The 52,266-nt window shown below is 45.6% G+C and overlaps 1 pseudogene; it reads right to left on the reverse strand.

Annotated features, from left to right (window-relative positions):
- Window positions 1–29,646: 29,646 nt before the first annotated feature.
- Window positions 29,647–31,382, reverse strand: LOC109762584 (F-box/LRR-repeat protein At1g06630-like; annotated as a pseudogene).
- Window positions 31,383–52,266: the final 20,884 nt, after the last annotated feature.

Genomic DNA, 52,266 nt, shown 5'->3' on the forward strand with positions numbered 1-52,266 from the left:
ATGTGATTCTTAAATGAGCTACGGTTTTTGACAGAGAACATGATGAATGACCTCTGCACCTTGCTGCAGTAGTTGAGCAGACCACATGATCTGCACAGGTCTTCCAGCTCTCCGTGGGTGAAGAACCTGTAGCCGATGTTCACTGGTCCAACAATCTGCAGCCTCAGGTTTGAACGGACAATCTACAGTGTGCGGGTGCGGCGGTTGCTACTGTAGGCGGTACTCTTCATGATAACGTTTGCTACAGTCGGCTTTCAGGACTTCGGCACTGCTCACTAGTCACTACAGTCTTTAGACAGTGCCCTCCAGTGACCACGCTTTGCTTCGCGCAGAAGCTACAATATCTCGAAAATAGAAGAAAGTTCGTTGAATAAAAATCCACCTATACCCCACAAAAGATTTACTTAGGGCATCCTCAGCGGTGATTATCAAACGGACGCCCTCAAATGTCCGATGACTTACTTAGCAAATCATACATTTTTATATTTCATCTAGGAAAATATATAGCAATGATTGTTTGTACATCTGCGCATCCACCCAACCTAATCTAAAAAACTCTACTCATTGTTGGAGGTGAGGTCGGTGACCCCCGCTAACACCATGGGGTCGACCTCCTCCTCCTCCACCTTCAAGCTCGACTCTGGAGAGCTCGGAGGTTGGGCCGGCGCAATGCGGACACGGCATCGAGCATCCGCGGCACGAACCTCTGCCACGATTTTGGCACGACGCTCCGGAGTCAGCATCTTGTATCATGTGATCCTTGAACGGACCATGGTGACTGTAGATAGCGGCGAGATTGGCTATGAGCGGTAGAGGAGGCGCCGGCCACCATTTAAAGTCAGATTAGGCTCAATGCGAGAATGCAGGTAGGCAGGGGAGTCGGTGAGCTTCCATGAATGTGGAGCGAAGTGTGAAATAGCAGGTGCTGGCTTGAGTGATGGATGGGACTATGTTGATCCCCCCCCCCCCCCCCCCCCCCCCCCCGCCCCCGCCAGACTAGGAAATTCCAGTTGCCCAGACCGATCTGTCCCAATTTGGGCGGCCGCACTGGAGGCATAAAAGTGTCTGCACTATCCGGTTCGGCGTTTGGGCTAGAGACGCCCTTACGTCGTGGTGTCGTAGATTGAAATAATAAGTGAGTGGATTATCACATGTTGTTCTATTAGATGCTGAACACATAGATTGGAACCATAATATTCTTTGGTATGATATATTAATATAAAGCATTGACTTCCATGTAAAAATTTAGTGATGCCCCAAGTTGTCTACTTGACGGTTTGTAGAGGTGGACGTTGAAGAACATTGTGGTAATCAAGCTCTAATAATATATCATATAAATAGGTACTAGAGGGAAAATATAAACAACAAAGGTTCTAGACATGGCACTGGTGCTCACATTTTTCTAAATTTATATCATGTCTTCCGGTAATGTTCGTTCAATGATAGCTATGAGGCGCTTATATTGACTTCACAGATCTCAAGATATTGTGTTGGCTCAGTATCTCAGAGGCGCTCACAGGGATAGAGTGAGTGCACGCCTTCATATGGGTGAATGTATGTGTATGTATCCGAGTATCTGTGATTATAGTATGTCAAAGAAAAGTTAAAGTTCTTACAACAACTTACAGGTGCGCCATATAATTTTGGACAAAGCAAATGTACGTCTGCACCCCAGCTACCATATCTACAATTAGCTAGCTAGGGTGATAATCACGATCGGACGGTAGGGATACACTGGCCATGAGTAGCAAACGTTCATTTGCTTCTTTTTTGCGTCAGAGGATAGCAACACTTTTCTGGTCCACTCCATGAATGAGTAGCAAAGTTTACTCAGGTACGACACGACCGGAGCAGATTGTCACATATACTCACATGCGGCCGGGACAAGGGGGAATGAGCAGATCCAAGTGGTACCTTGGGCATCTTTACGCGACAGAAGGAGGCATGCTTCGTACAAGGACACTGTAGACCTACGTGTCGTAACTACATCAAATCTCATCGGTCGTGTTTAGCCATCTGATGGCATCGCTCCAAGCAGGGTTGGAAAATAATGATATACAATTTTCATATGAAATGAAGCAGTAGCTTTTCGTCGGCAAAAACAAAAAACAAATTTGAGGTAACATTTGATATTCAATTTGTTTTTTTGCACAGGACAAAATGTTTAATGTTTTTGCCTAAAACTTTGCAGGTGGTATTTGGATGTGACTAAAAATACATAAAAATTTGTTGAGATTATTTTGACATTTCAAAAATTATTTTTGTGCGCAGGAGCACGTGCTCCAGGGAGCCGAAATGGACCCAGCGAGCACAACGCACCCTGCCCATCGCTCACGGCTGGACCTTGCAGCACCACCGTGTCCGTCGCTGCTCTGGCATCACCAGCTCGGCTTCAACAAAATCAACCGTGACTTTGCTGTGATGAGGAATTGGCTCCAGTGAAGGTCAGCTGTTTGGCAATATAACTATCGAAATGACAATAAGCTGGCGAAAATGCTGAAATGTCCCTAAAGTACAAAGATCACTATAACTTGCTCACTGTGTGTCAATAGATTGTTTAGATTGTATTTTGACAGGCAGAGAATGATTTGTTCTATAGTGATGTATAAAATATTCATAGTAATATTTCTCTCATTTTCTTCCTCATGAATAAATGAAGTATTCGAGAGTAAAAGAATTATGTTGTCACATCGCCATTCGTGCAAGTAATCCATCAAAAGAAAACTAAAGGATTTGTTCATTGGTATGATGAATAATCCACACATCTAATTAAAAATATGTACAAACGAGAGCTAAGGAGTTACTCCTGTTTTTATTTTTATTTTGCACATAAAATTGTCTAAAGTCAAACTTTATAAAGTTTGACTAACTTCATAGAATAATGACAACTTTCACAATACAAAAATTAGTATTATTATATAAATCGTCATATTATTTTTCATATTGTATAACTTCAGTACAGTAGATCTTGATATTTTTAAATATAAATTTGGTCAAGCTTAGTGAAGTTTGACTTTGGACAAATTTTATACGCAGAATAGAAAAAGGAACTGAGGGAGTACATACTAATCTATTTAGCCTCATCTAGGCATGGATGCAAGCGCCAGATCTACGGGCGTGGCGCAGGGCACGGACACGAATGCCATAATGGACGTGGCGAACTCCATTTGGATGTTGTCCTTCTCCGCCTTCTCAGGCTTCTTGCGGGCGTATTGCTGGGCGCGCCGCTCTCTACGGGAGACAGTCTCCACCTTGTTCACGACGGTAGAGACCCGACGTACTCCGCGAAGCCATGCTCCATGGCTAGGGCAGACGGCCTAGCGGGTGTCGTGGGCTAGGACGGAGGATGAGGTCGACGGCACAGACGCGGAGCAAGGGCGGATGAGGGCGATGGCTCGGAAGCGGCAAAAGGAGGATAAACGTGGGAGGTCGGTCGACTTGATTGATTAGACCAATTTAGAGAGATTTGGGATGGATCTAGTCAATTTGATCCGATGTGGCAGAGGCGTCCAGGCGGCCCCAAATCCGCCCACATATAAGTTGGTTTGAGGGGTGCCTGACAGCCCAGACATATAGGTTGAGTTTGAGGAGCCCGGTTGAGTGGCGTTTTTTGGTCGGGGCGGTGACCGGGCTGTTCGTCCAGACATATGGGAGAGGAATAGGGGTAGCAAAAGTCATCAAGTATGATATTGGAGATAAGAATTTTCCAGTGCTTGTTGTTGAGGCTAAAGATTGCTCTGTAATAAAGGACTAAATACAGTGACTAGATAATGCTTAAATGTTTGCATTGTTTTTTTATCTTTACAATGTTAACATATTTTAATTATTGTTGGTTTCTTCAACTACCTTCCACAGACTGCGACTCAATATGTGTTCATCTTGTAAGAGTGCTAGCATCCGAATGACTTTGTTAGAATTTATGGACAATGGAAAATATATTAGCTCAGAGTTGCAGCTCACATCTTAGGACCTTTTGCTTCATATGTAGACAATGTGGAATGCAGTGGTAGATGTGCCATCAATCATAATTGATGATGTCGGGGAACACACTTGTTAAGGTGAAGCTTTAGGTTTGCTCATAAATTTGGATTCCTTTGAATTTGTGTTGTTATCCATTCTAACCCTTTCTACGCTGATGGATAGACTATACACGCATGCATGCAGCACTTTATTTGTCATCCCTTTTATGCTCTTCCGATTTATTCATCAAATGGCCGGACCCATAGAGCCTACGATCTTACACGACTTGAAGATTGAAATGGTTATTAAGTTGTACAGTTCCATATGAGATATATATGAGTGAGTTACTAATTTATAGTTCAGTTCATAAGTAAGAGTATATCCTATATCTGCGTTAGTAACCATCTCTCCATTAGCAAAAAAATACAAGTGTAGTAAAAATCTTAAGGATTCACTCGTAAAATGAAATCACTTATTGGTTACCCATGCTAGAAAAAGAATTATACTCTGACAATTAGTTCCCAATTTAACTTCTTCCCATATTTGAGCTTGTAAAATTGTGTTTGAGTCATAGTTAAACTCGCATTTGTATATATTCGTTTATCCATGGTTTGTATTGTGTAGTCAAGTCATGTCGCGCGCATGGTCTACGGGTTGAATAGTCTAAGTGAATTAAATGATCCACATGAGGATTTAAGACTATTGTACATTAGACAGTACAGACGTAGACGCTCATCTATTGACTCCATGCCTCAAGGTGCGGTCATATATATACACTTTGAAGTTTGGAACAGGGAGGGCCGGAAGCCATGTGCATGCATCTATCTGTCTATGCAGGCCGAAGACAAACTGACCGAGAATAATACTCAGAGGTTACTTGTGTGAATTAGAAAGCAGGCTTGACTCAAGAAAAAACTTGCGAATACCTGTAGGATGATCAACGTTTTTTACTGTAGATGGAATGGACACGTGTTCGTCTCTTGTCCACACAACGTACACTACTCTTTCCCATTCTTCACCAATCACCACACAGCACACCCAATTGTTTTTTTTTTAGCTAGCACACACAATTGGTGACGTGACACTAAACAGAGTGTGGTACTGGTCAAATTAAAGCTATATAGATGATTGATGGCTATTGATGATGGTTGGATGGCAAGCATGCAGCTAAGTCAGTAGATTGATCTTGCTGTGATCCTGGAAGAAAAGGGTTGACTGTTTACAAATACTACACCCTCCGATCCACAGAAAACGTGTCGTGGCTTTAGTTTAAGTTCGTTGCACATATAGTTTGTCATGGTCTTCTACCTGCTTTCTCTGTGATACATTATACAGTATTAATCAACTCCTGTTTCTAAGTGTGTTGTCATTTGATCCTTATAATTAATCCCGGACATATATATCTACCATAGAACAGCTCTAGAGTAATTTTTACAAATCCAACAAAGAAAAAGCAAGTCTGCCCAAGTTATATTCACTCAGATCATAGACCATCTCCAAATTTTGTTGACGATTTTTCGTAATGGTGTCATCGGTGGTTGTATATTTTCACTCCAGGATCTGCCTCTTTCTGTGAGGCGTCGTATTTGGACGCACGTACGCGTCAAATGGTTGAGGCTTCGCACAGGTTCAAGAGTAATGGGCCGATTCGCTCTGCTGATGGCTCATTTCAGTGATCTTTTTAGTTTTTCCTGTTCTAGTACTTTTTTCTAAAACGTCTCAAAAAAAATAAAAAAATTGGTTGTTGGATTTTTTTCTCTATGCTTCTTTTCCTTTCATTTTTTTTTATCAAAAATGTATGATCTGTGTTTTAAATAGGTAACGGGTATATTAAGAGTGTTGAACATTTACTAAAAAGAAGTTCACCATATATAAAAATGTTAACTGTATGTGGAAAATTTTAAACATACCTTAAAGAAATCACTTATATAAAAAATGTTTAGTGTATATTAAAAAAAGTTAATCCGACAGAAAAAAGTCCTGCTCGTATTAAAAATTGTTCATCATATATTAACGGCAGCAGAAGTGGTGGCAGGCCGGCAGCCCGTGATGGATGCACGGATGGGTCGGTTCCCCAGGGACTTGGTTGCTATTTGTTGTTTTTGTGGGGGGTGATCTCTACAACTGTTTGGTGATAATATTTTTCTGAGGTTCTTTTCCCAAAAGTGATTTTGTTATAGATTAATTGTTTTCAGTATATATACAAATAATCTGAGTATATTATATTAGAAAATTAGTATAGAAAACTGAAAGTAAAATATATAAAAACTAGAAGAAAAAACCCAAAAAGGAAAAATAAAAAATGTAAAAAAAATAAAACTGAAAAAACAGAAACAAAACATAAAAACATAAAAACATAAAAAATGTAAGAAAAAAGAGAGGCCGGCACGAGTGAAAGCTTCAAATTGGGACGACCCTTGGCGCAGGCTACGACCGTAGGCTCTCCTACATCAACAAGGATTTGCTGAAATAACTAGTTAAGAGTTAACTCTTGCAAAGGTCACTCCCCACCTTCTCAGGTCCTAACAAGTGCACATTGTATGTGCGCCACTTGTTGCAACCTCGGAGCTTTTTCTTTTTTGTAGATTCGTTTATTCAAAAAGTTTTATCTCTTGAACTGTGCATCCGTATATCGAACTATTTTCACCGTGGATTTCTCCCGTCGAGATCTTCGAAACATGGTCCCATTCTAATAGGTTTTCGTGAACCTTTTTTCATGAAAAAATCGGAATAAAAAAACAAATACGAAAAATCTGAAAAAACACAAACAAAAAAATGAACGAGATTTGCAGAGGTACATGAACATTGACCCAATCATGTGCAAGATTTGCGGGGCACCTGTCAAGGCGAACCGGAGGCGATCGCACGGCGAATCCGCTCTGGTTGATCCTCTGCCGGTAGTTTGTGAGCCAAAGAGTGCAGGAGATCATGGTTATGTGGATCTAAGCCATGCCAGAAAGGAAAATCCGCTAGGTTCGAGGTAGTAACTGTAGATAAAACAAATTGGGTCTATGAATTTTCCTAGATACCCTTATCAAGTGATGATGTTTTACCAAGTGCAAAGCATGGACTTAATACGTTGAGAGGACCGTTGTTGTTCCAACACGAGTAAAAAAAAAAGTGTTCTCATGCTAGATAATTATTAAATCAGAAACTATCAAACAATGAAAGGACAAATTAGCATGCAATTCTAATGATTCACGAAGAAGTCCACCAACAAGACACTATATATACTCTAGAATTATCTACTTTTTTGCGCAGACTTGAGATAGATAACCATCCACTTTGAAAACCTCTATCAAGATATTTCTTGTAGTACATAGTTTAGACTCATGTGTAAAATAGTGTCCTACCTAAAATGCATGCATACATATACATACAATGTATCTAGTTGTCACAAATTAATATACGAAGTAATGTGTTATGTCCTATTTTATTTGTCTATGATGTAGGAGACCTCAATATGTTTATGCAAAGGTTTATCACAGGGCATGTTCTCAACATAGCCCACAATTAACCCCGGCATCCTTATGATTTATATTTGTAAGGGTGCTTAAAATGATAGATATTATATTGTATTTAAAAAATAATAGATATGGAAACTGATGAAAATGAAGTTTCATACTATTAGAGTACAGCCGGTCAGGAGATACATCGTACACTAATCATGCCAGACTATTAAGAGAATGATACAATGAAAATGAGAGATTAAATCTCTAAACTACAATAATAAACACATAAATTACCCCAAGGATGGGAGCACCTGATATTTCCCCTCTCCACGGAGAAGCGTCTCTGCATAGACAATGTCTTGGCGAAAGAAGAAAGACAAAAGCAACTATAGCGAGGGGAATTAGATAAATTCAAAGTAGAGAAAAATACATGGGTGCATGGATTAACGGGTGACCCAAAACTCGTTGCGGCCCGATAACAAAATAAAATGTACACCTCAAGCATGAATCGTTGCGCAAGATCAAACGGCTGAAAAATTTGATTGCAAGCAAATTGTGTTTAGCTCATTAGAAAAATAGTAAAACCGTTAGTTAAAGGGCATTGAAATGAGAAGTGGAGGAAAATCATACGAATATGAGTTTTTCCTACAATGACACTATTCATGCATTATGTCCAAATGAATGGACCAATGAAATGGAGTAAGTTTTCATTTGATCTTTATTTCATTGGAACACCGGAATATTATTACTTTTCAAATTTCTATGCATGAAGAATGAGACTAAGATCCTTTGTGGTATAATCATGTTTATCAATATTCATGTGTTTTTCCTATTCTAGTGAAGCAAACTTACGTGCTTTCAAATTCATGTGTTTTTTGACCATATGTTTTGTGCTTGTGTTACTATCATATTCCCGTGTGTGTTTCATGTTCCTAAAATTTTACAATCCCACGAAAAAAAGAGGCCCAAACATGATGTAATATATGTCGACTGGCATAGTTTGTATATGAACCACGTTCTTTAGATCTTACCAAACCTGACTTGGCTATAGAGTTTAGACCAGGTTCGTAGAAAATCCTAACATGAAGTTTGACTTGGGGCCATTAAGGAAGGGTGAGGTGCCCGAAACCCTATGATGTCGGGGGCGTCTCTATAAAGGGGGTGGGGGCACGTGCCCCCCGACGGATTTTGTTCTTGTACAATAACCCCACCTCCGCCACCTCCTTACGCACTGTCTAACACATCTACGCGCATCCGACTTTAATCACGTTCGTGTTGAATCCTTAGAGGCATGAAAGCTACAACAGATTTCTTTAAAGGAGGATTACCCCGGTCTCTGCATCAGAGTGATGCATGCAGCCCCATGAAGGCTGCAACACATGGACAAAACATTTGTGGGATCTCACAAGGAGGAGACTGTAGACGTGTGTCACCAACTCTTTTTTCGCTAACGGAACTGCGCGTCCAGTGGTAAAATCCGACCCTTGATCTCTTACTAGTTACTACAACACTTCCTTGGTTGTTCGCGGTAAATATTCTATTCTGCACTACTATAGCATAAATCATTCTCCAATTATTATAGGAGAAAAATCCAACCGCTGCCATGTAATAATTGCATACATATCTATAAATTTTCCATGATGTAGCACACAAAATTTTCTAAAATTTCCATGTGACAAAAAAATATCTGAATTTGCAATGTTGTAGAAAACAAAAAAAATTAACAGCTGCCACATGACTAGTATAAAGCATGGCAAATCCCCATCTCAGGGAATGGGAGGAAGATGGACATACCTCGTCAGGGCTAGATTCGTATCTCATCGGTGTTGGTGTATCATGTAACCCTGATTCCCTCTGACTATCAAGACAGAAGAGGGAGTAGCTGTGGTGACTACAGAGGCGGCGTGGGGACGCGGGCGATAGAGAAAACACCGGTGATGATGAGCAACCATGTCGAAGGTTGGGAGGCGATGTGGGTGAGAAGAGGATGTCATGGGTCCCATCGTGCCTTGCCCCCCCTGAAGTGTGGCTTACTAGCACTGGAGCCTCGCTGGTGCACCGAACCATGCCTCACAACATGCTAGATGTGGCAGCTTGGAAGAGCCAAGCCGGTGATGGAGGTAGCGCATGTAGGGCAACCGATTGGGCTAGAGGTGGCTGTGCAGGGATCTGAGCTCGCAGTGGAGGCGGTCGAGTAGCGTACCTCAAAGCTTCTAACAATGGCGTGACAGGGAGTGGAATACAATTGCTGGCCAGCGATGTCGAGTGAATCTCTATTAGGGCAACCTCTCCCACCGATGCTTCATCGCTGAGCCCATGGATTCACCTCCCCTCTGCCTGTAGCTCCAATGTATGATGGTGGGCAAGTGAATCCCGGTGCCTTCACTCCGGCTAGTAGTTTAGGTTAGGGCTTTTCTCCTCTTAGGTGTGGCACTGATGACCCACAAGTATAGGGGATCTATCGTAGTCCTTTCGATAAGTAAGAGTGTCGAACCCAACGAGGAGCAGAAGGAAATGACAAGCAGTTTTCAGTAAGGTATTCTCTGCAAGCACTGAAATTATCGGTAACAGATAGTTTTGTGATAAGGTAATTTGTAACGGGCAACAAGTAATGAAAGTAAATAAGGTGCAGCAAGATGGCCCAATCATTTTTGTAGCAAAGGACAAGCCTGGACAAACTCTTATACAAAGGAAAACGCTCCCGAGGACACATGGGAATTATCGTCAAGCTAGTTTTCATCACGCTCATATGATTCGCGTTCGTTACTTTGATAATTTGGTATGTGGGTGAACCGGTGCTTGGGTGCTGCCCTTTCTTGGACAAGCATCCCACTTATGATTAACCCCTATTGCAAGCATCCGCAACTACAAAAGAAGTATTAAGGTAAACCTAACCATAGCATGAAACATATGGATCCAAATCAGCCCCTTACGAAGCAACACATAAACTAGGGTTTAAGATTCTGTCACTCTAGCAACCCATCGTCTACTTATTACTTCCCAATGCCTTCCTCTAGGACCAAACAATGGTGAAGTGTCATGTAGTCGACGTTCACATTGTTGGGAATCATAGCATAATTTAAAATTTTCCTACGCTCACCAAGATGCATCTATGGAGTGTACTAGCAACGAGGGGAAAGGAGTGCATCTACATACCCTTGTAGATCGCGAGCGGAAGCGTTCCAATGAACGTGGATGACGGAGTCGTACTCGCCGTGATCCAAATCACCGATGACCGAGTGCCGAACGGACGGCACCTCCGCGTTCAACACACGTACGGTGCAGCGATGTCTCCTCCTTCTTGATCCAGCAAGGGGGAAGGAGAGGTTGATGGAGATCCAACAGCACGACGGCGTGGTGGTGGATGTAGCGGGTCTCCGGCAGGGCTTCGCCGAGCTTCTGCGAGAGAGAGAGAGGTGTTGCAGGGGAGGAGGGAGGCGCCCAAGGCTGTAGGTTGCTGCCCTCCCTTCCCCCCCTTTATATAGGCCCCCTTGGGAGGGGGGCCGGCCAAAACCCATCTAGGGTTGGGGGGGCGGCGGCCAAAGGGGGCAAAGGGGTTGCCTTGCCCCCCAAGACAAGGGGGAAGTCCCCCCACCCTAGGGTTCCCAACCCTAGGCGCATGGGGGGAGGCCCATGGGGGGGCGCCCAGCCCACTAGGGGCTGGTTCCCTTCCACTTTCAGCCCATGGGGCCCTCCGAGATAGGTGGCCCCACCCGGTGGACCCCCGGGACCCTTCCGGTGGTCCCGGTACAATACCGGTAACCCCCGAAACTTTCCCGGTGCCCGAAACTGGACTTCCTATATATAATTATTCACCTCCGGACCATTCCGGAACCTCTCGTGACGTCCGGGATCTCATCCGGGACTCCGAACAACTTTCGGGTTTCCGCATACATATATCTCTACAACCCTAGCGTCACCGGACCTTAAGTGTGTAGACCCTACGGGTTCGGGAGACATGCAGACATGACTGAGACGCCTCTTCGGTCAATAACCAACAGCGGGATCTGGATACCCATGTCGGCTCCTACATGTTCCACGATGATCTCATCGGATGAACCATGGTGTCGAGGATTCAATCAATCCGTATGCAATTCCCTTTGTCAATCGGTATGTTACTTGCCCGAGATTCGATCGTCGGTATCCCAATACCTTGTTCAATCTCGTTACCGGCAAGTCTCTTTACTCGAACCGCAATGCATGATCCCGTGACTAACGCCTTAGTCACATTGAGCTCATTATGATGATGCATTACCGAGTGGGCCCAGAGATACCTCTCCGTCACACGGAGTGACAAATCCCAGTCTCGATCCGTGCCAACCCAACAGACACTTTCGGAGATACCCGTAATGCACCTTTATAGTCACCCAGTTACGTTGTGACGTTTGGCACACCCAAAGCACTCCTACGGTATCCGGGAGTTGCACGATCTCATGGTCTAAGGAAAATATACTTGACATTGGAAAAGCTCTAGCAAACAAAACTACACGATCTTTTATGCTATGCTTAGGATTGGGTCTTGTCCATCACATCATTCTCCTAATGATGTGATCCCGTTATCAATGACATCCAATGTCCATAGTCAGGAAACCGTGACTATCTGTTGATCAACGAGCTAGTCAACTAGAGGCTTACTAGGGACACGTTGTGGTCTATGTATTCACACATGTATTACGATTTCCGGACAATACAATTATAGCATGAATAATAGACGATTATCATGAACGAAGAAATATAATAATAACCTTTTATTATTGCCTCTAGGGCATATTTCCAACAGTCTCCCACTTGCACTAGAGTCAATAATCTAGTTACATTGTGATGAATCGAACACCCATTGCGTCCTGGTGTTGATCATGTTTTGCCCTAGGGAGAGGTTTAGTCAACGGATCTGCTACATTCAGGTCCGTGTGTACTTTACAAATATCTATGTCTCCATTTTGAACACTTTCACGAATGGAGTTGAAGCGACGCTTGATATGCCTGGTCTTCCTGTGAAACCTGGACTCCTTCGCAAGGGCAATAGCTCCAGTGTTGTCACAGAAGAGAGTCATTGGGCCCGACGCATTGGGAATCACCCCTAGGTCGGTAATGAACTCCTTCATCCAGACTGCTTCCTGTGCTGCCTCCGAGGCTGCCATGTACTCCGCTCCACATGTAGATCCCGCCACGACGCTTTGCTTGCAACTACACCAGCTTACTGCTCCTCCATTCAAAATATACACGTATCCGGTCTGTGACTTTGAGTCATCCAGTTCTGTGTCGAAGCTAGCGTCGAGGTAACCCTTTACGACGAGCTCTTCGTCACCTCCATAAACGAGAAACATATCCTTAGTCCTCTTCAGGTACTTCAGGATATTCTTGACCGCTGTCCAGTGTTCCTTGCCGGGATTACTTTGGTACCTTCCTACCAAACTTACGGCAAGGTTTACATCGGGTCTGGTACACAGCATGGCATACATAATAGACCCTATGGCCGAGGCATAGGGGATGACACTCATCTCTTCTATATCTTCTGCCGTGGTCGGGCATTGAGCCGTGCTCAATTGCACACCTTGCAATACAGGCAAGAACCCCTTCTTGGACTGATCCATACTGAACTTCTTCAATATCTTGTCAAGGTATGTACTCTGTGAAAGACCAATGAGGCGTCTTGATCTATCTCTATAGATCTTGATGCCTAATATATAAGCAGCTTCTCCAAGGTCCTTCATTGAAAAACACTTATTCAAATAGGCCTTTATACTTTCCAAGAATTCTATATCATTTCCCATCAATAGTATGTCATCCACATATAATATGAGAAATGCTACGGAGCTCCCACTCACTTTCTTGTAAACACAGGCTTCTCCATAAGTCTGTGTAAACCCAAACGCTTTGATAATCTCATCAAAGCGAATGTTCCAACTCCGAGATGCTTGCACCAGCCCATAGATTGAGCGCTGGAGCTTGCATACTTTGTTAGCATTCTTAGGATCGACAAAACCTTCCGGCTGCATCATATACAACTCTTCCTTAAGGAAGCCGTTAAGGAATGCCGTTTTGACGTCCATCTGCCATATCTCATAATCATAGTATGCGGCAATTGCTAACATGATTCGGACGGACTTCAGCTTCGCTACGGGTGAGAAAGTCTCATCGTAGTCAACCCCTTGAACTTGTCGATAACCCTTAGCGACAAGTCGAGCTTTGTAGATGGTCACATTACCATCTGCGTCCGTCTTCTTCTTAAAGATCCATTTGTTTTCTATGGCTCGCCGCTCATCGGGCAAGTCAGTCAAAGTCCATACTTTGTTTTCATACATGGATTCTATCTCGGATTTCATGGCTTCTAGCCATTTGTCGGAATCCGGGACCGCCATCGCTTCTTCATAGTTCGAAGGTTCACCGTTGTCTAACAACATGATTTCCAGGACAGGGTTGCCGTACCACTCTGGTGCGGAACGTGTCCTTGTGGACCTACGAAGTTCAGTAACTTGATCCAAAGCTTCATGATCATCATCATTAACTTCCTCCCCAGTCGGTGTAGGCACCACAGGAACATCTTCCCGCGCTGCGCTACTTTCCGGTTCGGAAGGGGTGACTATCACCTCATCAAGTTCCACTTTCCTCCCACTCAATTCTTTCGAGAGAAACTCCTTCTCCAGAAAGGACCCGTTCTTGGCAACGAACATCTTGCCTTCGGATCTGAGGTAGAAGGTATACCCAATAGTTTCTTGACATATACCGATTTACCGCTCTCATTTTGGGGTTATGCTTTAGAGACTGCCGCATTCACTTTAAATAGGGCTCCGTCGAAATCCGTTGAGACGACACCGTATGAATTATGGTTTGGGAAGAAACCTAAGCTGTCGTTTCTAAAAGTTTGGGGATGCGATGCTTATGTCAAGAAACTTCAACCTGAAAAGCTCAAACCCAAATCGGAAAAATGCGTCTTCATAGGATACCCTAAGGATCGCACCATATCCAATAGAGTGCGATTACGACGTTCAGACACACCATTTCTCTGAGGTGTTCCAGGCGGCGTGAGTTGTGAAACTATTCCACATTTTCTTAAGTGTGCACCAAACTCGTGACTTAAATATTCTCCACCACGATCTGATCGTAGGAATTTTATTCTCCTGTCACGTTGATTCTCAACCTCACTCTGAAATTCCTTGAACCTTTCAAAGGTTTCAGACTTGTGTTTCATCAGGTAGACATACCCATATCTACTTAAATCATCAGTGAGAGTGAGAACATAATGATATCCTCCGCGAGCCTCAACACTCATTGGACCACACACATCGGTATGTATGATTTCCAATAAGTTGGTTGCTCGCTCCATTGTTCCGGAGAACGGAGTCTTGGTCATCTTACCCATGAGGCATGGTTCGCACGTGTCAAATGATTCGTAATCGAGAGACTCCAAAAGTCCATCTGCATGGAGCTTCTTCATGCGCTTGACACCAATGTGACCAAGGCGGCAGTGCCACAAGTATGTGGGACTATCGTTATCAACTTTACATCTTTTGGTATTCACACTATGAACATGTGTAACATCACGTTCGAGATTCATCAAAAATAAACCATTGACCAGCGGGGCATGACCATAAAACATATCTCTCAAATAAATAGAACAACCATTATTCTCGGATTTAAATGAGTAGCCATCTCGAATTAAACGAGATCCAGATACAATGTTCATGCTCAAAGCTGGCACTAAATAACAATTATTGAGGTTTAAAACTAATCCCGTGGGTAGATGCAGAGGTAGCGTGCCGACGGTGATCACATCGACCTTGGAACCATTCCCGACGCGCATCGTCACCTCGTCCTTTGCCAGTCTCCGTTTATTCCGTAGTTCCTGCTTTGAGTTACAAATATGAGAAACCGCACCGGTATCAAATACCCAGGAGCTACTACGAGTACTGGTAAGGTACACATCAATTACTTGTATATCACATATACCTTGGGTGTTGCCGGCCTTCTTCTTCTCCGCTAAATATTTGGGGCAGTTCCGCTTCCAGTGACTACTTCCCTTGCAATAAAAGCACTCAGTCCCGGGCTTGGGTCCATTCTTTGACTTCTTCCCAGTAACTGGTTTACCGGGCGCGGCAACTCCCTTGCCGTCCTTCTTGAAGTTCTTCTTACCCTTGCCCTTCTTGAACTTGGTGGTTTTACTCACCATCAACACTTGATGTTCTTTTCTGATCTCCCCTTCCGCTGATTTCAGCATTGAATATACCTTGGGAATGGTCTTTTCCATCCCCTGCATATTGTAGTTCATCACAAAGCTCTTGTAGCTTGGTGGAAGCGACTGGAGGATTCTGTCAATGACCGCGTCATCCGGGAGATTAACTCCCAGCTGAGACAAGCGGTTGTGCAACCCAGACATTCTGAGTGTGTGCTCACTAACAGAACTGTTCTCCTCCATCTTACAGCTGAAGAACTTGTCGGAGACATCATATCTCTCGACCCGGGCATGAGCTTGAAAAACCAGTTTCAGATCCTCGAACATCTCATATGCTCCATGTTTCTCAAAACGCTTTTGGAGACCCGGCTCTAAGCTGTAAAGCATGCCGCACTGAACGAGGGAGTAATCATTAGCACGTGATTGCCAAGCGTTCATAACGTCTTGGTTCTGTGGGATTGGTGCATCACCTAGCGGTGCTTCTAAGACATAATCTTTCTTGGCTACTATGAGGATGAGCCTCACGTTCCGGACCCAGTCCGTATAGTTGCTGCCATCATCTTTCAGCTTGGTTTTCTCTAGGAACGCATTGAAATTGAGGACAACGTTCGCCATTTGATCTACAAGACATAGTGTAAAGATTTTAGACTAAGTTCATGATAATTGAGTTCATCTAATCAAATTATTTAATGAACTCCCACTCAGATAGACATCCCTCTCGTCATCTAAGTGAAACATGATCCGAGTTTAACTAGGCCGTGTCCGATCATCACGTGAGACGGACTAGTCAAGATCGGTGAACATCTCCATGTTGATCGTATCTTCTATACGACTCATGCTCGACCTTTCGGTCCTCCGTGTTCCGAGGCCATGTCTGTACATGCTAGGCTCGTCAAGTCAACCTAAGTGTATTGCGTGTGTTCCGAGGCCATGTCTGTACATGCTAGGCTCGTCAACACCCGTTGTATTCGAACGTTAGAATCTATCACACCCGATCATCACGTGGTGCTTCGAAACAACGAACCTTCGCAACGGTGCACAGTTAGGGTGAACACTTTCTTGAAATTATTATAAGGGATCATCCTACTTGCTACCGTCGTTCTAAGCAAATAAGATGCAAAAACATGATAAACATCACATGCAATCAATTAGTGACATGATATGGCCAATATCATTATGCTCCTTTGATCTCCATCTTCGGGGCACCATGATCATCTTCGTCACCGGCATGACACCATGATCTCCATGATCATGATCTCCATCATTGTGTCTTCATGAAGTCGTCACGCCAACGATTACTTCTACTTCTATGGCTAACGCGTTTAGCAATAAAGTAAAGTAATTTACATGGCGTTATTCAATGACACGCAGGTCATACAAAATAATAATGACAACTCCTATGGCTCCTGCCGGTTGTCATACTCATCGACATGCAAGTCGTGATTCCTATTACAAGAATATGATCAATCTCATACATCACATATATCATTCATCAAATCTTCTGGCCATATCACATCACATAGCACTTGCTGCAAAAACAAGTTAGACGTCCTCTAATTGTTGTTGCAAGTTTTTACGTGGTTTGTAGGTTTCTATCAAGAACGTTTCTTACCTACGTATGACCACAACGTGATTTGCCAATTTCTATTTAACCTTCATAAGGACCCTTTTCATCGAATCCGTTCCGACTAAAGTAGGAGAGACAGACACCCGCTAGCCACCTTATGCATCTAGTGCATGTCAGTCGGTGGAACCTGTCTCACGTAAGAGTACGTGTAAGGTCGGTCCGGGCCGCTTCATCCTACAATGCCACCGAAACAAGAAAAGACTAGTAGTGGCAAGAAGAATTGGCAAACTCAACGCCCACAACTACTTTGTGTTCTACTCGTGCATCGTAACTACGCATAGACCTGGCTCATGATGCCACTGTTGGGAATCGTAGCATAATTTAAAATTTTCCTACGCTCACCAAGATGCATCTATGGAGTGTACTAGCAACGAGGGGAAAGGAGTGCATCTACATACCCTTGTAGATCGCGAGCGGAAGCGTTCCAATGAACGTGGATGACGGAGTCGTACTCGCCGTGATCCAAATCACCGATTACCGAGTGCCGAACGGACGGCACCTCCGCGTTCAACACACGTACGGTGCAGCGACGTCTCCTCCTTCTTGATCCAGCAAGGGGGAAGGAGAGGTTGATGGAGATCCAACAGCACGACGGCGTGGTGGTGGATGTAGCGGGTCTCCGGCAGGGCTTCGCCGAGCTTCTGCGAGAGAGAGAGAGAGGTGTTGCAGGGGAGGAGGGAGGCGCCCAAGGCTGTAGGTTGCTGCCCTCCCTTCCCCCCCTTTATATAGGCCCCCTTGGGAGGGGGGCCGGCCAAAACCCATCTAGGGTTGGGGGGGCGGCGGCCAAAGGGGGCAAAGGGGTTGCCTTGCCCCCCAAGACAAGGGGGAAGTCCCCCCACCCTAGGGTTCCCAACCCTAGGCGCATGGGGGGAGGCCCATGGGGGGGCGCCCAGCCCACTAGGGGCTGGTTCCCTTCCACTTTCAGCCCATGGGGCCCTCCGAGATAGGTGGCCCCACCCGGTGGACCCCCGGGACCCTTCCGGTGGTCCCGGTACAATACCGGTAACCCCCGAAACTTTCCCGGTGGCCGAAACTGGACTTCCTATATATAATTATTCACCTCCGGACCATTCCGGAACCTCTCGTGACGTCCGGGATCTCATCCGGGACTCCGAACAACTTTCGGGTTTCCGCATACATATATCTCTACAACCCTAGCGTCACCGGACCTTAAGTGTGTAGACCCTACGGGTTCGGGAGACATGCAGACATGACTGAGACGCCTCTCCGGTCAATAACCCACAGCGGGATCTGGATACCCATGTTGGCTCCCACATGTTCCACGATGATCTCATCGGATGAACCATGGTGTCGAGGATTCAATCAATCCGTATGCAATTCCCTTTGTCAATCGGTATGTTACTTGCCCGAGATTCGATCGTCGGTATCCCAATACCTTGTTCAATCTCGTTACCGGCAAGTCTCTTTACTCGAACCACAATGCATGATCCCGTGACTAACGCCTTAGTCACATTGAGCTCACTATGATGATGCATTACCGAGTGGGCCCAGAGATACCTCTCCGTCACACGGAGTGACAAATCCCAGTCTCGATCCGTGCCAACCCAACAGACACTTTCGGAGATACCCGTAATGCACCTTTATAGTCACCCAGTTACGTTGTGACGTTTGGCACACCCAAAGCACTCCTACGGTATCCGGGAGTTGCACGATCTCATGGTCTAAGGAAAAGATACTTGACATTGGAAAAGCTCTAGCAAACGAAACTACACGATCTTTTATGCTATGCTTAGGATTGGGTCTTGTCCATCACATCATTCTCCTAATGATGTGATCCCGTTATCAATGACATCCAATGTCCATAGTCAGGAAACCATGACTATCTGTTGATCAACGAGCTAGTCAACTAGAGGCTTACTAGGGACACGTTGTGGTCTATGTATTCACACATGTATTACGATTTTCGGACAATACAATTATAGCATGAATAATAGACGATTATCATGAACAAAGAAATATAATAATAACCTTTTATTATTGCCTCTAGGGCATATTTCCAACACACATAACACCACTAGAGGAGAGACAACATACATCTCATCAAAATATCGAACGAATACCAAATTCACATGACTACTTATAGCAAGACTTCTCCCATGTCCTCAGGAACAAACGTAACTACTCACAAATAATATTCATGTTCATAATCAGAGGGGTATTAATATGCATATATGATCTTCCACTGAGTAAACCAACTAGCATCAACTACAAGGAGTAATCAACACTACTAGCAACCCACAGGTACCAATCTGAGGCTTTGGGAGAAAGATTGGATACAAGAGATGAACTAGGGTTTTAGAGGAGATGGTGCTGATGAAGATGTTGATGGAGATTGACCCCCTCCCGATGAGAGGATCGTTGGTGATGACGATGGCGATGATTTCCCCCTCCCGTAGGGATATTTCCCCGGCAGAACAGCTCCGCCGGAGCCCTAGATTGGTTCCGCCAAGGTTCTGCCTTGTGGCGGCGCTGTTACTTCCCGAAAGCTTGCTTATGATTTTTTCCAGGGTAAAAGACTTCATATAGTAGAAGATGGGCACCAGAGGCCTGCCAGGGGCCCACGAGGCAGGGGCGCGCCCCCCACCCTCGTGGCCAGGGTGTGGGCCCCTTCGGGTTAATTCTTTCACCAGTATTTTTTTTATATTCCAAAACGTGCCTCCGTGAAGTTTCGGGACTTTTGGAGTTGTGCAGAATAGGTCTCTAATATTTTCTCCTTTTCCAGCCCAGAATTCCAGCTGCCGGCATTCTCCCTCTTCATGTAAACCTTGTAAAATAAGAGAGAATAGGCATAAGTATTGTTACATAATGTGTAATAACAGCCCATAATGTAATAAATATCGATATAAAAGCATGATGCAAAATGGACATATCAACTCCCCCAAGCTTAGACCTCGCTTGTCCTCAAGCGGAAGCCGATAACGAAAAATATGACCACATGTTTAGAGATAGAGGTGTCGATAAAATAAAACACGGACATGAGGGCATCATGATCATTCTTATAGCAGGAACATATATATATTCATATAAAATAAAATAAAAGCATGAGGGCATCATGATAAAATAAAATACAGACATGAGGGCATCATGATCATTCATATAAAATTGTGAAAGACTAAATATATATATGAACAACATATATATGAGCTTTTATAGTTGATAAATTGTGAAAGACTAAATGATAGTTGAGTATGTGGACTTGCTGAAAAGCTCTTATATTGACTCTTTCCGATGTTATGATAAATTGCAATTGCTCCAAAGACTAAATGATAAAATGTAAAAAGGAAAGGTGAAGATCACCATGACTCTTGTATAAGGTATAAGACAAAAGTAAAAGATAGGCCCTTCGCAGAGGGAAGCAGAGGTTGTCATGTGTTTTTGTGGTTGGATGCACAAAATCTTAATGCGATAGAACGTCACTTTATATTGCCACTTGTGATATGGACCTTTATTATGCAGTCTGTCGCTTTTATTGCTTCCATATCACAAGATCGTATAAAGCTTATTTTCTCCACACTAATAAATCATACATATTTAGAGAGCAATTTTTATTGCATGCAACAATGACAACTTACTTGAAGGATCTTACTGGGTTTAAGGATATTTGGAAGCACAAGTAGTATCTCTACTTAGTGCAAAGAATTTGGCTAGCATGAGAGGGAAAGGCAAGCTCAACATGTTGGATGATCCATGACAATATACTTTATTTCGGATATAAAAAACATAACCCATTACGTTGTCTTCCTTTTCCAACATCAACTTTTTAGCATGTCATATTTTAATGAGTGCTCACAATCATAAAAGATGTCCAAGATAGTATATTTATATGTGAAAACCTCTCTTTCTTTATTACTTCCTATTAATTGCAACGATGACCAAAACTATGTTTGTCAACTCTCAACAACTTTTATTAATCATACTCTTTTATATGCGAAGTCATTACTTTCTATAAGATCAATATGATCTATTTAATTCTTTTTATTTTTTCTTTTATTCCCTCTAGATCATAGCAAGATAACCAAGCCCTTGACTCAAAACTAATCTTTATTATATATAGCTCACGGACTCGATTACATAGAAGGATCATAAAGCAAAACTCAAAACTAGATCATACTAAAATTTATTCTACTAGATCAAGATATTACCAAAAGGATCGAACTAAGAAGAACGGTAAAGATAGGAGTGTGATAGTGATACGATACCGGGGCACCTCCCCCAAGCTTGGCAGTTGCTAAGGGGAGTGCCCATACCCATGTGATTATATCTCTTTCCTCGGGGGTGGTGATGAGGGAGTTGTTGATGATGACAATTGTTCCTTCAGCTTCTTCATATTGTAATTGAGAAGAGCAATTTCCTCCTTTAAATCATCGACCTCCGATTCCAGCTTCAAGATCTTGTCACATAAATCTCCTTTGCTTTTCTGCCGAAAACGAGAAGGAATAGATCAGTTGTTAGACAGTTTAGCCCTCTTAGGAAGACTAGACTTCTTGAACTTCACGTGCATATCCCCAGGTTGAGGTAGAGGGGCATCCTCCTCCTCCGAACTTGAATCATTGATCCTCATCAAATGAGCATCCTCCTCATCATCCGTAGTTCGACCACAAGGAGATAGATCCCCATAGGTCTTTGGGTCAGCCACGAGATGGGAGACATAGCTCTCTCCGTCGGAGTCCTTAGATGACATCTTGCTCTAAATCTGCTGCAGAAACAGCTCGAAACAAAAACAGGAGATATTTGTGTGGTACGGTGGTCAAAACCTTCGGGAGATTATATAATGAATTTTTACTGACCAAAAGAAGTATTGTGCAAGAAAACAAAGTCCGGAGGGCACACGAGGTCCCCACGAGGCAGGGGGCGCGCCCTCCACCCTCGTGGATGACTCGTGTCCCTTCGGACTACTTCTTATTTTCCTATTTTCTTAAATATTCCAAAATAGAGAAAAATTGCCATTAGAATTGTTTTGAAGTCGGTTTACTTACCGTACCACATACCTATTCCTTTTCGGAGTCTGAAACGTTCTGGAAAGTGTCCCTTATATATTCCTCCGGGGTTACGGTTTCAATAACATTAGTTTCAACATTTATGGGATTACCTGAGATATAATGTTTGATTCTTTGACCGTTCACCACCTTTGGATTTGTGCCTTCGAAGTTGTTGATTTTTATGGCATCGGAACGATAGACCTCCTCAATAACGTAAGGACCTTCCCATTTAGAGAGAAGTTTTTCTGCAAAAAACCTTAAACGAGAGTTGTATAACAAAACATAATCACCTACATTAAACTCACGCTTTTGTATCCTTTTGTCATGCCATCTTTTAACTTTTTATTTAAACAGTTTGGCATTCTCATAGGCTTGGGTTGTCCATTCATCAAGTGAGCTAATGTCAAATAGTCTCTTCTCACCAGCAAGTTTGGAATCATAATTGAGCTCTTTATTGTCCCAATATGCTTTGTGTTCTAGTTCGAGAGGTAAGTGACATGCTTTTCCATAAACCATCTTATATGGAGACATACCAAATAAAAACAGCAAGGTAGCAATTAGTAAATGGGCACAAAAACGGTATTGCAATGCTTAAAAATGAGGCATAGGGTCCGTACTTTCGCTAGTGCAACCTCTCAAAAATGCTAACATAGTTGGATCATATGATTATCCCTCAAAGTGTAACGAAGAATCACTCCCGAGTTCCTATTAGCGGAGAACAAAAGATAGGAACTGTTTGTAGGGTACGAAACTAGCTCAAAACTATTCTTTCCGTTCGATCTATTCAAGAGTCCATACTAAAATAACACAAAGCTATTTTTTCTGTTCGATCTATCCTAGAGTCCGTACTAAGATAACACCAAAGCAAGTCCACATTCATAATACTCAATCCACACAAAGAACTATAAAGAGACCCCAAAGTTTCCGTCGGAGAAAAACGTGCATCAACCCCTATGCATAGATTACCCCAATATCACCGCGGGAATCCGCAAGTTGAATGCCAAGACACATATCAAGTGAATCAATATGATACCCCACTTGTCACCTCAAGTATACATACCGCAAGATATATATCATGTGTTCTCATCTCTGAATATTCAATCCGACAAGACAAAACTTCAAAGGGTAAAGATTCAATTCATCATAACAAGAGTATAGAGAGTAGAAACATCATGTGATCCGACTATATTAACAAAGCCCATGATAGAGATCACGAGAGAGAGAGAGAGAGAGAGATTAAACACATAGCTACTGGTACAAATCCTCAGCCCCGAGGGTGGACTACTCCCTCCTCATCGTGGTGGCCGCCGGGATGATGAAGATGGCCACCGGACATGATTCCCCCCTCCGGCAGGGTGTCGGAACGGGTCTAGATTGGTTTTCGAAGGCTACAGAGCCTTGCGGCGGAACTTCTGATCTAGGTTAACCCTGATGGGCTTTGGAATATTTGGGAATTTATAGTGAAAAGAGGGGGTGCGGGAGGCCACCGAGGTGGGCACAACCCACCTGGGCGCGCCAGGGGGGCCTGGCGCGCCCTGGTGGGTTGTTCCCCCCTCGGGGCACCCCCAGGTGCAGCTCTGGCCCATTGGGTTCCTTCTGGTCCATAAAAAATCTCCGTGGAGTTTCGTTGCGTTTGGACTCCGTTTGGTATTGATTTCCCGCGATGTAAAAAACAAGCAAAAAACAACAACTGGCACTGGGCACTGGGTCAATAGGTTAGTCCCAAAAAATGATATAAAGTTGCTATAAAATTATTGTAAAACATCCAAGAATGATAAAATAACAGCATGAATACTTCATAAAATTATATATATACGTTGGAGACGTATCACCCCGTGCAACAGTTTCTGGCCGGCTAAACACAAAGGCCATAAGTGTTTGTCCGTCCACACGCTCTAATGACGATCACATGCGGATTAAAGATGTAGTCTTGAAGTTAACCTACAAGAATTTAGGATTAGATGATATGCTAAGAATGTTGTTATTCTGACAATTCCATATTTCCCCGAGGATGGCACAAACTCCCACGTGAATTTGACCCTTCAACATATGATGAATTAGTACCATCCAACCAGTTTCCAAACAAATTTGAAATACTTGTTGGTAGTAATAAATTGTATGTAACATAAATCATGCGCCAGATCGAGATAGTAAATGGACAGGCAAAACAAATGATGTATTGTCTCCTCATGATCTGAAATACAATATTTTTTGCTACCAGGCCATTTCCGCTTAGCAAGGCTATGTTTGGTAAGAACTATCTCCTTCGGAAAAAACCACATGAAAGCTTTAATTTAGCAAGGAACCTCTGTTTTTCGGACATGTGTACTATGAAAAATAGGTCCGGAATTCATAACATCCACATACATAGACTTCAGAGTGAAGACACCATTAATGGTTAATCTCCACTAGAACGAATCCGGCATCTATGTTAGATTAAACAGACATAAATCTAGAAACCAAATGGATCCACTTAAACCACCTGTCACCAAGTTAAGCCCTATGGAATTGGATGTTCAAAGGACTAGCCCGAAGAAAAGAAGTCACTGAATCCTCTTTTATAAACACAATATTTTACAGGGTAAAGAATTGTAGAGCTAATAGAGTGTCACCACAACCATGTATCTTCCCAAAAGCTCATCAATTGTCCATCACCAACCTTAAAAGAACCTCTCCTAAAAAGGATGACTTGACCTTCTTCAAACCCCACCAAAATAGTGAATTGGTAGGCTTCGCATCTACTTGAGATAACATTTTGGAGTCAAGGTACAACATATCTTGCCAAACACCTTCATCATTACGTAGCTTATACAACCATTTGTTGACTAAGCACTTTTCTTTATTTCGGTATTTTCAATGCCCAATCCACCTTGATCATCAGGCCAACACAAAATGTCCCATTTAGCAGGTCTATTTTCTCCGCCTATCGCCGCATTCCCAGAAGAAGATAGACCGATAAATATCTAGCCTTTTCAACACCCCTTTAGGTATCTCAAAAAAGCATATCATGTACTCCCTCCGTCTCAAAATAAGTGTCTCAACCTTAGTCTCTAGTACAAAGTTGAGACACTTATTTTGGTATAGAGGGAGTACATCAGAAAGCTACTAAGGAAAACCGTGATAAGGGTAAGTCATCCTTCATCTGAAAAAAGCTTACCCTTCCAACTGTTGAGCTTCTTTCTGAATCGATCTTGAATAAATTTCTATTCGTTGGTGGTGAGCTTATGGTGTTGAATGGGAATCCCGAGGTATGTAAATGAAGTGATCCCATCTAACAGCCAAATATTTGCCTGTACGGACCCTCCTCCTCTTTGGCCTTACCAAAACAGAAGAGCCCACTTTTGTGGCAATTAATTTTGAGACCTGAAAGTTGTTCTAATATACACATGATCAACTTACCACTTTTCGAAGGTCATGTTCCATAAAAATGACTGTGTCATCCGCATACTGGAGGATAGACACACCTCCATCAACCAGAATAGCCAACAAATCTGTCAAAATATTAAATAAAATTTGTGACTTGGGGTCACCACGCCTCATTCCCTTATAGGTTTGGAAATAATGACCGTTGATCATTGACCTTAACCCCAATACTCCTGTCCTGAACGTAAGATGTCACTTGTTGCCTCCATTCAATTGCAAAACCTTTCATGCAAAGGGCTTGTGGAAGAAAATACCATTTTACTTTGTCTTAGGCCATCTAAAGTCCACCTTACATATGAATCTTCATGGATTGTCTCATGAAGGACATCCACTCCCTCAAGAATATTACAACTAGGCATAAAGGCAATCTACGTTTAGTGCACGACCTTATGAGCAATAGTAGACAATCTATACGTTCAACAAGCAGATAGGTCTAAATTATTCAATTCAAACAACATCTACTTTCTTAGGTAAAAGCATGAAAATTCCAAATTTGTGACAAAACAAGGAAGATCGTTAGTGTATAGGTCCTCAAGAATTGCAAGAAGATCGCCCTTAATGATCCCCAACATTTTTTATAGAACTCAGTGGGGAACTCATCTGGTCTCGACTCTATTATGATCCATCTGAGATATGACCTAAAAAACACATTTTCCTGGAAAGGTGTTGTCGACACATCATTTTCCTCGGTGGAGAGTTGAGCTTTATCATCAGTGGTATCTTCCACCAGGGATGTAAACTTGGATTGTGAAGAGCCAAAAAGACGCTATAAAAGTTAGTAATGTAAGCTTTCAGATGGTCCAAACCCACAATGGCCCTCATCTTGTTCAAGCTGGGAGATTTTTTTTTCGAGTTTTCCATTTGCAATCAAGTGGGAGAACTTCGTATTATTATCGCCTTCCTGGATAGATCTTAATTTTGCCTGTCGAGCCCAATTAATTTCTTCCTCACGCAAAAGGTTAGCCAAGAATTCGTTCGCCTCTGGCTTAGCCTCACAATCTGTTGTGGAGAGGGGCATGGATTCTACCTTAATGTCCAAAGTACTACCAATTCCGAGGAGACATTCTTTTTTCTAATATGCTTAGCCTAACCCTGAAGGAATTTTCTAAGGTGCCGAATTTTCAATTGCCACTTCTCAATGTTAGTAACTCCTTTAGTCTCCTTTGACCATTCATGAGCTAGTATTAAGAAAACCTTCCCTCTCAAACCAAGATGTTTCAAAGGAAAAAAGGAGCCTTGTTTCTCGGATGACCTACCCACCAGAATCCAAAAGAAGAGAAGTTTGGTTGGAGTTACTTCTCTGGAGAGCACGAACCATCACCAAAGGAAATATCTACTCCCACTCCACACTCATCAACACATGATCCATCCGGTAGAGAGGGTTCTCCCGGGCTATCCAGAAACAACAGTGTGCAATAACACAAAAAAATGGCGCGATAGGGGGGTTGCTGTGGGCCAATCCCATCGTTCTCCCTCGCCTCCGGCGGACGCTTGGTGCCGGGAAGTGGGGGATACTAGGATTTTAGATAAGGACTTTTGGCGGCATCTCCTGGTGTTGGTGGTCAAACAATGGCAGTGCTGACACGTCGACATAAGGTTTACTCCATGTTGTCCCCAAAAGCGTTGTGGGTCTTGGGAGGATGCCTATCCTCTAAGCCTGTGTGTGTGCTTAGCGGAGGAGTGTGCAGGAGGTTTGGATCGAGATCCAGGTTCTCTGATCCGGTCGCTGCGGTTGATCAATAACAGGGTATTGTGGTGGGCTTGTGTTTGTATGGTGTACGTCTGGTTTATGAATACGGGTACTTTCTCAAAAAAGGTTTCATTTTCAATCAAGAAGTGATGGCTTCACATGGGCTCTTTTGATTATTTATGGGGCAGCACGCCCGAGCTTAAATCTGACTTCCTTGCGAATCTTGCTCGGAATTATGGTTCAAAATCTCTTCCCATATTGGTAGGGGATGATTTTAGCATTATGCGGCTATAGGAAGAGAAGAATAATGCATAAACGTGAAACTAAAAAAAAATGAACAAAAGAAATTCACTCCTTTTGGCTCACGGACAACTTGTCAGTTTCAAAGGGGTAACCTAGTACTCTAGTAGTAGTGATGAGACTGAATTGATGCTTAATTCAAAAGGCAACATTCGAAGGCCATATCAAATGACATGAACACAGGTCAGAGCACCAGATCTTTTGAAAATGGATGTGTGCATCATGTAATGCAGAGGCGGGCGAGGATAAACCCTCCTTTTGAAAAGAAAAGATTATCTTACATATTCCTTTTGGTTAACGTCGTTGGTTTATTCAGTTAAGATGATTGATTGGAGGCGATGCTCAAAGCCTAACTAACGTGCATGAGCTTATTGCCTATATCGATCTTCTAGTAAGATGGCCCGTCAAAATCAGGCACAAATGTTGGTTGACTGCACGCATATTCTTGTATTCTTAACAAAATTTAGGTGGCCAAGTACTCATCATACGGTTCAAGCTTTTGAACCATACACACATGGCCAAAACCGTCGTATTGCATGGCGGATGTTTGTGGTGTTACCTTAGGCGTTTTGGAATTGTTGTAACAAACTTGCTACCAAGGTAGTCATTCCAAACCACCCCGTTGACTACATTTTTAAACGGTCAATCTTCTTTGAGTTGTGGCTGCCTCTCTGGGCAAGAGGAAAGACATGGCGATGGCGAGCGTGATGCTGGGAAAGATTAAGACGATCCACAACGTAGACACGCAACAACAGACTAATCTTCGCCAGCTGTGAGCTTACCTTATGTTTCATGTCTAAACTTTTTGCTCTCTGTTTGAGGCCTGGGATGTACTCCCTCCGTCCCTGAAAATAAGTATTTTTAAAGATTTCAATATAAAATATATACGGAGCAAAATGAATGAATCCACACTCTAAAATATGACTATATGCGCAGGTATATTCGGACATTCTATGTGCATGCACAAAGTTTCGGTGAAAAACGACGTTTTTTGTGGTTTGTGTAAAAAAGATAAAGAAATGCAAAATGAATAGTTGTAATGAAGCATCAGAAATTGTCTTTTTTACACAAGCCACAAAAAACCTCGTTTTCCACCAAAAACTTTGTGCATGCACATAGAATGTCCGGATATACACGCGGGGTTTTTGTTTGGAATTTTCTACTTTTCAAAATGTGTATTTAGACAATGGGTGCATATGCACCTAGGAGCCATCGCCAATTTCCGCGTATTATATAGTCCATACTGAAATCTCTGAAAAGACTTATATTTAGGAACGGATTGAGTAATATGTTGCTACCTTTGTTCTTATTATTTTCCTGGTATTTTTTTCTCCTACATCTATTTGCCAGTCTACCTTTCCATTGTCATGGGGTTGCTTGAGCAGAAGAAAGATTAGTAGATGTGTTTTTAGTTCGCTACGGGGAAGCTTGGGCTATGTGGCATCCCTGAATTCTATTTAACTATAGTCCTAGCAAAACTCTTCTTGTAGAAGAGGAATGCGATCTCAGCTGAAGTTGGTCGCCCTCTGCCCCTGGACTGAAAGCATGCAGGTCGCCATCCAAACGATGGAGACACACGAGCTTGTAATCTCAGAGGCAAATTTTGGGGACACCTTGGCATTTGTATTCAGACATCAGGTGCTCAAAACGACACATCGCAGCACTGGGAAAATGATACAGTACGTATGAACAGTCAGTGCGGCTCTGCACTGGGACTGAACATGATATGTATGAACACGTCTGGAACGCTGTCCCCTACTCTGTAACCACATTCAACTACAAGAGCACTTGTCGCCAGGCAGAGACAGTGTTAGCTAGCAGCAGCGCAAGCAAACAGATTCTCCATCAGAGATAATGTCGCAGCTTACAATATGACATTGAGCAAAAGATAAACGACAAGTACCAACTGTACATAACACACAAATACTAGCAGCATTCAAGCGCCTTGTAAATTTGCAAGTTCCGATTCTAATCCTTGGCTCAGTCACCACCTCCTCGATCATGATTTGCTCCCGAGTGGGTAGGGTAACAAAGCATTCCATTGCTCAAGTGAGTAGACAATTTTACAGATCATCACAAGGATGTGGCAACACTAGACATACAAGCAAGGGAACACAACCTAACACACTTGGATCAAGGCTCAGTCAAAAGGATCAGCCACTGACAAATCATGAGTACGTACATGGCGAGTGAATTTATTAACTTTTACTTCAATGCGTGCATCTTCAGAAGCTCTATTCACCAATTGTAGCTGCCTACGTAGATAACACATCCAGTCGTTGATGTTGCAGTTGGATTTGTAGTTGTAACGGCCCCCGATTTCCATTTTCCTTAGCACTTTCGCGTTCGAAAGAAAGAACTTGGCAAAGTCGATATATAGCCTATGACTACCACAGTAATTCTTCAACACCACTTCTTTTAGATGGAGTTCAAGGCATTCAATTGGATCAAGCTGATCGTACTTCCCCGCAATATTCATATCCTTTCCTTCACTAAACTGGGGACAGAAAAAGGAAATGATATTAAGGCAGCTGATGACAAATTAGCACCTAAACACTCCTAGTTCACTTTATCAGAAGTCTGAAGCACTGATGTTTTGGCAACAGATAGCAACACTCACAATGACATAGAGCTTCTCCAAGCAGGGGAAGCACTTGAGGAAGTCAACAACAAGATCCAGATTAGGAGCACATTCGAGGACCAAAATCTTGAGTGCGCGCATTTTGGTTGTCATGGTGCCAGCAATCATTCTCTGGGGAAAAGGAAACCGAGTGTGTGATATCAGAATAATACAATAGGCTGCATATAAAGAAATCTGATTGTGCTACTGTTCTTGCTAGTACCTGAAAGACTGTGGTTCCAAGGTGGAGCCTGAATATGCCTTGAGACAAGAAACCAAGTACCTCCAGCTTAGGAGCCCGGATTACCCGTATGGTCGCCGGACCATCGTCTGGGTAAATCGGCAGCAGCCTCTCAAGGCAAGGGGCGTCGTCAATGACCAGCTCCCGGAAGGTGAAGACACCTTCGACGCTGATGCTCCTGAGGGTCGGCGAGCTGATGCACAGGCGACCGAAGCTCATGTTGTGCAGTGAGATGCTTTGGAGAACAGCGCAGCCGGAGATGACGCTTTACAGAGTGTCCTCCGAGATGCCAACATTGAACAGCATGATCTGCTTGAGGCGCGGAAAGCTCGGCGGCGGCGGCGCGGCCGGGCCGGGGAACCGGCAGCCGCCGAGCCTGAGCACGCACAGCGTGGGCGCGAAGCGCGCCAGCGGGTGCGGCGGCAGCGGGTAGTGGCTCCCCCACTCCAGGTTGGTGACCTCGAGGTCCTGCAGGCCGGCCAGCGACGCGGAGCGGAACCAGCCGTCGGCCTCGCCCGGGCCGCGGGGGGAGAGGGCGAGGGCGAGCCGGAGCGAGAGGCGGCGGGCCGGGCCGGGGTGGCCGGAGAGGATCCTGGAGACCAGCGCGGCCCGTGATTCGTCGTCGCATGCGAGGTCGGGGGCCGCCGCGAGGTTGAGCGGCGCGTCGGCGGAGCGCCAGAGGGGACGCCAACGGCGGGAGAGGGCCTGCGTGCGCGCGCCGTCCTTGGTGGGGAGGAGAGAGACGACGGTGCCGAGCACCGCGTCGGGGAGGCGGCTGATGAGGTCGAGGCCCCCCGGCGGCGGCGGATCCTGCTGGCCGTCGGCTCGGACGGGCCTGCGCCTCTTCCTGACTTGCATTTCGGGGGTGGCCGCCGCCGCGTCCTCCGTGGCCGGCGGTTGGCGAGCCTCGCGGCAGTGGGAGGGAAGGGGATTTGAAGTTTGACTTGTTCAGCAGTGAGGGGATTTAGGAAAGAGACGGAGGCAGCGGGCGAGCGGCGTCACAACGCAGCCCAGGCCCAGCCCCAGCCCGTTACTTACTCTCTCCTTCGCAATGTACGTACGGGCCCATTTTACAAACTTAATTTATATAAGCAAATAACTTCAACTTTTATCGTCAGAAAAATAATATTATTTTCTTCCTGATGTTGCGCATTCTTTGTTTGAGTTAAGGCAAGAGATCTACATATGACCAATGCTAATTGTGTAAGGATGTTATTATGTATGCAGTGTTGTCCATGTTACTTACGAAAAGTTTTCTACAACTGTTGTCCATGTTATTAGGTATGCAGCGTTAAATTATGTCTTTGCATGAAAATCACTACGAATTTAATCTTGTGTAAGCTTGTTGTACGAGCCCATAACTTCCTTTCACCTAGGAAAACCACATTTGCTAGTAGATGATTGGCAATTAGGGAACCTCTCAGCACCGTCTTGGTCTACTTACCCAATCAAATTGAAACAAAAACATAAAATGGATGTTCTTGTTAAAATAAACTTTGTCCTCTATGGATTGCTGGTTTTCTGATGTCACAAGGCCATATTTTCCAGATTTAAGAGTTGAAACTCTCAGATAAACAGTTAGTGCCCAGATTTAAGAGTTGGTACTCTCAGATGAGGGCTGATTGTTTCATGTTATTATATTATCATTTTAATATAATTTTTATATTATTTTATATTATTTTTTCTGGACTAACATATTAATTTAATGCCAAGTGTGAGTTCCTATTTTTTGCGTGTTAAAATAAGTTGCCAATTAAATATGATTTTCCCGCTAATATGCAGACCAGGAAGCTTCGTGAGACCTCAAGAGGACCAGCCAGGGACCCACATAGCCACGTTGTGTGGCCTGGGGCGCCACCTGCCCATGTGGGCCCCCCTAACCACCTTAGTCCACTCCAGGTACCCCCATGTTGCCCAAACATCATGCCAAACCGTCGCCGCATGTGGCCAGAATGCGATCGATGTATTCCTACTCCTAATCACACAATGGACACCGCTCCACATGAGGCAAGCCTCGTTGAGCTAGATGATCGATGTCCAACATTTGTCCTTCACTAAAAAAAAGACACATCCGTGACATTTTGGGCCGAACGAAAAAAAATTCTGTCATACATATGACACTTCTATGACAATAATTGTGACAAAATCTGGTATCATCATAGATGCCGTGGGCTCCTACTTCTATGACAAAAAATCATGACAGAATATGGGCTTTTCGTCCTGGGCGGGCCGGAGACGCAGCTGCATGACATTCTTTAGGCCGTCCATGACGGAAAAAACCGTGGTAGAAGCGAGGGCGAGGAAAATTTCGGGGAGTTCCCGGTTACAGTGGGAGGTCGGGGGCCGAGTGATGCGCGTTTCTCTCGTACACGTACGCGCGTGTGTTCGAGGCGTTGGCTCTAACTGAACCCGAGCGAGGCGTTGGGCTCTAACTGAACCCGAGCGATTGCACTGCAGGCTACGCGTTACTGAACCCGAGCGATCGATCGATGTCTGTTAACTGAACCCGATCGAGCGATTCCTTCGGTACTGCTGCTAACTGAAGCCGATCGATGCTGCCTCTGGGATGAACAGTGAGCGTTGCAGGGGGGTTTGGATGAACAGTGAGCGGTGGCGTTGCCTCTGGATGAACAGGACCCCGTGGTGTGGTGGAGGGCTGGATGAACAGTAGACGGTGGAGGGGTGCCCGTCAAGGGGTGGTTGAACAGGACCCCGTGGTGTGGAGGGCTGGATGAACAGTAGACGATGGAGGGGTGCCCGTGGAGGGGTGGTTGAACAGTAGCCGGCGGAGTAGCGCGCGGTGGAGGCTAGATGAACAGGAGCCCGTGGAGGCCGGAGGAGGTTGACGGTAGCCCGTGGAGGCTGGAGGAGGTTGACGGTGGAGATGAACAGTATCCCGTGGAGTCCCGTTTTGCGGTACGCCACACCCCTCCCGATGAACAGGACCCCCGTTTCGACCGTAGGAGGTCCGTTTCGTCCGTTTTGCGGTACGCCACACCCCTCCCGATCAATAGGACCCCCGTTTCGACCGTAGGAGGTCCGTTTCGTCCGTTTTGTGGTATGCCACACCCCTCCCGATCAACAGAACCCCGTTTCGACCGTAGGAGGTCCGGTTCCTCCGTTTTGCGGTACGCCACACCCCTCCCGATCAACAGGACCCCTGTTTCGACCGTAGGAGGTCCGTTTCCTCCGTTTTGCGGTACGCCACACTCCTCCCGATCAACAGGACCCCCGTTTCGACCGTAGGAGGTCCGTTTCCTCCGTTTTGCGGTACGCCACACCCCTTCCCATGAACACGACGCATTCCGTTGCCTCCCCATGAACACGACGCATTCCGTTGCCTCCCCATGAACACGACGACAACGCTGTTTCTCCGTTCCGACCCAACCATGTACACGAGCCCTGGTCGTACGTATGCGCGAGTAGGCGTTCGAGACCCCGCCTGTATGTACACATACGTGGCCGTATTTTCTTTCTTGCACCCTGTCCGCTGTACGTACGTGTACATGCTACGTGCGCGCCTTTACTACGACACGTACGCGCCTCTACTACGACACGTGCGCGCCTCTACATCCACCAGTATATATGTACGTACGCGTTCGTGACCAAAATGACAACGCTACGTACGCTTCGACCAGGTGGGTCCTGACTGTCAGGCACTTGTTTCGCAAAAAAAGGCACTTCCTTGCCTGCGAAGATGTAGCTGGTGGGTCCCAGCAGTCAGGGGGGCAAATTGTTTTTTTTTGCCCAGACGCACTTCCTTGCGTGCGAAGATGTATCTGGTGGGTCCCAGCAGTCAGGGGGGAACATTTTTTTCGCGAAATACAGTGGCCAGTCCCGTGGGTCCCAGCTGTCAGGTGGAGGAATCATTATTTTTCGCGTAATAAGGAGGCACTTCCTTGCTGCGGCCGTGGACCCAGCTGTCAGCCTCTCCACGTACAGTCCACGTCCGATGGAAGTCGTTCCTTGACCACGTTGACCACGCCGCGGCGAGAGCACCAGGGCGGTGGACGACGGCGAGGCATAGGAAGGGGATGACAGGTAGCCGGGGAAGACGCGGCAGTGGAAGCCCGCGCAGAGAGGAGTACGAGGGTTCAGTGGTTCGGCTGCGGTGTGAGGCTGCCGTCGGCGCAGGGCATGGCCAGCGGTGGGAATAGTAGGGGTCGGTGAGGCCTCCGCGGCAGCACAGCCGGCCACGGGAGGCAGGAGCATGCAGCACGACCGGGCTGCTTTGGGCGGCTGGAGCAAGAAAACCAGAGGTTGAAGAAGCACTACGGCCGTTGGATGGACATCGTACGGTCACTAGAGCTAGAATCGTTCATATTGACTAAAGTTGACAAAGGCCCCCATCCCAGTCAACTTAGTAGGCCCACAAGTCAGCCTCCCACGATGGTGGGTCCCAGCTAGCAGGGGGAGTATTCATTTTTTTTGTGCGTAATAAGGAGGCACTTCCTTGCATGTGAAGATATAGCTGGTGGGTCCGAGCTGTCAGCGGCGGTAACGTTTTTTTTGCGAAATACAGAGGCCCTTTCGGTGGGTCCCTGATGTCAGGTGGAGGAATCATTATTTTGCGCGTAATAAGGAGGCATTTCCTTGCGTGCGGCCGTGGACCCAGCTGTCGGCCTCTCCACGTACAGTCCACTTCAGATGCATGTCGGTCATTGACCACGTTGACCAGGCCGCGCCGAGAGCACCAGGGCAGTGGACGACGGCGAGGCCTAGGAAAGGAACGACACGGAGGTAGGGAAGACTCGACAGTTGTTTCCCACGCGGATGGGAGTACGACTGTACGAGGGTTTACTGGTTCGTCTGCCGTCGCCGGAGAATAACAGCAGGTGTGGGTGAGTAGAGGGATGGCTAGGCCAGCGATGGGAGTACGGTGGGGCGGTGAGGCCTGCGCGGCAGCAGAGCCGGCCGCGGGGAGGAGGGAGCAGGCAGTCCCGCTGGCGCTTGTTTGAGCGGCTGGAGCAGGAAGAGCAGAGATTGAAGAAGCACGACGGCCGTTGGATGGCCATCCAACAGTCACTGCTTGTGCGTCAACCTTTTTTTAGGAAAGCCTCAAATATGTGAAAAACAGCATACATCCTATCTGCCATTATTTCTAATAATTTACAGCCCATTTGCTAATTATTAAGTTTTTTTGGAGCCCATATTCTTTTTGTTAGCATTACAACCCATATTGTGGCCACGGTTAAAAAATTATATGAAATTTTGCATATTTCGGTGCGGTCCGAACTGTTTTTAATCCCGAAATTTCGACTCACATTCAAACTGATTTAAAAATAAATGTATATCAATATAAAATCCAACAAATTCTCGACGCATAAAAATTAATGTAATTTAAAATCTCGAAATGAAAAAAAAGATATTTGAAACTAATTGCCGGTTTGATGTGTTTTAAAAATGTACAACCCATTTCTCATTACTGATGGGCCATTTTCTCGGCCAGCCGAATGAAAGCTCTCCTCGTTTTGAAAGATTTGCAGCCCAACAGGCCTGACAAAGCGACTTACTTGGCAAATCACAAAAAAACTGGGTTGTGGCCTTGGACCCAGCTGTCAGCCTCTGCACGTATAGTACTCTTCCGATGGAAGTCGTTCCTTGACCACGTTGACCACGCCGCGCGGAGAGCACCACGGCGGTGGACGACGGTGAGGCCTAGGAAGGGGACGACGCGGAGCCGGGGAACACGCGGCAGTGGAAGCCCGCGCGGAGAGGAGTACGAGGGTTCACTGGTTCGGCTGCGGTGTGATGCTGCCGTCGCCGCAGGGCCTGGCCAGCGGTGGGAATAGTAGGGGGCGGTGAGGCCTCCGCGGCAGCACAGCCGGCCACGGGAGGCAGGAGCATGCGGCACGACCGGCGCTGCATTGGGCGGCTGGAGCAAGAAGACCAGAGGTTGAAGAAGCACTACGGCCGTTGGATGGACATCATACGGTCACTATAGCTAGAATCGTTCATATTGACTAAAGTTGACAGAGGCCCCCGTCCCAGTCAACTTAGTAGGCCTACAAGTCAGCCTCCCACCATGGTGGTTCCCAGCTAGCAGGGGGAGTATTCATTTTTTTTGTGCGTAATAAGGAGCAACTTTCTTGCGTGCGCAGATATAGCTGGTGTGTCCGAGCTGTCAGCGGCGGTAACTTTTTTTCATTAAATACAGAGGCCCTTTTGGTGGGTCCCTGATGTCAGCTGGAGGAATCATTATTTTGCGCGTAATAAGGAGGCATTTTCTTGCGTGCGGCCGTGGACCCAGGTGTCGGCCTCTCCACGTATAGTCCACTTCAGATGCATGTCGGTCGTTGACCAGGCCGTGCAGAGAGCACCAGGGCGGTGGACCACGGTGAGGCCTAGGAAGGGAACGACACGGAGGCAGGGAAGACTCAGCAGTTGTTTCCCACGCGGAGGGGAGTACGACTGTACGAGGGTTTACTGGTTCGTTTGCCGTTGCCGGAGAATAACAGCAGGTGTGGGTCAGTAGAGGGATGGCTAGGCCAGCGATGGGAGTACGGTGGGGCGGTGAGGCCTGCGCGGCAGCAGAGCCAGCCGCGGGGAGGAGGGAGCAGGCAGTCCCGCGGGCGCTTGTTTGAGCGGCAGCAGCAGGAAGAGCAGAGATTGAAGAAGCACGACGGCCGATGGACGGCCATCCAACAGTCACTGCTTGTGCGTCAACCTTTTTTTTAGGAAAGCCTCAAATCTGTGGAAAACAGCATACAGCCCATCTGCCATTATTTCTAATAATTTACAGTCCATTTGCTAATTATTAAGGTTTTTTTGGAGCCCATATTCTTTTTGTTAGCATTACAGCCCATATTGTGGCCACGGTTAAAAAATTATACGAAATTTTGCATATTTCGGTGCGGTCCGAACTGTTTTTAATCCCGAAATTTCGACTCACATTCAAGCTGATTTTAAAAATAAATGTATATCAATATAAAATCCAACAAATTCTCCACGCATAAAAATTAATGTAATTTAAAATCTCGAAATGAAAAAAAGACATTTGAAATTAATTGCCGGTTTGATGTGTTTTAAAAATGTACAACCCATTTCTCATTACTGGTGGGCCATTTTCTCGGCCAGCCGAATGAAAGATCTCCTCGTCTTGAAAGATTTGCAGCCCAACAGGCCTGACAAAGCGACTTACTTGGCAAATCACAAAAAAACTGGGCTCTGGCCGTGGACCCAGCTGTCAGCCTCTACACGTACAGTACTCTTTCGATGGAAGTCGTTCCTTGACCACGTTGACCACGCCGCGCGGAGAGCACCACGGCGGTGGACGACGGCGAGGCCTAGGAAGGGGACGACGCAGAGCCAGGGAAGACGCGGCAGTGGAAGCCCGTGCGGAGAGGAGTATGAGGGTTCACTGGTTCGGCTGCGGTGTGAGGCTGCCGTCGCCGCAGGGCCTAGCCAGCGGTGGGAATAGTAGGGGCCGGTGAGGCCTCCGTGGCAGCACAGCCGGCCACGGGAGGCAGGAGCATGCGGCACGACCGGCGCTGATTTGGGCGGCTGGAGCAAGAAGACCAGAGGTTGAAGAAGCACTACGGCCGTTGGATGGACATCGTACGGTCACTGGAGCTAGAATCGTTCATATTGACTAAAGTTGACAAAGGCCCCCGTCCCAGTCAACTTAGTAGGCCCACAAGTCAGCCTCCCACCATGGTGGGTCCCAGCTAGCAGGGGAGTATTCATTTTTTTATGCGTAATAAGGAGGCACTTCCTTGCGTATGAAGATATAGCTTGTGGGTCCGAGCTGTCACCGGCAATAACGTTTTTTTTCGCGAAATACAGAGGCCCTTTCGGTGGGTCCCTGATGTCAGGTGGAGGAATCATTATTTTGCGCGTAATAAGGAGGCATTTCCTTGCGTGCGGCCGTGGACCCAGCTATCGGCCTCTCCACGTACAGTCCACTTCAGATGCATGTCGGTCGTTGACCACGTTGACCAGGCCGCGCCGAGAGCACCAGGGCGGTGGACGACGGCGAGGCCTAGGAAGGGAACGACACGGAGGCAGGGCAGACTCGGTAGTTGTTTCCCGCGCGGAGGGGAATACGACTGTACGAGGGTTTACTGGTTCATCTGCCGTCGCCGGAGAATAACAACAGGTGTGGGTGAGTAGAGGGATGGCTAGGCCAGCGATGGGAGTACGGTGGGGTGGTGAGGCCTGCGCGGCAGCAGAGCCGGCCGCGGGGAGGAGGGAGCAGGCCTAGACGGGGCAGCCCAAAACCACGTCCAACACTTGCCAAAACTTCGTCCCTCATTTTCTCTGTGTTTCGCACACTCGACATTGTGTGGGCATTTTGACTGTGCATCATATGAAGATGTGCTATGCATGAATGTTGATCAGCATGATGTTAACTGGCTGGTAGTTCCATTTTCGACCATGAATAAAACTTCCAACATGATGTTAACCCTGTTTGAAAAGGCCGTGTTAATATAAATGCTCTACCTCTGAAAGTTGCAGTTTCTTATCTGAAACTGAACTTGCAGTTTCTTATCTGAAACTGAAACTTGCAGTTTCTTCTCTGAGAATCACATTGTCTGCACTTTTATACTCCTATGAAACTACATTTTTTTAAGTGCTAAAAATAGATCTCTAGAATTCATAAAATACTTCATTTGCTCAATACTGCAAATCTGAAATTCAAAAGACATTCATATCTGAAAGTACTCTCAAAATACACAACACAAAACAGAATTCACAACCTGCAAATACTGACAACCCTAAGCTCCTCCTGACAATTCACAACCTGCCCGACTATTGGGCTGGGGGGGCAGCCCCCTCCTACTCCTCGGCGGCAGACAGCCGCCCCGTGAGACGATGTGAACGGCGAGGGAGATGATGGCGGGGAAGCGTCGTCGGGCCAACTGCTTTTCTCCTCTTGCAGTTGGGTTCGGTCGACGAAGACTCCACCGGTTCGCTCTGGCAGGACACCCTCACAAACGGCACCCTGTAGATGCTCGATCCTTCAATCTCTGGTGGATGCTCCATCTGGGATCGATACTCCCACCACCGCTCCCTCATGATCGGATTCGGTGAATCTGTTTGCTCCATGGCCCAGAGGAGCAGCTCTATGTACTCCGGCACGACTCCCTCCGGGAGTATCGCCGCCTTTTCACTCTGTTGCAGATATTTGGCCATGGATGTCGCCGTCGCCGCTAGTTGGTCCTTGTTGTCAAACCAAGACTGTATCTCCAACATCCTAGCTAGCTTCACAGGGTCACCGTCTGCGATCCTCACATATCGGTTGTACTCCTCCATCAATCTACTTCTCCATAGCACCTTCACTCGTCGGCGGTGGTTTTTGAATGGAAGAGGAGAGGAGCAGCGCTGGTTTTGGATTAGAACGGGAGAGGAGCGACGCTGGTTTTGGACTGGAACAGGAGAGGAGGGGCGGTGGTTTTGAAATGGAAGAGGAGAGGAGCGGCGCTGCATTTAGATTGGAATAGGAGAGGAGCGGCGGTGGTTTAAGAGGAGAAGAGCGGAAGAGCGGCGCTGGTCTTGGAAGTATTTTGTTGTTGTTTTGCGTATTTTGGGTCAAAGTTTGACCACGTACTGTATTTGACAAGCAAAATGTGAATGCATGTCACCAAAAATTGTATCGTTTGGTTCGTATCTGAATGTACTTTCAAATTATATTATTTTCGCAACGTATAACATATATTTTATGTGCGAAGAGAGCAACACTAGCAAGCAAGCGTGGAGGCTCCTGCCTATATAGTGGAGTAGTACTAGTTTTCTTTTGTCTACCGGAGCCGGCTTGACCTCGTCAATGACTGTCAAGAAGTCTTCATGCACATGGCCCGGAGGCGCATTTGTCGTCATTTTGATCTGAAGCGCCGGATTATAACATATAACACGAAAAAATGCCACATGACAAGAAATCATAACCTCACTGCCCAAAGGAGACAACATGAATCTCGACGGACAAACTAGACGAGGAACAAAGCTCAAATTAAAGATAAACTCGTAGAAAAGGGGTCCGTCGATAGATGTCCTAATTAACATAGCCGGCTTGACCTAGATGGCAGCCGAGTAGTCACTGTTCGTGCATGTGCCCCGAATGACTAGCCCAACTCAGTTGTCGCTGTTTAACCCTCGCAGTGATCCGAAGCACATGACACCTAATTTTGCGAGATGACAAGAAACCTTTTTTTAGATTTCTCACCACAACTACAGCCATGTACAACACAGCCTGCACGATATGTAGACGATAGCCAATCCAGGCGTGTCTGCTGGAGTCTGGTCACATGCATGGACGAACTGATCTTCTGTGTCTTGCATGGATCGTCCAGGCACCAACGTAGTACAACACTTCTCTAGTACTATCGCTCGTCTCCCTCTTCTATTAAGTCACCCGACTTGCGGGGCCGGGGTGTGTGCCTATGGTCAGTTCTCAATTGCCGTCCCACATGTGTGTGCAAACGCAATATGACGCGCGTTCCATTCGGAGAGCAGCGTGCCAGACCGACCGACCATCTGGGGTGCAACGCGAACGCGACGGGCGTGCTGTAGACTCCGTACATGTGTACCGCCGTTTTCTAGACGCTTTGCTCCATGGCGCGGGCGCAATCCATGGATACAAAATTAGTATATTGTATACTATTTAAAAGTCGAGGGCGGGGCTTTTCCTGCGCGGTAGGCGGGGCAGTTCCGCCTAGTCGGTTCGACAGAGACGCGAGAAGACGAGGGAGTAGGCTGCTGCAAACGTAGGGCTGTGTGATTTGACCGCGAGTTACTGCTGGACAAGTGGGGCCCCGTGATTTGACTTGCCATTATCATTTTAACTGCGGCGCTACGACTAGCGTGAGTTTCCCGATTCCTGACCACCTCCATACAGGTGCCTCTCCCAATGCTCCACCATGTAGTAGAGGCTGACTCTTGCATGAGAGCCCACTTCTCCATTTTTTCCTTGCCTCTCTTTCCTCCACATATGCAAAAATGCCATGTAAAGCACACTATTGTACTTACTTTTACTTGCTCCTACATGTGCTTAAGCTTGCCACATAGGCATAAAGTCTGATGTGGCAAGTTAATCAAGAAGAGAGAGACTAGTTTGGTGACCCAAGGAAGAAACGGTGCTAAGCGCGTGTACCTAGGTGAAAAGGCAATTTTGAGTCTATAGCTAATTAAATGAAGCAAACTTAGCAACACCATTTCATTGGAAGAGGTCACTCCTTGGCAAATGCAATAAATACTAGTACTCCCTGTGTCCCATAATATAAGAACGTTTTTGGCACTACACTAGTGTCAAAAACGTTCTTATATTATGGGACGGAGGGAGTACGAAGAAAGAGATAGAGAGGAGTAAAAAAAATTACACTTATAGCAAACCTTATAGCCAACCTTGTTGTAGTATGAGTGACTAAGTGATGACTATGTATGACATGCCAACATTAGATAGCCTAACGCACCGTGTTAAATCTCCAAGGGCGCGACCGCGTGAGCGACGCGACGGTCGTGATAGGCGCGACCATGATACGGGCTGCTGGCAGCCCTTGGATCTGAGATCAAACGGTCGCATGCTAAGTTGCTGAAAATTTGCAGAATAACCCTCCAGGATAGGATATTCACCCATAGGTCTAGAATCACGCCATGAAACCGTTCGATCTCAGATCCAAGGGCTCTCGGAAGCCCGTATCATGGGAGAATGGAAAGCCACTACCCTGCCGTTCGCACGCTGGCAGTTTGCTCCTACTCGTCCCCGCACGTCCTTCAATACTACGGCGGTTCGCTCCTAGTTGTCCCGTCCATTCACATTACAGCAGTTCCACTAATCCTAACCCTCCTCCCAAATCCATGGCGTCCCAAATCTCCACGATCGGCGACGAGTACAAGGTTAGAACCATCACCGGCGATGAGTTCGACGTCATCTACACCCGTTCTTCAGCGACGGTGAAAGGATGCCTTTCTCGCTTCAGACGCATGTTCGAAGACTCAGATGATGAGTGGGTCGCTGGGCTAGATGTTGAGTACACCACAGTCCTGGGACGAGAGAAGGATCTAAAGGACGAAGAGAGGAAGAAGCCCGCCGTGATCCAGGTTTGTGTGCATGACTTATGCTTGGTCTACCACATATGCCATGCCGACGTTGAGTGCCAGGATTTTAAGGACTTACTCGAGAGCAACCGCCGTTATTTTAGTCTGACTAAAAATAGTCTCTTTAAGAGGCTAAAGTTCCAAGCACCCCTAACTAAAGAGGGGCTAAAACTAGTCTTGAGACTAAATTTTTTTAGTCAGGGGTACCCCTACTAAAATGTGGATTAGTCCTCTCTCTACTCATTTAACTCCTCTCCTTTAACACAGGCGAGTTCCGGATTGGAGGGTTTGGAGGATAATAAATGCTCATTAACTTGATTTTAGCCTTTTTATTATTTGGATCCAAGCATGGGTGAGGCTAGCATGTTTTAGTCCCACTACTTTTAGTCATGGGACTAAAACGTATCCAAGCACCCTCTTAGTTTTATTTGAGGGGTGGGTTGTGCTGGACACCATTATTGTGACTAGCCTTTTTAATAGTACTATATGCATAATTTGGCGACGAGCGCTCTCTATATGTACCACCTTTTTTTAATTTCAAGTTTTGCTCCATGGCGCAATCCATTGATACTACTGCTGTACAAAAGTATACATTTTTAAAAGGCTAGAGGGCAGGGCAGTCTAGCTTGGTTGGTTTCACGAGAGGCGAGGGCCTTTGTGATTTGACGGCTCATTACTGCTGGAACGCGGGGCCTTGTGATTTGACTGCTCGTATAAATGCGCCGACGACCTGATCGAGGAGGAGCAAAGAACCGTGCGGTATACTCAAGTTTTCCACTGGAGTAGTACTGCGACGGAGGAGCACGAAACACGGCAGCCCAGTGCCATATGGCGATAAAAAATGATCTAATTTGCTAGTCATCTCATTGTTAGCATTGTTCTATTCATTCCCTCAAAAAAACATTGTTCTATTCATGCCTCGCAGAGAATGTGACACGTGCGGCGAAACATCCGAAGCAAAAGATGAAACACAGGAGCAAAAGAAGAAGGAAGATTATCACCCCAAATGATCTAATTCGCCGCGCAGTCGTAACTGCTTCTTCATCGCCTCCACGACCTCCATCTCCTTGCGCGTCTCCTCCGCCATCTTCTTCATTCTGTCCATGACGCGGGATTTCTCGACGCGAGCCTTCATCATCTGTTCCACGGCCGCATTACATACCTTGACAGCAGCCGGGTGCTCGATACGGAGCTTCGCCAACTCCTCCTTCTGTTCCACGACGAGGGACTGCAGCATCTTCATCGAGGAACTACTATTCTCATGCAGCTTCTTCCAGTCGGCGTTCTTCTCCTTCAACAGGTCGATCTCGTGGCAGAGCTTCACCTTGTCCTCCTGAAGTCGCAGGATTTCGCCGGTCGCCTTCTTCTCTGAGGCAATGCTCTTCTTCAGTAGCATCACCAAGCCGGCGGTCAACTCCCCCTGCTGATTGAGCTCAGCGGGCATGTCGTCGAGGCTCTCCTTCAGCAACTCCATCAAGCCTTGGATGAACTCCTTCTGCTTATTGAGCTGATCGGGCATGCTGTCGAGGGATAACGACTCCAGCTCCACCGGCTCGGCATGTTCGCCTCCGTGGCTAGGGCGCTCCTGGGAGCCATCGCCTGCCCGTGAGAGATCTTTCGAGGTCTCTGCGTGGCGGCGAGCCCTCTCTTTTTTTTCCACAGCCTTGGTTGCCGCTCCCTTGTTACGAGTAGTTCTCGACCTAGAGCTCTGCTCACCGGCCATGGCAACGACGGACGAAGAAGAAGCACTTATGAGGAGGAAAGGTAGAGTAATTTTCGGTTAGGTAGTTCCCCTTTTTATAACCTAAGTACTAGCACTAGTACTAATACCTGCATAGTGGGAATATGTTCAGGTTTGGTACGTACTAGTAGGTGTGAGCAGGATTTCGAATGTGATGGGAACAAGGTAAAGATTAATTGATGGTTTTGGTTTCGAGGCCCGAAGCGGCTCCCGATGAGTTTAGCGAAACATAAATTTCAAGTACTACACTGCTCAAATGCGTAAATATTATGTTACTTTTAAAAATTGGCACAAAATACGAAGGAGACCAATGGAAGTGCTACTAGCAACCCATGATTTAACTACTCGCATGCGCGCAGTGGAGTAATAATGTCTTTCTTCCGCCCTCACGTCCACTCAATTTGCATGCGCTGTATTAATTGACCATCAATGAAGTGAACGACTTTACACGCGTCAAATTATCACATGGGGTGGATCTTAGTACAAAATTGCGTCCGCCCGTGTACCCGTGTGTGCGTGCGAGGGAATGAGTGCGTGCGTGGCGTGCGTGCACATCTTCGCTTCATGCATGTACCGCCAGTATGGCTCAGGGAGGATGAGTACATTCTTCTGGAACCAGCAGCACGTCACTGTGATCAATCCACGCAAGGAGGTCGCGACAACGCCTCCACATGTGCCACGTGGCTTCATGAACTGTAAGAGAGACACTGTGTAGCGTGCCATTGGTATTCTAATTTACGTGTTTTGCACATACTCGAAGTACTAGTAAGGTACACGTGCATTGCACGCATCAGATTTTGCAACCAAATTATGAATAAATACCACACTATAGCATGTAATCTCTGAGTCATATATGCCTGATGTAGCCCTTCGTTTAATTCTTATAGTTAATCTCATTCAAAATCAATTAGTTTTTATAAAAAAGCTAAGAACGCGGGAATAGGAAAAACATGGGATTATAGTGGAATGTCGTCTTGAATCCTACAGGATTGTACGAGTGTTTGATTGTGCATAGAAAAAATGCAGAATTCTTTCAAAGAGGTTTGAGTGGATGTGATGTTTCCTATGAAATCTAGTGCAAATGAATCATATGGAAAAATCCCTATGGTTTACAATCCTACGAATCAAACAACCAAGATAGGAAAAATTCCTAATGATTAGAATCCTCCAAAATTCCTTTGAGAATCCTTTGAATCAAAGAAGCCCTTAATCTTTTTTATGATTCATGGAATTGCGCATTGTAAAGCATAAAGTAAAAACAAATAATGGCAATTCAACTAGAAAAAAAGTTTGGGCAGTTATGATACGGAAGATTCTAGAACAAAAGAGAAACACTGTTGTTTTGAGGTTTGTGCATTATTCTTAAGTTCAACCATGGAGTCTGCTAGATTGTACATGTGGCAAAATCCGGTGGGGGGCTAGAAGATGGTGCGAGGGGCCGAGTGGAGGGGGACTATGAAGGAATGCACAAGTGCGAGATCGATATTTAGAGAGAGGGGGCGAACACGTGCGCTGTTGCGCGCAGTGGCGGAGCCATGAAAAATAAATGAGCTAGGGGGCCAAGCATTTCTAATCCTTTACGAGGAGGGTCAATTCATGAACTTAAACCATTTTTAGCAGCAATTGTCTAATGATCACATTCATATTAGCCTCGATATATAGTGATGTTAGGGGGGAGGGGGGCAGGGCCCTTACTGCCCCCTGTCTTCGCCATTGTGCACGCGTCTGAGAGATGAAGCGGAAGGCATGGATGATGAGAGGGGGACGTTGGATATATAATTAATGTGGGTGTATTAGCTATATATGTTAATCCTATATAGAGAGAGGTATAGATTGATCGATGTGGACGTGGGAAAGAGGGTGAGACCTCACTGGATATATCGATTGATCGGTTTGTGTGGAAAACTATGAAAGACCTAGCTATATACACACATACATAGAGGAACATCGATCGTTGCGCATGCACGCGTGAGAGATAAAGAATGCGCGATATGATGGAGAGGGGGATGTGTGTGGGTATGTGCCTTCATGGGAGACCGACCTGAAAAAAAAGATTGTATGCGTGCGATGGATACTGCCGACTGGTAGTGTGTGTGCATGCATGCACGAGAGAAAGTTAGTGGTACAATTATAAAGAGAAGACTACTGTGTGGGTGTAAAAGAATAGGTGAGGTCATAATCAATGTAAAGTTGAATTCAAATATTTGAATAAGAGATCCTGATGTTTGAAACCCATGCATGTATGAATATAACGGAGATCTGCGCGGTGTGGTTTGGAAACGAGCATGTTGTAATGTATACACATTGAACAAGGTCAGACTGATTTGAATTTGAGATACCGATGGCAGACATCATTTGGCCACCCGTGCATGGACACACTATTCTAATTGGAGATGATGGGCGGCTTTCGCATCACATATCTATATCGATACCCTTATATATATATTATATTATATATTTTTTATATTATGTGCGGGTAACTTTAACTTTGAAAGATGGTCGTTGGATGAGGCGAATCCGATGGTCCAAAGATGGCAAATTTGAGCACTACTGGCCGTTGGATATCATCTAGATTCCACCAGATTTCGCCACATGTATAATCTAGAAGACTCCATGGTTGAACTTAAGCATAATGCACAAACATCAAAACACAAGCACTTCTTATTTGTTCTAGAATCTTCCGTATCAGAATTGCCCAAATGTTTTTCTACATGATTTGCCATTATTTGTTTTTACTTTAATTCTTACGACCCACAATTCCATGAATCTTAAAATAGATTAGCTTTCTTATAAAAACTAGATGATTTTGAATGAAATGAACTATAAGAATTAAACGAACATCTACATCATGCATATATGACTCAAAGCTTGCATGCTATAATGTGGTATTTATTCATAATTTGGTTGCCAAATCTCATGCGTGCAATGCACGTGTACCTTACTCTAGTCTAAATGGTATTTGTGTGTGTGTTGTGCGTGTTGAGGTGCAAACTGTCTTTTTTTTGGGTACACATTAAGCTTGTTCTTCCGAAATTTCAAGCCGCGCCTTGTTATGCCGAAAATTCAAGCTAGCGTCTCTGTCTATCGTGCTGCGAAACTCCCGCCTCTTCAACCCGCGCCTTGTTAGCCCAAAATATTTAAGATATATTTTTGTCTCGTTGTGCTCCGACAACTCCCTCCATCTCAACCCGCTCCTTGCTATTCCGAAATTACAACGCGCGCGAAAACTCCCACCTCCTGTGAAATCCCGACACGCGAAATGCCCGTGGTACCCCTAAACCGAAAGAACCGCCTCAAATCGGTGAGGGTACTTTCGTAACTTACCCCACATTTCGGACAAGCGCGTCTCTAAGCCATGGTTCCCCACTGCCATCCCATCCGCCCACCCATTCGTACACCGAGGCCGCGAAAACCCGCGACGAAACCCCAAACCCTGCTCCGTCCGCCACCCAGCCGGAGCCTCTTCCCCGACGACGTCGTCCAAAGCAACACCTCGACGTCCCTCATCCACCGTACCGGATGAGGATCCGTCGTCGATCTCATCGTCCCGCCAGCTCAGCCACCCCGTCCTCCACCTCCAAGGAGCTACCCCGACGTTCCCCTCGTCTTTCGCGCCACCTCCATTCCCACACCGCCATCTTCACCTGCACCACCGGAAGAGCATCATCATCACCGTTTCCTCGGATGAAGCTGCGGCCTAATCGGCGCCACCAAAGAGGTTGTACACTAATCGCCGCATTTTCTTCTTGATTCGATCTCACGGTGCTGCCGGCGCTCGGTCCCGAGCCGACACGGCGCGGCTCCATCCACGGCGGGCGTCGCCGGCCACTTCCTCCATGGCGTCGCTCCCTCGGCGGCGACGTCCACATCAGTAGGAGCTGCTGCTGCTTTAGCTCACGCTCGCGCTGCTGCTCTACTCTTGCTCTTGGTCCCCTGCCTAGTCAGCTCTTGCTATTGCTCTTGCTCGCCCTGCTGCTCTCGCTCTTGCTCTTGCTTGCGATGCTGCTACGATTTAGCTACACTTCAGTCGACTGAATCGACTTTTGGGTCAGTCAATTTTCAGGGGGTGGGGGGCTCGCCGGGGTGAAGGAAGAACCAGCCACAGCGGGGAGGGGGCTCGCCGGATAGGTATCCCACTATCTATCTTAGGGTTCAGGATGGGGGCGGTGGTCGCCGGCGGTGGCGGGGTTTTGGCGGGGCGGTGGCGTGGGGATCGCCGGAGAAAAAGCTCGGCACGGGGGGCCTAGAGGGATGGCCGGGGCGGCGGCGGACCGGCGGTGTGGAGTGTTTTCGGGGCGGGCGGGGCGGCGCACCGCCGGCCGCGGGAGGCGGGGGGCTGCTGTTTGGCCGGTGGTGGCTGGCGGCTCAGGGGGGTGGAAGTTGAAGATGAACCGCATGCCCTTGATTTCGTATCCAACGGCTGCAAGTTAAATTCAGTTTCGACAGTTAAGTTCAGAGATGAGCGGCTGATGTATTTTACATCTAGCACTTTGTGATTATGTATTTTATGTCATGTATTGGAGATGCTATTAGAATTCCACTCAGGTTAACGTTGTTCGTTGTCTCTCTTGTCCTGCTTCAGCCTCGGCGTCGTACAACTCACCGGAGCTGCTCCAACGACGAAACCCTCCATCACAGCGGAGCAGTACCTCGGGCTCCATCTCCAGACGCCTAAGATCTTCTTCCCCTCCTCCGACAGCCAAGTCAGCCGGAGCATCCTCACCGGCCAACCCAATCACGCTGAGATCGACATGGCTTTGCCAAAGAGGTCGTACACTTGTTGCATCTCTTTTTTACTCTACATGTTATATATATTGTCCACTGAGCACTCGTAGTAACGGGAAAGATGATTATTTTATCCTACTATATGACAAGCAGTGAGGTACCAGGCAACTTAGCTATTCGTGATGGACTCTCTTGAACGCCATCATTATTTATCTCTGCGCGTTTGAGCTGTGCATTTGTCGATGGGCCTAGGAGTTGAGCTAGTATGGCAGTGGCCTGGGTCCAATGTAATAGAAGTAGCACAAAAACATTTTTTAGTGTAGGATTTTCCTTGCTCAAGCCTGCCTACTAGAATCGCCAGTGCTTGAAAGGAAAAGTGAATGAAAAACATCGGAATTGGAAAGTTTCCTATGGTACTACTTTTCATGAATTTGGTGCAAAGGAATGGAGCAAAGGAAAACTGTAGGATTTGTTCCTTTAGTGTCTCCTTGAAATAAAAACCGTAGGAATTCTAATTTGCACTTCTCCTCCTTTTCATATTCCTATTCATCAAGCACAAGACTAGGAGATAGTAGCATAATAGCATTATAACCATACATTTTCTTGTGGTTTGACTTAATCTCACCATGCTTTTTTGCATCCTATGATCTTCCAATTGTTGTGAATCAAACACCCAGATTGGCAGAAATATTGTGTTTTTAAATTCTCTGTTTTGCACGTGCATTCCTATCCTATTCCTGTCTATTTCCTATCCCTGCATTGTTAGAATCCTCAAATTCAAACAAGCCCTTACTCAATTACTTCTGTTACAGATATGTGTCAAAGAAAACCTTGTGTGGTTTGTCCTGCTCCTGCGGCGCTGTGTTCCACCCCAGCTCAGCTGCTCCAACGACGGAAGGGTTCACCACAGCAGGGATACGCTCTCCAGACTGTCTTTCGCCGCCTCAGATCTTCTTCCCCGCCGCCGGCAGCCACGGCAACTGCATTACCAGCATCAACTGAGCAGATGACCTTGAGGACTACACGGGTCCGCAAGAGAGGTCGCACTCTTCCGTGTCTGCTTACGTTATGCGTCGCTTAATATGATGACATGCTACATTATCGTCGTGTTCACCTATTAGACTACGAGTCAGGTCCAAACTAATGCTGAAATTTGAGTTTTTAAATGGTTGTGGGATACATATTGGGGCAGCAATCAGTACTATCTGTCTACTATCTGGTTAATCTCCGGTGTTTACTATGAGTTTCATGTTGGGTGCAAACAAACATTAAAGGAGCCATTATCTGTATTTTTTAACTAAAGCTATTATCTGCCTGCTATCATTGGTTTTGGGTCTATGCACAGTTTGCTACCATCACTCTGGATTTGTGCATGCACTCCTTACATAATCTCACTATGTTTTATTCCTATGCATGCCAGTTATTGTACACAATGGAACTGATCATGTAGAGCAAAAGAGACGAGCCTTGCGTGGCAATAAAATTTCATGTAGATGTCGTTCCATGGTGGGCGCAAAGGCAGCCCCCCTCCACCCATTTCAGATCGTAATCAAGAGGAAGATAACTGTTCCGAGGGGGATTCAGAAGGAGAAGACCACTCCTATTTACCCCATGAGGTCTTCGCTCTAACTTGGCATGCTGATGTTGGTAATATCATGCATATGGTGCCTTGCATTGCTTACTGTATACATTAAAGATGTCATCTGCTTAGTTTAGACATGCTTTGTGTCAATGCCATCTGTTTAGTTTCTTTATCGTATATGTGAATCATGCAATGCCATCTTGTCTAGCCAGGCATCATATATGTGAATTTTGCAATGCCACCCTGGTTAGCCAGTCATCTTATATGTGAATTATATCATGCCATCAGTTTTTTATTACGTGTTAAATTTGTCAACAATTTTAGTACATTCAATTACTCTTCTTGTGCATCAGCCATTCGGCACGGTCATGGAAAAATCTGGAGTGGAAACAAGGTCTTCAGAGCAGACAATGCTATCTGACGAAGCACATGTCTTGCTGATTACCGATAGCTCCTCAGAGGAGGATTCAGAGACAGATGACCAGTCATATTCCCCCCCCCGTGGTGCATGCCCTAACTTGCCAGGGTTATGTTGCTCATATCGTGCGTATGGTATCTTGCATTGCTATGTCATTTGCTTAGTTTAGACATGCTTTGTGTGAATGCCACCTGTTTAGTGTCTAATTACCATATATGTGAATTATGCAATGCCATCTTGTTGCAAGACATTATATATGTGAATTATGCAATGTTATCTTGTTGCAAGGCATTATGTATGTGAATTATGCAATGCCATGCTGTTTAGGCAAGCGTCATTTATGTGAATTATATCATGCCGTCCTTTTTTTGTATTTCTCATTGCTTTTGTCGACAATTTTTGTATATTCAACTGCTCTTCCTATGCATCAGCCATTTGAATTGGTGATGGAGAAATCTGGAGTGAAAACAAGGTCTTCAGAGCAGACAATGCTACCTGCTGAAGCAGATATCTTGCTGGTTACAGATAGCTCTTCAGAGGAGGATTCAGAGGCAGATGACCAGTCCTATTATCCCCCTGAGGTGTATGCTCAAACTTGGCAGGGGTATATTACTCATATAATGCATATGTTGTATTGCAATGCTTAGTTTTTACATCATATACACAATATTGAATGCCATCTCCTTAGTTGACACATCATATATGCGATTGCCCTCTGCTCACTTCCTTAGTATATAAATCATATATTTGAATTATGTCATGCCATGATGTTTACATAGACAGCTTGTTTCTAAATTATGGCATGCCAACCCATTTTCTAAAGACATAATATAGCTATATCATCTCATCCTATTTACATAGTCATCATATTTTAAATTATGTCATTCTATCCGTGAATTATATCATGCCATCATGTTTCCATCGACGGCATGTTTGTGATTTATGGCATGCCAACCACTTTAATAGACACATCGTATAGTTATATCTTGTCATCCTGTTTACATAGTCATCATATTTTGAAGTATGTCATTCTATCCGGTTTAGTTAGCCATCATACATGTGAAATTGTGTCATGCTATCCTGTTTAATTAGCCATCATATATGTGAAATTATGTCCTGCTATTCTGTTTGCTTAGACAACATAAATGTGAATTATTTCATGCCCTGTTTTCTTCCCTACTATCCATTGCACCTGTCTATCTTACAATGTCTGTACATTCAATTACTTTTCTTGTTTATCAGCCATTTCAATTGGAGGGAGTGATGGCAGTATCTGTGGGA

The sequence above is a fragment of the Aegilops tauschii genome, chromosome 1 (assembly GCF_002575655.3).
Source record: "Aegilops tauschii subsp. strangulata cultivar AL8/78 chromosome 1, Aet v6.0, whole genome shotgun sequence".
Lineage (NCBI taxonomy): Eukaryota > Viridiplantae > Streptophyta > Magnoliopsida > Poales > Poaceae > Aegilops > Aegilops tauschii.